Source organism: Hyperoodon ampullatus (genome assembly GCF_949752795.1).
Source record: "Hyperoodon ampullatus genome assembly, chromosome: 2".
Taxonomy (NCBI): domain Eukaryota; kingdom Metazoa; phylum Chordata; class Mammalia; order Artiodactyla; family Ziphiidae; genus Hyperoodon; species Hyperoodon ampullatus.
In genome coordinates this window covers 187,686,095-187,758,183 of record NC_136915.1, presented here as the reverse complement: position 1 = coordinate 187,758,183, position 72,089 = coordinate 187,686,095, and positions in this window count along the sequence as shown.

Here is a 72,089-nt window from a genome sequence, read left to right as displayed (position 1 = left end):
AAATGTGGATTGCATTTTCTATATCTGGTACAAAGGAAAGAAGGCAGATAAAGATAGATATAAATATCAGAGAATAATTATCCAACAAGCTCCTGTGCATATAAATAGGCATATTGTGGTGACATTTAGCAATAAGGAATTTCAAGGTGAGAGGGCAAAATGTGTACATTACCCAAATGGAAATAGGATAATAAAAGAAGTGCATTTTGCATAAAATGCTACTTTAAACATTTGACTTAAACCAGGAGAATTCTTGACTTCACAGGAAAATAGATCCAAAGAGAACAGTTAAGACAGAAAAAGCAATAGAGGCAGAATTGTATAGAAATAAATATAATAAGCAAAAAGGAAAATAAGGAATTAAATGGAGAAAATTTTAAAAAGAAAAGGAGAAATTCAAACTAAAGGGACAAGAAGCATTTCAAAATGTAGACAAAAGTAATCAATCTATATAAATAATAATTTCAGCAAATAATGTGTTAAGAAAACGATGGCATGTCTTTGGAAAAATATTCCTTTTTAATGTCACATAGCACTTTATTCATGAAAGAATTATAATTTATAATGATCTTAAATATATCTATAAATAAGAAGTATAAGAATGCTGAAATAAAGAGCATATATGAACAACAAATCTAAACTGTAATACTATATCATTAGTATCAAGGTAAAAAAATAATTCATGACTAAATAAATGGAAATGAACTCAGAGGATCTCTTGATCATGAACACTGAGCAAATATTGTGAAAAACAGTAGATAGGATATTTTTTCTTCACTTCCATTTTTCCTCAAAATGGGGCAAAGACTCATCTGCTTAACCTGGGGTGTGTGGTGGGGTTTGAGGACAATTAGTTAAGGCTAGTTTTCTCCTGCCATGTCTCTTCTTTCCCCCCTGCCAGTTTAGAAGTGGGCAGCGTAGACATTCAAGTTTTGTGGCATCTGAAGATTAAGTAATTTGGAGGATTCTTTTTAAGAAACATTACACAGGGAATTCCCTGGTGGTCCAGTGGTTACAACTCAGTGCTTTCACTGCCAATGATGCAGGTCCAATCCCTGGTCGCAGAATTAACATCCCACAAGCCTTGTGGCCAAAACAAAACAAAAAAAAGCAACCTCCCCCTTCAAATTTAGTATAAAACATTAGATATAATAGTACTTCTTAGAATCAGGAAAAGTACAACAGCAAAATCATAAAAGTTGATAAATACCACAATCACAAAACCCAGTAAAGCAACATAATTTTATTAATTACATGTCTGACATGCTTTTATCATATATCCCCCCCCACATTCATAAAGTTTGGATGTAAATCCCTTAGATACATCTTACGATAATGATTTTATAAGGAAAGAATAGAAACTTGTTCCAGTCTTTCCTGGTATTGTGAATCATAATTTGTCTTTATCTTTATAGTTCAAAAAGTTTTCTTGTGGTATAACTACACTGCATTGTTAACATAAATTTTAAGGCTACTGTCAAATTTGGAAAAAGTTTGATAAAATTTTTTCCCATGGGAGCTATCTTAGACATCCTAATATTTTATAGTACTGTTCTAGGTTTGTGTCCTGAAAATGAAATTTTTTGATAAATTATATTTCATGTGATTCCTGTATTAGCCCAGGTTCTCTGAGAAGGAGATGCCAAGATAATATAAATGTGCAAGAAATTTCTGAGGGCAATGCTTGTGAGAAGAAAGAAGGAGGCGGTCAGTATCAGACAATGATACAAGTCTGATTCCAGGTGAGGGAGAGAAAGAGAGCAGAAAGGAAGGTGGGATAGAAGCCTCCTAGACTGCATTGTAGTTCAAAGGAAAGTTCCACGAGGCTACTGGGGAGTCATCAAGGCAAAGTCACTTGCCAGAGGAGTCCTGCATCTCCCAGGAATGTACTTGCCTTTGCACCCTGCCACACTCAGTCAAGGGTTGGGAGAAGCCTGGGGAAAATGAGGCCTCAGTTCAAACCCTGGGATGGATTTAAAATGCAACTGCCAACTTCTGGACTAGAATTTCAAAGGCCTTGGAGCTACCACAATAAACCACAAATAAACATGACTTAGTATTTTCAGCTCACAGAGTTTTGATGTAATTCAGAGAGGAGGTCTTCTTTTCTTCTCTTTTTTAAATTTTTAATTTTTTGGCCTTACCATGCGGCATGTGGGATCTTAGTTCCCTGACCAGGGATGGAACCCACGCCCCCTGCATTGGAAGTGCAGAGTCTTAACCACTGGACCACCAAGGAAGTCCCTTCTTTTCTTATTATTTCACATTTATTCTACTTTAATAAAAATGGTAGGTTAGGGCTTCCCCGGTGGCTCAGTGGTTGAGAATCTGCCTGCCGAGGCAGAGGACACGGGTTCGTGTCCCGCTTCGGGAAGATCCCACATGCCGCAGAGCGGCTGGGCCCGTGAGCCATGGCCACTGGGCCTGCGCGTCCAGAGCCTGTGCTCAGCAACGGGAGAGGCCACAACAGTGAGAGGCCCGTGTACTGCAAAAAAAAAAAAAAAAAAAAAAAGGTAGGCTATAGCTCATTCTTCCTACCTTTATTTGGTGCTACCTCTACCTGGCCCTGTGATCCTCTCTTGGTACAATTCCTGGAGTAGCGAAGATGCTTAATTAATGTTTGCAAAACATGAGACCCCTTTTTCTACACCATGAAGGACAGTCTGGTGGTTTTAAAGATATGTTCTCAAATTCTTTGATACTCCTCCCCTAAAGAGATGACTGTTTCTCCTCCCCTTGTGTGTGGGCTGGACTATGACTCACCTCTATAAAAGAGAATTAAAAAATTTTTTAAATAAAAATAAAATAAAATGAAACTGCTGAGTCCTTCAATCTATTGTGCTCCCTGCTATGGGAGATCAAAGAGGCATGTTCTCATGGACACCAAAATTCCTGTTGGAAAAAAGAAGGGAAACAGATGTATGGTTCATTTGTAATTGTTCTTTGTGCTCTATCTACCTATCCCTGAAATGAAAGAACTTCTATTTTTATTATGCATCAATAAGAACCAAATCATGGTCAACAGAAATAGTCCCAGGAGCAGATTCTACACGAGGAGAAGTAGCAAATTAACTGCACGTGTAAAAGAGACTGAAAAACACAAACATGAATATATGCCACTCATCCAAATTAAATGTAGACTCAAATTTCTATTGGCAACTTCTCCCAAATTCTCAAGGTCAATCCAATGCCACCCAATAAGAAAGAAATTTTGGCTGAAGGGAAATCAAAGTAGAAAGGGATAATGAATCAAGATGAAAATGTATCACTTTTGTAAAGTTTATAAAAACGTATGACCTCGACATATATACACTACTGAATGTAAAACAGATAGCTAGTGGGAAGCAGCAGCATAGCACAGGGAGATCAGCTCAGTGCTTTGCGATGGAATAGGGAGGGTGGGAGGGAGGCTTAAGAGGGAGGGGTTATGGGGACATATGTATGCATATGGCTGATTCACTTTGGTGAACAACAGAAACTAACACGGTATTGTGAAGCAATTATACTCCAATAAAGATCTATTAAGGGCTTCCCTGGTGGTGCAGTGATTGAGAGTCCGCCTGCCGATTCAGGGGACACGGGTTCGTGCCCTGGTCCGGGAAGATCCCACATGCCGCGGAGCGGCTGGGCCCGTGAGCCATGGCCGCTGAGCCTGCGCGTCCGGAGCCTGTGCTCCGCAACAGGAGAGGCCACAACAGTGAGAGGCCCGTGTACCACAAAAAAAAAAAAAAAAAAAAACTATTAAAAAAATAAATGGTATATTGTAGTTACCTAAAAAAAAAAAAAAAAAGTATGACCATGTGAACACATTGTTAGGGCAGGGTCATGGAAGGGAGCCTTGCAAATTAGGAGACCTGAAGATTAAGCTTCATTAGATTCATAGTTAATCTATCCCTTGAGCATGGTACGTGTCTAACTGAATTCTATTTTAAATTTAATTTTTAGAGGGAGTAAAATATAAGAAGTTATGGTACTCAGAAAAGTGCAAACAACCACTAGGACATTTCCATTGGAAAAACGACTTGAGAGTATGTATCTGTTGTCCAGCTCCAGATTTAAGGAAAGGAACAGAATAAGATGCAATAATGAGAGAATTGTTGGAAGATGAAAAGGTCAAGTATAACAGCTAATGTGATTAGTAAGGGGGTAAGTAAACATACAATGGGTGGTAATTTTGTTTGTGTGTGTGTGTGTGTGTTTATGTATAGTGGAATCTATAAGTTGTTTTAAAGCTCCTGAAATAGCAACATAAAATTTTAATTGTATACATTTAAATTTCTACTTTGAAACATTAGTATTTGAATTCCTTGGTACTTTTCCAAAACTTTCCTTAGTGAGTGTGTTGTTACCTGAAATATTTTGACCTCATGGTGAGATGACAAAGAATCAAAGAATAGGAAGCAAATATTAAAGCAAAAACAAAGTGTTTTTAATAAATAAAGTTATTTTCTGATTATATAAATATTTTAAAATAATCATTATAAAAGCAAAAGCTGGGCTTCCCTGGTGGCGCAGTGGTTGAGAGTCTGCCTGCTGATGCAGGGGACGCGGGTTCGTGCCCTGGTCTGGGAGGATCCCACGTGCCGCGGAGCGGCTGGGCCCGTGAGCCATGGCCGCTGGGCCTGCACGTCCGGAGCCTGTGTTTCACAACGGGAGAGGCCACAACAGTGAGAAGCCCCCGTACCGCAAAAAAAAAAAAAAAAAAAAAAAAAAAGCAAAAGCTATGAAATAATGGATCAAGAGAAATTACAGTGAACAAAATTTGATAAATTAATAGGATTGTGTTAGAATGGAATTTAGCAATAATCTAAACCAAACTCTGACTTCATACAGCAATGTCCACTATTCTCTTTCAAAGTGACACAAACTCTTCCTGAGCTCAGAATAACTTTCTGAGTACAGGGGTTACCAGTCTCGGCAGTAGTTTGCTTTAGGAGAATGTAGAATAAACTCTCAATATTAACCTTTAAGGTGATATGAAACCATCTTCCTGTGAAAGTTTAAATAAAGTCTCTCTTAGAGACAGAGAAATAAGGTGGCTGACCCTGCAAGGCCTCTTCCTACCCCAGGAATATAAGTAATAAAGGAAGAAAAGATCAGAGAACTGTGAGTGCAAAATCAGGAGCTTCAGTTCTACACAATGTTTTTGTGGACAGAGTTTAAAGTTCAGAAGCAAGGAGTAGATATTAAAGGAAACATCTATCAAAACAAGACATCTTTTCAAAAGATGTAAAACATGTATAAAACAGATATAGGCCTCTCCATTTTTACTCCTCATCACTAGAAAAAATGCCTGACATATATATAAATCTTGGTTGCTTGTGATTGTCCATCCAAATGCATGCTAATCATTATGTTAGTTATTATTTGTAAATAATAATAATTCATGTTAAGATAGCTTCCTTTCTTAAATATCATAAAACATTTAATAGCTAAAGCAAATTAAATTTCAAAACCTTTGTGGACATTTGTTTATATAACCTAAGGCTTCTATTTCCATGAGGTAGTCGTATTCCAAGGCCAAAAAAGCTGAATGAGACTGAAAGATCCATGCTGTACCCAGTGCTTTTATGTCTTCATTTATTTTATTGCAAGGGTAATATCTAAAACAGTCTTTAATGTACTCAAAACCATAGTGGAAGACAATCTGTCTAAGGCACAAAGGCTAAACAGAAGAATGATCTTCCTTCATCAAGCTCAGCATCCTTTTTTTTTTCTTTTTTTGGCCACCTCCACATGGCATGTTGGATCTTAGATCCCCGACCAAGGATCAAACCTGTGCCCCCTGCATTGGAAGCACAGAGTCTTAACCACTGGCCCACCAGGGAAGCCCCAGCAGACATGTTCTTGATGGATTAACAGGCTCACTGAATACATTAAACAATCAAAACCCTAAAGTATTAAAATACAAGATTTCCAATATATGTAGATATTTGATAATTACAGAACACTAACCAAGGATTTTGAGTTCCACTCTGGTTAAGTTTCATTTATTTGGATATGCAATTGTTTGATTCTCTTCCAGAGCAAATATAATACATGCCTTGGTCTAATTATAATAATGAAAATTTAAGAGAATTTACACTGAATTTTTCAATAAAAAAGTTATGGTGGTAGATAAAATGACATATTGAGATAGATAGGCAGGTAGATAGTAGGATAGATAAGATAGATAAATAGAGACAGAGGGGTAGTTGTATATGTACATATATATGTAAATAGATACCTACATGAATACATACACACATACATACATAGAAGTCGTAAGTGGTTTCTGGATTAACTTAAACAGTTAGCGCCAGCCAATTTCAATTCTACCTCTTCTATTCAATTATATAAAGCATTTATTCATGCCAGATACTTACAAGTAGAAACAAAACCCATTCCCTCTTTCAGGATAGAATGGCCTCACTCTATGCAGCCTTCATCAGGATGAATGCAGCTTGTGAATAATGACTCCTCCTGGACTCAGAATTTATTCTTTCTAGGCATCTATTTTCCCTCTTATTATTACATGAGACATGCAGTGGGACTTAAAATTGGGTCTCAGAACATCACCCAGTCCAGCAAAATTGCATGGCAGCTCTCCATACAGTGCACTGCAATCAGCACTCTTTACAGTGTTTCTCCCAGCTCCTGTCCATCACACACACACACACACACACACACACACACACACACACACACACACACCACACACACACACAGCAGGCAACCTCCATCTCCTTCAGTATTATTCCCCTAAGCTATTTTATCAGATGCAGGGGACTGCTTATTTTTCATTAGTTAAGCTATTTTATCTTACCTGGGAAGAAAAATTGGGAATAACAGAAAATATAGTATTTTTCTGAAAGATCATTCTGTCCAGTAAAAACTCATTACTTTCTCATTGTAGTTTTACAGCACTGTATATTTACCTTCCGAACAGCTAACACTGGTACAACATATGCTTTCTTTTTCAATGTGGATGGAGAAGAGGTGAAATAATATTCCATAAAGAAAGTTCTCAAAAAACAGACTAAAATTAGCTTTACCTTTTATGAGCTAAACCAAGGTTAAATAATCATGACAACTTTAACACACATGTTCTACAATAGAGAATTAATCAGTTCTATCACTTTGGCAAAGAAGGTATTGGAGGAGTAACGTGTTGAGCAAAGACCAGAATGTTCAGCTTAAACAGGAAGAAATGTCCACAAAATAAAATAAATTGTTCCAAATAATTTCAGGCCAAGCATACACTGTTCCAACAGATGCAAGACTATTTAGAAAGTCTTTTGAATAGAAAACTCTGAAATGTATATCTTGGTTTCACTTAAGTATTGACTTTATAAAAAAAAAAAAGGAAGGTGGAAGAAAGCAAGAAGGAAGGAAGGGGACACAGAAGGAAAGATAGAAAGAAGGAAGGAAGGAAGAGAAAGAAAGAGAAAAAGAGAGAAAGTTAATTACTGGTATCTTAATATCTAAAGCAAAACATTTTCAATTCACAAATCTTTCAGCTTAAAGTAAATATTTATTTTGTAAGCATAACTGGTAGATGGTAGCTATTCTTTCTGTTTTAATATCTTCACAATATCCACTAAAATAATTAAGGAATAGAGATGGTGTAGAGATAGTGACATATCATTGGTAGAGTAACTAAATTCTCCAAGAAAGTGAAATAGGTATACACAAACCTAGATGTGTGTATGTAGAATCTACAAATTTTAATAATAGCACAAGTCTAAAATTAGAATTTTAACTATAGATTCATATCCAAAATTAAATCTGATTTGGCATGGCCTTTAAAAGAGTAACTGGGACATAGTAAGCATTCAATAAATGTTAACAGTTTTTGATGTTGTTATGTCAGTTTTGAAGTCTTGGTTTTTCTAATATTCAATCTATTTTGAAAGAACACTGCTTTGTGGGATAAATAATTTCATATATCTAAACCTATTACAATTTATTCATTTAAGCCAAAATACATCATTCATGTCATTATTTATTCATTCTTCCTTTGTTAATTTCTTCTTTCTTTCAAAGTGATATTGATCTCTTGCTTCATGAAAGGCAATTTTTCTTATGTTATAAAAATAAAAATATAAATATGACTTTCCAGCTTTACATCAAGCAATCTACAGTTAGAACATGGAAATATAGAAAAAGCAGCACAAAGATATTGTTATAGAATACGAGAAAATTTATTAGCAATGCCTTATTTGTTCAAATTTTCCTCACGATAATGAACAACCTTTTGTTTTATAATGGGAAATGCTTTCCTTCAAATTCCTCATTTTTCTCTACTTTGCAAGCACACATTCATACAACTGAAACAGATATGAAAATAGTAGATTTCTCATTAGGGAGCATCATATGTTAGGTGTTCTTCATGACATGTTAATTGTTTCTAGTTTGATAAATAATCACCAGGGCTCTGTTTCTTTTTCTTCCAATGCTTTATGAAACTAATTCCAAATAAAGCATCCTTTCAAATTAATTAGCAGAAAGTAGGATCAGCTTGTCAAGAGGCAGCAGCAAAACAGAAATAAGAACATAGTTGGAAACCATCATTCATTAATTACTAACTTTCTAGTCCTGGACAGTTTCTAATAGTAGTTTGCTCTCAACTACCTGGTTATTCTCATCACTTAAACCCACATTATGTACTGGAGTAGTCTCTTTATTATAAAATACATGTATGACAGTGGTCTTTGTTTAATAACTGATAATTGAACTTCATGTATTAATCATTCCATATACAATTATACCACAGGATCAATAGAATTTAATGAACTCTATCTAGTCATTGAAAGAGCTATAAATTATTCATGTCTGAAAATGAACTGTATTAAGTTAATCAAGCCATTAGGATCATTTTCTAAAATAAATTATGAGACAAAGGCAATATATCTTTTAAAAAATGAGCAATCTCTGCAATAAGATCTGGCACTTATATGTAGTAAGGTCATTAGATCAAATAGAAAAATTTTAAATACATTTTTTAAGTGCTTTAGTTCAAATCTATCACACAAATTATTTACTAAATACTTTATGAAACATGTTGAGTATTTCTATTTCAGTTTCAAAAATTTTCACAGTGAGTTTGTAGAAGACACAAATTATTTTTCAAATTTATACCCTATATGCCTTCTTAAAAGCATCTATAAAGTGTTAATATTTGCTGAAAGAATGAAATTTACTTAAAAATTATATTAATTCAGGGCTTACCTGGTGGCGCAGTGGTTGAGAGTCCGCCTGCTGATGCAGGGGACACGGGTTCGTGCCCCGATCAGGGAAGATCCCACGTGCCGTGGAGCGGCTGGGCCCGTAAGCCATGGCCACTGAGCCTGCGCGTCCGGAGCCTGTGCTCCGCAACGGGAGAGGCCACAACAGTGAGAGGCCCGCGTATCGCAAAAAAAAAAAAAATTATATATATATATATATATATATATATATATAAATTCAAATAATAATGCCATAATATATCCATCAATATTCTATTTTTCCACTTCTCTCTGTGGCAAATCCTCTAAATCTGTCTTCAGATCTATTATTAATTACTAGTTATACTTCAACTAATTATCTTTTCAGTTAGGTCTCTACTATGTAACTCTTCTATTTAACCCGTCCCTTACATTTTAATTTTTTTAGATGACATTTTTAAATAAATCTTTTTTCGAATAGTATTCAGTTTACAGAAAAGTTTCAAAAATACTACAGAGTTTCCATATATTACCTTATTATTAACATCATAAAATAGTATGGTTCATGTTTTACAAATTAACCAATATTGATAAATTATTACTAACAAAAATTCATATTTTACTTACATTTTCTTAGTTTTTACCTAATGTTACTTCTATTCTAGGATTCTATTCAGGATATCACATTACATTTAGTTGTCATGTCTCCTGAAGCTTGTCTTAGGTGTAGTGATTTGTTCACTGAAGTTTAAATTTTAGTAAGTATATCTTTTATGTTTTAAAATTTTATATGATATTTTTCAAAAAAGTCTACTCTATGTGTGCTGTATTACCAGATGACCTATAAACTTCAATCTGGATTCAAAATTCAAAGTCTTCAAAAACCTAATAAGTTATTAAGTCTGGAGATTGGATAATCACAAGACTATAGTTTTATTAATATGAAAAATGCTAATTTCACATCATATTACCATTTCATCAATCACATTTTAGTTAGATTATAAAATTAGTTGTATCACATTCTGTTCATATAAGTGTGGTAATTTCATGAATAATTCTATGAAATATTCAGAATATTGGAATCTGAATATCATCATATCACGCATTCATTTTTATGAGTTAGATTACCAATATTCAGGAGAACACAGACTCTAAAAACTGTTTAAACACTCATATTTTATGTTGAAATTTTTTGGAATAGTAGTGATTTTAGGTAGAATTGTTTTCAAAAATTTGATCCCATTATTTGTAATAAAATAGTAGTTTTAAAAACCAATTTTGCACCAATAGAGCTTTTTACTTCTGCAGAAAATCCAAAAATATATTACTAAATCAACATTTATTATTATTCTTTATTAAAACAACAAGTATATTTTCTAAGCCCCAAAACATTGTATACTATTACTTTTTATTTTAATGAATTTGACTATATAGCTAATTTATACCTCCTCATTACAAAATAAATTTGAAGACACTTTAAGATACAGTTTCTTTCCTCTGAAAAAATAACCACCACCATCATTATTAGAAAAACTAAAATGCATGGTTGTATATAACTGGTCATAATTTAAAATGGATGTAATCAATATCATAATTACAATTTAAGAAATAATGTGCAAAAATATATGAAAAAATAGTACTATTCTTCCTCAATTCTGCTCTTGTATTTCTTTATAAAATCTGTTGCTACTTCCTGAGAAACCAAAACATCCATGTGAATAGATCAAGCTAGATATTTAGACTGACTGAAAGAGACAATATGTTTCCACAAAAGAAAAAAAAAAAAAGTATAACCTTGAATTAATTAAAATTATTGAAGAACAATTTAAGTGTTTTGAAAAGATACAGTTGGGTTTTTTTCCCCCTTCTTTTCAGTAAGTCTCTTTTCAAATCCCTTTCCCAATGGAAATTACTTCCTTTTCTCAAAATTTCTATTGGACATGTTTTAATTTTTACTCTTGAGATTCATTTCACATTTTATATATTTAACTGTTTTCTCCAAATTTCATTTTAGTCTTATTTTTCAACTTATATATTTCTTTACATCATTTTTCCATATGATTTTCATATTAGATTTTTTATTTCTGATTACTCACATACTTATTAAATAATCTTTATATACTCTCAAATATGTTTGTAGAACTGTAAACTCTAATTATATAATGTACATAAATGGAAAAAATCTATGTCCTCATGAATTTAAAATCAGGTTAATTACCATGTAAAATGAAGCTTACTTTTTATTACTAATTTTTGGCTGGGAAAATGCATAAATGAATTTGATATTAGAAATGTATACATTTTCTCCTTAACTGATCATTTATTTGATTACTTAGAGTCTTCTCAATGTTATCAAAGAATATCAGAACATGACATTTTGGTACATTTGATAGACCATGAAGTGCTTTCAGCATCACATGGCCATTTTGGCAATCAGTGCAGGATATGTTTCATTACTCACAGATAATAGAGCCCCACACTAAATCCAAAGCCAAGATCAGTTGGTCTAATTACTTTCAAACAGCAGCCTCTGTTTGTGTTTCATCATGTTCTGTACAATTTGAGAAGGAAGCAGAGCTCGTGTGGATACTGCGGTGCCACCAACTATTCTAAATCTGCTTTTATTATTTATATTAATAGAATCAATATTCTCAAGTGTTCTAGCCTTTTGGGGTGAGTCTTGTACTAAATATTCATGTAAACCAGGACCCTGTGACACATCCTTGTAGCTGTATTACCATAGGCCCTCTCTTACACTATGTTGGGTTTCACTCTCTTAATTCTTTTCTGCCCCAAGCTCTTGGCTTTCAATCCCAAAACTCATCTCAGTGGCGTGCAGAAGCAGAGAAGATCCTATCATCTTATTTCTCTGATAGATTTATTTTATATCTTTTGTCTCTTACATGTAAACTATCCCTAGACTTTTTCTTTCTTATTTAAAATGCCTAGTATACATTGTTCTAGCAAAAGCATAATTATGCCTTTAAGATAAAAATTCACCATTCAATGACAGTACAGATATAGATGCAATAAGTAGTTTCTTTTTTTCCTGCTTAAGTTCACCTTTTTCCCATCTTGCTTTCTTCTTTTCCTAGTAAAATTTTTGCAGCCTTAGCAAATGTGATGATGCATAAATTATTTCCTAAACTGGGTGTAGGGAAATAGGTTTAAGAAACATATTTCTTTGTAAATTTGATTATATTCCCCACATTTGTCCCTCATAGATAGTGTTTTCCACACCAGCAGAAACAATAACATACATGAACAATGTTCTTTCTGGCATCCCAAGAGTTAAACACGTAGCTCTGTATATGGGGCCAATTCCCTCACCCTCCCATTCTTGTTAATAGCTCCTCTTTTGGTATCTTTCACTCCAGCTTTAAAATGTTCAGTGTCGGGAACATTGTTCTTCACAGGTCCCCTGGAGTTACGGAAAATCTTCAGAAATTCTCAAGTGACTAAAGAAAGAATTGCTTTCTTTGACTCACAGTAACTGCCTCAGAAATTAAAGTCTCAGCTAAGGGAAAGTGACCTATAGCTTTCACTTGCCACAAATCTTTTTCATTTAAGTGTCTAAATCCAAACTCAAATCTCAAACTGGATGCAAATGTGTATGGCTCATCTCTTCTTTGGAGAATGTTCCTTTCCATTTGCTTAATTATGGTCATTCCTGTGGCGTTCAGAGTATGGGTATTGGAATTTCACCAATTACTCAGGAAATGTAAGGTTAGTTTGGGAGCTGTGCCATAACGCTTCATATGGAGATCTTCCAGACCTCTCTAAGTGAGAAGGTATTAATGCAAAATTATTCTAGTCATGGGAACAAGCAGATCATCATCCAGTCACCACCCCTTTTCTCAATCCCACCCAGGCAGGTCTTGAACTAATTAAATTGGGCTTCTTATCAGACCAAGAAAATTGACTACTTATTATCATTTTTGTTTCACTAAGTATCAGAGTTCTGCTCACAAGTACCTTCTATTTGCAGCTGAATAGTATCCCTTCTTTAGTAGTTCCTTCGAAGTTTGGAACCTTTGGAACACTGCTGCAAGTTGCTGCTGTTCAAAGCAATATATACACATGCATACATATTCAAAGCAATATATGCCCATACATACATAATACGTACATAATATATACACATATATCCATTCAGATTTGCTTTTTTATTTTAAATTGCAACTTTTGATGTGACTTTTGCAATAGTATTTCTCTCAACACAAGGTGGAAAATTTTACCCTATTCACCAAACTTCAATTTAAATACCACTGTGGGGGCTTCCCTGGTGGCGTAGTGGTTGAGAGTCCGCCTGCCAGTGCAGGGCACACGGGTTCGAGCCCTGGTCCGGGAAGATCCCACGTGCTGCACAGCAACTAAGCCCGTGCGCCACAACTACTGAGCCTGTGTGCTACAACTACGGAAGCCCGTACACCTAGAGCCCGTGCTCTGCAACGAGAGGCCACGGCGATGAGAAGCCCACGCACCGCAACAAAGAGCAGCCCCCGCTCGCCGCAACTAGAGAAATCCCGCGCACAGAAACAAAGACTCAATGCAGCCAAATAAATAAATAAAATAATTTTTAAAATAAATAAATAAATAAATAAATAAATACCACTGTGGAATCAATCACAGACACTAATCCATTTGGAAATTTGATGCCATAGATAACCTCTATTATGTCATGGTTTCAGATGTTATCAGGTAACGATCAAAATTTCAGATATTTTCTATCAATCTCCTTTACTTATCAGCTTCAAAAATGTGTTAGCCTTATAACATCTCAATGGCGTATCCAAAGCACCATACAAAATACACCTCTCCAATTCTTGGCTTTATACTTCTTTAGACTCTGCCTAGTATTTGGTAGAATATGACCTCCTTAATGGGCTCCATCACTCATCCCCTTGTCTGTTACAGAGTATGGATGCAATTTCAGGGGATTTTCAACTCACAGAAGAGGAATGTAATTTTAATAATTCAATGTTTTCTAATTTCAAAACTCTAGCTCTTTCAGAATTTCAATTTCTATAAATGCTTTGCATGAACATTAATCTTTGTAGTCTTGCTTTGCTTATTACTTCCCCCAAGATGTAGAAGTTTAACCTTTCTTGAAATACACATTTCAAGTTTTATTTCTGGTATATTCAATCTTGAACAGCTTGTTGCTTCCTAACAGTATTGAAGTAAGAGTTTGGCATCTTAATTTGAAGTAACAGAAACCAATTCTAAATTAATCAAGAAAGAAAAGAATTTATTACAAGTATATAGATGTTTAAACATAATGTAAGTCAAGGATATGGTGAGGCTATAGTGGACACTATAATAGTGATAGAAAAAAATTTTTTAAGAATTACTTATTCTTTATTTCTTACGTACACTTCTTTCTGTATCTGTTTTTTTTTTTTTTCTTGCTTGCTCTAAAGATCCCTCTAATCCAAAACACATGCTGAAAAGTGATCATGAACATCTTACAAATTTATATCACTTCCATTCAAGAGACCATCTAATCTGAGGGTAAACTCTCACATTCTAGAGTACAAATTCCAAGCAGAGAACCCTAATTGGCCCAGCATCCAGAGCCTGGTCCTTGCACCTGGTGGGCCTAACTCAAGGCTAACTTACATTGTGCTACCTAGGCTTCCAAGAGCTATTACTATAGCGTGTACATCTGCAAATGTGGAGACAGCCACAGGAAAAGTGGACTTCAGAAAGATCTGGAGACACCATCCACTAGTTATACACTACAACTAAGTAACTTCAATACCTAAGTAGCTCCAATAACTTTATCTCTCACTTTGGGGTATTTTTAAAAAGATCTACTAAGTTCAGACTGAGCTTGGTAGATCTTTATTCTTGGTAGATTTTTATTCTATCTCATCTATAGCTTAGTTGCCATGATTTGTGTGAATTATTGGTGCAATGAGAAGCCCAACGGTTAGATGGGTATTTCACCAGAAATCAGAAATTTCTCAGAAAACACTCATTATAAGTAAACAATCTGGGTCTCTTTCCCTTAAAATTCAGATAAAATGTATAAAGCCTATATTTCAAAATATTTTGTAATCCAGATATTTTTCTACCATATAACTATTAGTTTTGGAATATATTTTTAGAAAGAAGTCAAATACTAAAAAAGTTAAAAAATAATTTCTCTAGCAGTTTGGTACAGGAAAAATAGACTATGCAGAATAGAATTCTGAAAACAACTTGTTCTCCTCGATTAAAAAAATAAAATGAAAAGATTTACGTATAGGTTTAGGTAAGATCATGGGGACTGGAGCTGGACTTTCTAAGTTCAAATCCCAGCCCAACACCTATTAGCTGTGTGATTTTAAGGAACTGGCAAAATTTTTGTCTCAATTTTTTCAACTGGAAAATTGAGATAACAATGATATCTGTCCTATAGGATTGTGTGAACATTAAAATAGTTAATAAAGGTAAAGAGATGTGAATGGTGTCTGGAATATAGAAGATAAATGTTAATAATTGCATTAAGTTACTGTGATGAGTCACAAACACATATAACCACCACTGACTATTTACTTAAGGTTCATTTCCATAGGTGTCCTTCTTCTATTTCAAAATAATCCTCAAAACTGAATATAGCTTCTTTCTTCCTGTCTCAAGCAAGCTGTTTTCCTCAACAGCACCAACACTGTTTGTCAGTACATTTCAAACATCAGAGTCATATTCTCATATCTCTCTTTTCCTTTTTCCTCGATCACCAAGTCATATGAATTCACTGATGATCACAGTGATCTTACATAGTACATGACATGTTTCAGGTAATCAGGAAATGTTTATTGAATGCATTGAGAAAAATAAAAATTTATTGTCCTTGTTGCATCTTAATGCCAGTTTCCTTATGTATATCTTAACATTGACCCCAAATTAATCAGTGACATAAAGAGCAAGTTGGCCCCATTTTCAATCAGTATGTAAAATACAAAGGCACTTTTCAGAAATTCAATTTTGGGAAGAGTTAATCAAGATCTAAATGTGGGAAAACAAAAGGGTGATAAATTCTTTTTCCATCATTTGCTCTGGGAACTGCCTGGTTTTCCACACAGATGACAAAAGAGTGGTCACTGTACAGAGTTTTGTGGTGATTACTTTACAGAGTCAAATGAATAACAGACAGACGGGGCAGTGAGAGTTTTGTAATGAGGGTATTCAGGTGACTGGCAGCCAAGCGGAGCCATGAGCACTCACAGGAACTGAGTGCCACAAGGGAAGATTTGTCAGAAGGAACAGGACATTTTTTTTTCTTTACCACTTTAAGTAATTATAAACCTCTACTGTTTCTCATGACATTTTTTTAGAATTTTTTAAAGAGGGGGTTCATCACTTTTGTTAACCAAACGTTGAGAAACAAGACCTGATTAAAATAAAGAGGCATTTATTTGAGGTTTGTTCGGATTACAGCCCCAGGAGACAAATTCAAGAAGCACTCGAATTGTGTTCCGCCCGACTATAAAATGGGGAGGCTTTTATAAAGGCGGAAACCACAAGGTTACAGTTAGTTCCATGAATTGTTGTATTAGGGATTATAATTGGAGCTGGCAAGAAGGGTGCTTGTTAAGTAAGGATTGATTGGGGTCTGAAATGGTTGAACAGTTACGAAGGTAACAACCTTGAGACACAAGGTTGCAGATAGCAGATGTTTTAAAAATGGCTGGTGTCCTTGGGTTTTGTATAGTTCATAGAAAGTTCAAGTTTTTCTCAGTGGTGCAGGTACGTGACCGAGATCAGGTCTTCAGTGGCCACCCAACTCCATTTTTGTATGTCTGAACTATAATTACTTCATTAAAAATTCATCAAAAGATATATCATGTATAATTATGTATTTAGTAAATATGTATGTAAATTTAAGGAAAATATAATTAGACTGGAACTTTGTGTCTATTATTCTGACGTTACTTGATACTTATTTAATTATAATGAGCTTAACTATTACAAAAATTAAATCATTGACCTACATAATTTTATAAGTGGTCCTAGGAGGATCAAAAAAAGTTGTAGGGGGGCTTCCCTGGTGGCGCAGTGGTTGAGAGTCCGCCTGCCGATGCAGGGGATGCGGGTTCGTGTCCCGGTCCGGGAAGATCCCACATGCCGCGGAACAGCTAGGCCCGTGAGCCATGGCCGCTGAGCCTGCGCGTCCGGAGCCTGTGCTCCGCAACAGGAGAGGCCACAACAGTGAGAGGCCCGAATACCGCAAAAAAAAAAAAAAAAAAAAAAAGTTGTAGGGGTAAAGAAAGAGAGACATCTCAATCTTTCAGAACGTCTTTCTGTGAGCAGTTTGTGTCTGGGGGAGAAGATTACAGCTAGAGGATTTTGTTTTTATTTTAGGAAACCAAAGATTAAACATTCTGTGTTCCACACATTTAAATGCTAAGATTTTTTTTAAAGGCATGATCCAGTTGTTTCATACATTTTAATAACTCTAATCAAGTTATCAGGTCTATAAATGGCCGTAGACCGAATGTATTTGTAATTCCTAAGCTAAAAAATATTCTCACTGAGAAATTTAAGGAAGAATTGGAAATAAATTGTTTTAAATTTTAAATAAATATAATGAAAATATTAAGGAGAGGCATTTTCTTGTGCTGTACAACACCTTACACGTGACCCTAATGAAAGAACTTTAGGGGTGTATAAACCTAAGCTCCATGGTGGTAGCTGGTAGCAATTTACAATACCACAAAGACACATAAGTAATGTTAAACTTTTAGCTGATTCTAAAACATTGCGAGGACCAAAAGGTTCGTTTGGTTTTTTTCCATAAGATGGCTCTAGTAGCACCGTGTTTTCTTTAACTTCATTCGAAACAATTTTGTTAGATTGTATGTGACAGCTGTCATATCAGCGTGCATTTAAAAAAAGACATCAAAATTGGTGAATTTTTGTGTAGCCATTTTAATACTGAAGATGGAAGAAAAAAAGCAACATTTTGGGCATATTATGCTTTATTATTTCAAGAAAGATAAAAACGCAACTGAAACACACAAGAAGATGTGTGCCATGTACGGAGAAGGTGCTATGATTGATTGAACGTGTCAAAAGTGGTTTGCAAAGTTTCATGCTGGAGATTTCTCACTGGACAATGCTCCACAGTCGGGTAGACCAGCTGAAGTTGACAGCTATCAAATCGAAACAATAATTGAGAACAATCAACATTATACCACGCGGGAGATAGCTGACATACTCAAAATATCCAAAGCAAGCATTGAAAATCATTTGCACCAGCTTGGTTATGTTCATCACTGTGATGTTTGGGTTCCACATAAGTTAAGTGAAAAAAACCTTCTTGGCCATCATTCTGCATGTGATGCTCTACTGAAACATAATGAAAACGTTCTGTTTTTTTTCTTGTTTTTTGTTTTGGCTGTACGCGGGCCTCTCACTCTTGTGGCCTCTCCCGTTGCGGAGCACAGGCTTCGGACGCGCAGGTCCAACGGCCATGGCGCAGGGGAGCAGCAACTCCGCGGCATGTGGGATCTGCCCGGACCGGGGCACGAACCCGTGTCCGCTGCATTGGCAGGCGGACTCTCAACCACTGCGCCACCAGGGAAACCCTCTCCTCCACTTTGAATAATATAGTTTTATCAGGAAGAATAGGAAATATTTTTGCCTTTAGGCAAGAGGAAGGTTAGATTTTGGTGCTTTTTCAGAGCAGTAGGACATTCTAAAATATATGTTATATCTTCAATTCCCTACAGTCAAAATGAGAAATAAATAAGACCAATACGTTGTTTAAATGCCAAGAGCAACGTAAGACAATTACTCTTTGGTTACGAATTTTGCATAACATAAAAAAGAAAATCAATTATCTTTTAAAGCATAAAAGAAACAACCATTTTGGAAAATCTAGAAAAGAATAGTATACAAATACTGTAAAATATAATAATAAATATAATCTCATTGCTCATAGACAATGTGATAATAATTGGATAAACATAATATTTAATGGTTTTATATCTGTCTTATGATGTATATTATAATGTATCTTTTAAATGTACACAATTTCTTTAAAAATATGCCTGAGTTTACATTACAATTATTTGAATTTTTCCATAATGTAGATAAAGTTTATTTTAATATCAGTGTGCTAAAATAATTAAAAATATATGTGAATTATTTTGTATCTGTCCTGGAACTGCATAATCATTAGATTAAAAAAAAATAAGGCAAAAGAAAAGAAAACTGATCCAAACTTGAAGGTTAATATTTTTAAATCACTATTTTTACATAAAACAGAAATAGTTCACTGCAAAAGCCTTGATTAATTTCTTTGTTTCAGAGCAATAAGAAACACGGGGAAGGGCTTCCCTGGTGGCGCAGTGGTTGAGAGTCCGCCTGCCGATGCAGGGGACACGGGTTCGTGCCCCGGTCTGGGAAGATCCCACATGCCGCGGAGCGGCTAGGCCCGTGAGCCATGGCTACTGGGCCTGCGCGTCCAGAGCCTGTGCTCCGCAACGGGAGAGACCACAGCAGTGAGAAGCCCACGTAATGCAAAAAAAAAAAAAAAAAAAAAAAAAAAAAAAAAAAGAAACACGGGGAAAATCGCTCTTTAAAAGACAGTACCATATCACTGTAAACAACTATTTCAGTACATCACTACAATATGAATGAAAAAAAATTAAGAGAATTTGGATAGAAAAAAACACTAACTTAGGAGCACAACACATTATAGTGTACCAAACAATTATGACTGCTCCCTTATTTGGAAATATATGAGATTACACATTTTGAATTGAGAATAATTTATATATTGGCAGGTAATAGAGGTCATCATTTAGAATCTTCCACGAACTCTCTGAAATATTACTTTCATCAGTTTTCTCATTTTTATTAGTTTGAGTTAAATGCTTATTGATGACTTTTTCAAAATTAAGTTAACTATGATTCTATTGTATCTTGTTTCTACTGAACATTAGCATAGTCAAACATATTAGATATTCCTCAAAATGTAATCTAACTCCAATTTTTATTAAAGTCAAATTAAACATCCCAATGAAACACTAAAGCAAATTCACATAGCAACGATTTACTTAGGGGTGTATATTCAATATACATTTAAACAGCAGCAAGTTTTCTTAGACATAAAACCATTTCAGTAAATGTTTAAATTTTAATTTTTTATTTTATGCCTTATTTATTTGTTATAGTCTTAGAGAGAAGCTCTCAAAAGGAGGCACACACAAACACATACATATACACATACCTACAACCAGAACATAGCACTTTGTATAATTTGTTTGCATTTAATGTTTCTTTCAAGAATAAAAAAAAATGCTTGAAGCACTGTCTTTGAAAATTTAATGACTGGTAAAGTCACAAGATTTTTTTCTCATTTATTTCAGTGCATATATATATATATATTTTATTTTTATTTTACATTGGAGCATAGCTGATTAAAATGTTGTGTTACTTTCAGGAGTACAGCAAAGTGATTCTGTTATACATATACATGTATCTATTCTTTTTCAAATTATTTTCCCATTTAAGTTGTTACATAATACTGAATAGAGTTCCCTGTGCTATACAGTAGGTCCTTGTTGGTTATCCAGTTTAAATACAGCAGTGTGTATATGTCAGTCTCCAACTCCTTAACTATCCCTTCCCCCGATCTTTCCCCTTGGTAACCATAAGTTGATTCTCTAAGTCTGTGAGTCTGTTTTTGTTTTGTAAATAAGTTCATTTGTATCAATTTTTTTTTTTAGATTCCTCATATAAGCAATATCACATGATACTTGTCTTTCTCTGTTTTACATTCTTCACTTAGTACGTTAATCTCCAGGTCCATCCATGTTGCATATATTTTGACTTGTGAAATTTATTGATGAGATTTACATATCGATAGAATCAAAATAGAAGATGTGATAACTTTATATGCATATGTCAAATAATAAATGCCAACTAAAATATTGCTACATTATTTGTATTATTTAAACTATGTATTTTGAGATTTTTTTCATGTGTAGTTAAAATAAAGCTGTATTATGTGATAAAAATAGATTTTTTGAATAATAAATTTATGTCTGCTTATTAATTTGATAATATTGGCTAAATGAGTTATATTTTATTAATTTGTTTTTATCTGTAAAATTAAGTTAAATTGAGGATTATAGCAAGAATAGTATAATAGTTATTATTGGTGGTAGTTTTATTAATATTAACTTATCTAATCCGTAAATCCATAATATTTTGGTGTAATTCAGATAAAATAATATCTAAGAATGTATTTTCTAAACTCCAAAGCATTTTAGAAATATAAAGCACAGGAATCAGTATGGATTGATTTATAGAATCAAAATGGTCTATATGACTCTGGTCATTAATCATCACACTTAGCAGAGACTGGATGTATTAATGTTCTTCCTGGGTATGACAGCATATTTAGGAGGTGGTCCTCCCAATATTTAAATGCTTCTGTAACACATATGCAAGATTATTGTTTTGTTGAGAAAATTCCTACTTTCACAGTGTTTGCATATGCCTTATATTTACAGGGTAGACTTAGATTATTAAAACTTTTTCACAAGTAATATCTTATTTCATGCTCATAGAATATTTCCAAGTTAGGTAAGAAAAAGCATGATGTGACAGTAAAAGGAAGGTTATAGCAAATTCCTCCCATATATTTCCAAAGGCTGAGTTATCTGTAGAACTAATCCATGTGAAAGAGGCCAGAGAACTTGGAAATTCTCCAGGTTGGCAAGAATTCTTCCTTTCATATTGAATATGAGGGAAAACATTTTGATATAATCGGTTCAGTGAATTCATACCTGTAAAGCTAAGATGTTACCAGAAGCCAACATTATGCTAGAAAAGGGAAATGATTTTTCCATGTTTTTCCCATGATTGAAGTAAAAAAATAAAGATACTGAAGAAGTTAACCTGGATATGCTGGTTACTAAACTGTTGATTCCATATGACAGTCATCTAAAAGCATTTTCAGAGCATCGATGACATACCTTTAATTCTATCTATCTATCTGTCTGTCGCTTTATCATCTATCTCTCTATTCATCCATTTGCTTCAAATATCTATCTCTTGAACAAGTTGCTGATTAATTATTCACTTCATAGATTCCTTTAAATTATACAATCCATCATTGTAAAGGATGATTTCTTTAACTTCTTCTAGATATTTGCTAAATTTGAAATGTACTGACAAAATCAAATTTGGGGACCTGAAATCTCAGGGATATTCTCTATGTAATTTTTATACATCCAGATCTTGCCAAGCTGCATATTGTACCTGCACTGCCACCCTGCAGGTCTGTGACAGATCTATTTTATTTAAAATTGCAGAGCTAGTATCTAAACCACAGGTCCTATGCCTTTTCTTTTGCATCATATTGGCTTCTATAAATTTTACTGTGTTTATCGGCTGTTTTACCCACATTGAAGTTTCTTTTAACCTGTACTTGTGGCACATGACTGTATATTGGAATGCTGCTTGCTGCACCTGAAATATATGAGAGTGATACTAGAGATGCAAAGTGCCTTCAAATAAATGCATGTTTTCTGTGCATGCCTTTTTATAAATGGTGTTTCGTGTTTACTATAAACCTTCTGTGTGCTCCCTACCTAACTCTTTTCTTAACTCTAGTGTAGTTTAGGTTTTTATAAGTGTTTTACCACCCCTCCTTGCATCATTCAAAATGAAAGGTCTGAATGAGGCTGCCCACTTTCCTCTTTCAAAGCTTTCTTAAAAAAAAAAAAAAATTTAAACCAAAGGCTTAATAGTACTACTCCTATATCTACTGCTCCTGGTGGTCCCAATGACTTAATTTGTTAATGCTATTATGATTTATTTTGACATCTTGTAAATAAAATAACCTTTTTATATTTTAGCAGGTATTTTGCTGAATCTTATTTTAAATTTTTAAGGGGGTAGTTCCATTGTTAGGGCATTTTAACCCAAAGATCCAGATTATACCCATAGATATTAAGAGATACAATAATCTTTACAGGAACAGATTGACTAAACATCATTAAATAACATTCTATGTAAAGAAAAGTACAAATGAGTGCTGTTTAAAGAAGCTTCCCCCCAAACAGTTTTTTCCCCACTAAGAGATAATGATTAATTAATTTGCATAATGGATTGTCATATACCTTTTGAAAACTCACCCTGAATTGACTTTAGAAGTCAAATTCCTCCCTATAATGTGTGTAAGATTTTTAATCTTATATGAATTTAGGAATAAAAACTCAGGCAGATTATTCTGCTATGATGTTATCTACAGAACTAGGAAGTTCTCACTTAACTATAACTTTATTTATGAAAGTGGCTTTGCAGTCAATTTTTCTGACTTTTTTCTTTTAAAGATCTTATATTTCTTTTATATAAAGATTTTCTGTAAATACTTAACTGAGTATGCTCATAGTAGTTAGACCTTTTAAAAAACTGCTTTGAAATCGATGTCTTTGAATAGTGTTTTTCAATCCACATTTTATTAATATTTCAAAATTAAATTAAACATAAATACTTTGTATTTTAAATAATACACCAAGAAGAACATTGACAAGGGAAGGAAGAGAATATTGCTAATTCAAAGGAAAATAAAATGAAAAAAATTAGGGTACTGCAATTCCAAGGAGATAGAGCATAGAGCGTTGATTCACAGTAGGACTCAACAGGCTATCATGTTAGATTCTTAGCTACTTTCACTGCGATAGTAAGACAGTCCCCAATTCAGCATTTCTTTCTCTCTTTTTCCTCTTTTCTACACAACTAACTCATGGTTGTAATTTCACTGAAAAATGACCCGGGCAGTATATCAATATATGCAATGAAATCTGAAGTTCACATTTACCTCTCACTGTAGACCTACTTGCTTCTCTAAGTATAATCATTTAATAATTTGGAATATGCCATTCTGCTTGTTTATTTTATAGTGGACATATACATGAAGAATAGAAATATATTTATGTGTAACTATTATTTACTTTTGTCACATAAATTAATTTTGTTTGAGCGTGCTTATTTTTTTTCTTTTCGTAATCCACAGTGCTTATAATTAAATTAATAGTACCAGTACTACAGTAGGTAATCAATAAAATTTGTTGCTTGAATTAATATTGTCTATTGAGTTAGACTTTTTTAACTTGATGATGATATCTTCAAATACAAGTATCTGTAAATGTACATAATGTCTTATGAACTGTTTTGGGATTTCATTTTTATAAACAATAATCTATATTATTCTCTCCACTATTATTTACTGAGCTCCATACCATAATCCTGACATCATATAGGCATTGGAGACAAGGGTGCAAACACAGACATGTTCTCTTTCATCATCACATCATATTCTGGGGGCTGAAATAAATATTAAGCAATTAAACAAATAGAAAAATAAATTCAGGATGGATAAGTGCTTAGAAATAAGCATATTTATCTTATACAGTGTAACAGGAGGTGAAGTAATTACTTTGGAATGAATAGTTAGGGAAGGGCTCTTCCGGAAAGTTGATGTTTGAGTTCAGACATATAAAATGAGAGAAGCCAGTCAGCAAGGAAAGGGAGGGGGGGGAAGAAAGTGCAAAGAGCTTGAATTGGGAAAAACATTTTTTCCACAGTAGAAGTGATTGGAGTGGTAAGAGAAAGTACCAGAGAGTTAGTTAAGAGCTCACACTTGCAGAGCTTCATAAACAATGTCATAAGACTTGATTTTATGCCAATTCAATGGAAAATTCAAAATCGCTGACACGGAGATTATCTGATTTATGTGTTTTAAAAGTCATTCTGTTCCTATGTAGTATGAATTGTAGCAGGACCAGAATGAGGGGGAGAAAGTTACTAATAATAGTGGTCATTTTAAAACTACCTGATGGGGGCTTCCCTGGTGGCACAGTGGTTAAGAATCTGCCTGGCAATGCAGGGGACACGGGTTCGAGCCCTGGTCCAGGAAGATGCTACCTGCCACAGAGCAACTAAGCTTGTGCACCCCAAATACTGAGCCTGTGCTCTAGATCCCACAAGGCACAAGTACTGAAGCCCACCTAGAGCCCGTGCTCCACAACAAGAGAAGCCACCGCAATGAGAAGCCTGTGCACCACAACAAAGAGTAGCCCCCGCTCTCAGCAACTAGAGAAAACCTGCACAAAGCAACAAAGGCCCAATGCAGCCAAAATTAAATAAATGAATAAACAAATAAATTTATTAAAAAAAAAACTACCAGATGGCTAGTTTGTTTTTAAATGGTGCACTGGACATCCAGGCACATGTACTTTTGTGAAAATAATTTATTTCTTCAGGACAGATTCATAGATTCTTGGATTATGGGCCTGTGTTTTTTTTTGTTGTTGTTGTTTTATTTTTTTTGCGGTACGCAGGCCTCTCACTGTTGTGGCCTCTCCCGTTGTGGAGCACAGGCTCCGGACGCGCAGGCTCAGCGGCCATAGCTCACGGTCCCAGCCGCTCCGCGGCACGTGGGATCTTCCCAGACTGGGGCACGAACCCGTGTCCCCTGCATCGGCAGGCAGACTCTCAACCACTGCGCCACCAGGGAAGCCCTGGGCCTGTGTTTTTTGAACTTAAAACACTTCTCTTTTGTTATTATTATTATATAATACTATAAATATTACATTAATGATAATATAATAAGAAAATGATAAAAATCCTCCCTTCTAACTTTTTAAACTTATTTTTGCTCCTTTAGTTAAATACTTGCTTTGACAAAATGCTTATATATCCTGTAGAAAAAAACTCTGCTATAAACAGAAAACAAAATCATTTTTAAAAATAAATTTTAATATTCAAACATATTGCAATCATTTGATATTCTTTTTCATAAGTTTAAATGTAATATGTGTCCTAGCTTATCAATTTTATCATTAAGAAAAAAAGTTAATGAACTGAATTAAATAGTAAGTCATGAACACAGTCATAACACAGGATATTCAGGCAACAGTTTCTCTGAAGCAAGTAATCAAATGACTTCTGATATATGCGAAGTACAATCAAAAGAACAAAACTTGCCTTTAATCTTCTTTACTGTGTAAACAACAGTATGAAATTAGCACGCTGGGAACTCAGACCTCACTAATATAACCTTCAAACAACTATAAACATTTGACAGAGTTGGAATTTTATTCTAATTACTTTTTCAATGAGCAACATCATTAGAAAAACATGTCCATTAATATTTCACCTTGAAGATCACAGCAGAAATTGTATTCACATAACAGTTTCCCATAAGTGTTTGTATTTACACAACATCCATTATTTTCTTTCTGAATAAGCAGATTTACTGCCACTAGCATGCTCTAGCCATAAATAAATTTCAATAGGGTATATAGAAACAGGAAATAAGATTCCTGGAACTTGGCCATTGTTTGATTTGGTCTCTTGTTAGAAGTAACATTAATTTGAAAGAATAGATTCATTGCTGACCTGTGGAAAATATTGTAGAGAGAAAAGTGGGCAGTAATGCAGCATCAAACTCTGCTGAATATTCACCAAAAATGAAAATGTATGTGCAAACGTGTAAAATTAATTACAGCAATTTTGATTAATTCCTATCCTGTTTTCAAATTACGTAAAGTTGGGGCTTCCCTGGTGGCGCAGTGGTTGAGAGTCTGCCTGCCGATGCAGGGGACACGGGTTCGTGCCCCGGTCCAGGAAGATGCCACATACCGCGGAGCGGCTAGGCCTGTGAGCCATGGCTGCTGAGCCTGCGCGTCCGGAGCCTGTGCTCCGCAACAGGAGAGGCCACAACAGTGAGAGGCCCGCGTACCGCAAAAAAAAAAAAAAAAAAAAAAAAAAAAAAAAAAAAAAAAAAAAAATTATGTAAAGTTAATTATATATGCTGTAAAATGAACAATAGTTTAAGCAAGTAATTGAATATATGCATAAGCTAAATTCCACCTCACATTCTTTCACTGTAACATTTTGTAGGTAATGGAGTATCTACTACATTGTATATATGCCAGTAAATAAAATGTTCTCAGAAAGGAATCTGAGACTTTTAGGGGGTTTTCTAAAAATATGAATTTCACTGTATTGTAATTTTTAAATCGGAACATTTGTAAACTAATGTCTTTTAAAAAGCAATTTATTTCCTATAAATTTCAGTCTACTCCTTTTATTAAAATATATTGTGCTAGGCCTCCCGAGCTTGCCCACATCCTGATCTTTGGAACCTGTGAAATTGTTACATGTCAAGAGAAATTAACACAGCAGACAGAATTAGGTTGCTAAGCAGCTGCCTTTAAAATAGCAAGATTATCTTGGATTGTCTTTGTGGGTCCTATGTAATCACAAAGGTCCTTAAATGTGGAAGATGGAGCAGAAGGGTGAGTGTCAGAGTGATGCAACGTGATGTGAGATAGAGTCCACCTGCCTTTGGAAAGATTCCACTCGTCATTGCTATTTTTGAAAATGGAAAGTGGCTAGGAACAAGAGTGCCAGCACCTGGAAAAGGCAAGAAAATGGATTCCAGAATGGAATGCAACCCTGCCAACAACATGATTTTAGCCCAGTGAGACTCATTTCAGACTTTTGACCTCAGGAACTGAAAGATAATATTTTGTATTATTTTAAGCCACCAAATTTGTGATAATTTGTTACAGCAGCAATAGGAAATTAATGCACATGTGAAAATATTTAGTAACTAATTCTAAGGGAAGATAGATTTCACATTTCTTTCATATTGATAAGATATGGAAACATAATCAGTGTAGCATCATATTATTACAGATATCCTAAAAAGTATGAATTCTTGGGGGGAAATGCATAATCCTAAAAAGTAATGAATTCAACCCCCATTTTACTCTCATTTTTATTCACCATACTACCTAAACTAGTAGGGCACTTTAATTCCATAGCATCTTACTTGGAGGTACTTCTCAAAGTCCAGAGAATAACTTCTTAAGATTGTATGTACATTAAAGAAAAAAACCATAATTTTGGAATAAAAACAATTTATTCATTTTAAAATTAGACTCCACAAAGACTAAATTTATCCAAGATCTCCCAAATAGGGAAAATTTAGCAGTTAATTTTTAGCACATTTGTGAAATTGGTTTTCCCATAAATAAATATTGCCCCTTCTCTGAAAATTTCTTCTTTTTGTTTAAACTTAATCCTGGTTCTTGAGTTGCATATCTGGCTCATTGTGTTATATGTAGAAGGTGGTGTGAGAATATTTTAAAGAAAGTCTATATTCTTATATGAAAATGAGATAAGGACAATGTAAATGTAACTTTTTCTTATTTCTAGTTAGCACTTTTGGATTATTTTCACAGTAAATATCTTTACACAGTCTTTTCCTTCATAGAAGACTCTAATATCACAAAATCAATAATGTCTGCCTGAATAAAGATTGGACTCCTTCATTCAACAATTTTTTTTGAACATACACAAGAAATATGAACAGATTGGACAAATCACCTACAAACTTGTAGAACTTGTTCAAGTATAGACTGGTAGCAAAGAATACTAAGTTTAAGTAACAATGATTTAACAGTGAACGAGTTTCCCAAGTGCCTTTGAAACTCAAGCTAGCAATTAGTTATTGGTCTGTAATATCACAAGGTCACTCCATAATCATCTGAGAGACAGGGCACATTTATATAGGAATTGAAATGTATTAGGTTTTGGCAGAAGCATCACCTGGGGTCTGAGTAATAGACAAAAAGCAGTTAAATATACAAACCAAATATTGAGCCCATGGAATTACACATTTTTTTTTTTTTTTTTTTTTTTTTTTTTTTATGGTACACGGGCCTCCCACTGTTGTGGCCCCTCCCGTTGTGGAGCACAGGCTCCGGACGCGCAGGCCCAGCAGCCATGGCTCACGGGCCCAGCCGCTCCACGGCACGTGGGATCCTCCCAGACCGGGGCACGAACCCGCATCCCCTGCATCGGCAGGCGGACTCTCAACCACTGCGCCACCAGGGAAGCCCCACATTTTTAAGTTGTGGAAAATTGGGTGGACTCCAGATGTGACCGTATCTGAATTTACCCTACATACACATGATGTCGGTAGCCTGAGAAAGAGAGCTACTAATACCATGAAATTCATTAATTTCTTTTTCATGTTAAAGGTAGAAAAAAGGTAGTCTATGGACCTTAGTTTTCCTTATGTCTAAAAGAATAATTTCCAAAATCCCTTCAACACTTATAGTCCAATGAGGTATGGAGGAAAAAAGTAAAAAAGTAAAGGTATGATAGGAAATTTTTTTGAAAATTATGTTTGACATTCTTTTCAACAGTTCTTTCTCTTGACGATTATCTGATAATTTTTCTGGGCAGTGTGTAGTATTTACGAAGAAGAAAATAATAGGTGTTTCCCATTGATAAAAAGGTAAAGTTGTTCGATGGCCATTTCAAAAGAGATTATATGTTTTAGGAAAGAAAAATTGTTTGAGCCTCTTCCAATATGTAATAAAAATACAGATGCACTCTGTGATCAATGCAGAGACTTCCCCTCTCAGAGATAAAGAAGTGCGCTGCAGTCCATAAAACCCTGGAGCGCCTTCCGGCCCAGCAGTAACTATACTTGTATTAGGAATGGGAAAACTCACCACCATTTTACCCTGCCGACATTATCCAAACTAAAAGGAAAAACAAAAGTCAAGAAGTCATATCTATAGGTTTAAGGGAAATAACAAAAATAAAAACAACTATTATAACACCATTTTGAGACTAGGAAGGCAAATTGATTTCAACACTATTTCTCTGTTAACTACCATGAAGTAGGCTTTTTCTTCTGTTTTGTTTTAGCTCTCATAGAAAGAATACTTTATAAGAGCAAAGACTTCCTTAAAATCTCTTGAATAACAAAGGAAATGAACTTGAGTCAAAGTTCTAAATACATGACTTGTTTAAGATGGGCTCAGAGGAACCATGTCAGGCCTTGTTGGACACAAAAATGTGTAACTATCTATACCACATATTCTTTTTTTTTTTAATTTTTATTGGAGTATAGTTGATTTACAATGTTGTGTTAGTTTCTGCTGTACAGCAAAGTGAATCAGTTACACATATAAGTATATCAACTTTTTTTTAGATTCTTTCCCCATATAGGTCATTACAGAGTATTGAGTAGAGTTCCCTGTGCTATACAGGAGGCTCTTATTAGTTATCTATTTTATATATAGTAGTGTGTATGTGTCAATCCCAATTTACCAATTTATTCCTCCCCCCTGTACGTCTTACCCTCTGGTTACCTTAAGTTTGTTTTCTACATCTGAAACTCTATTTCTGTTTTGTAGATAATTTCATTTGTATGCTTTTTTTAAGATTCCACAAATAAGTGATATCATATGATATATGTCTTTCTCTGTCTGACTTACTTCACTCAGTATGACATCTCTAGGTCTAGCCATGTTGCTGCAAATGGCATTATTTTGTTCTTTTTTATGGCAGAGTAATATTCCATCATATATGTACCACATTTTCTTTATCCATTCCTCTGTTGAAGGACATTTAGGTTGCTTCCATGTCCTGGCTATTGTAAATAGTGCTACAAGGAACATTGGGGTGCATGTGTCTTTTTGAATTATGGTCTTCTCCAGATACATGCCCAGGAGTGGGATTGCTGCATCATATGGTAGCTCTATTTTTAATGTTTTGCTTTGTTTTTCTTTTTTTTGTTTGTTTTTTGGCCATGCCACATGGCATGTGGGATCTTAGTTCCCCGACCAGGGATCGAACTGGATCCGCCTGCAGTGGAAGTGCAGAGCGTAAACCACTGGACTGCCAGGGAAGTCCTAGTTTTAGTTTTTTAAGGGACCACCATACTGTTCTCTATACCACATATTCTCTAATGCTTTTATTATTTTTCATTTAGTCTATCTGTATGCAGCTATCTATTATTTCTCTCTATCATCTCCCTATTCACCACCTTTAGTTATCCACTCAATAACTACTTACTCAGTGGTCACTGAGTGCCAGACATACTTCCAGCCACTGGGGCTACAGCAGTCAACAGTATGGACAAAAAAAATCATTGCTTACATCAAAAAGAAGTTTACATTTTACTGGAGATAAATAAGAACAAATATGCAAACTATATGGCAAGTTAGATTGTGTTAGAAATGTAAGCAAGGTAAGAAGAATGAGTTATTGAGGTGGGTAGACAAGCCGCGACTACCCATGTTAACCAGTGAAGGCCTTGGTTAGAAAGTACAATATGAGTATTACCACCAAACTTCGTGGCTTAAAACAACAATCATTTTATGATGTCTCATAGTTTCTGTAAGTAAGGAGTATGGGAAGGACCCAGCAGGGCATTTCTGAGGTGAAGTCCCTCATGCAGTGGCAATCAGACTGGAGCTGGAACATTTCACTCACTTCCTGTCACCTCAGGACTATCTCTGGGGTCCCTCTGCATCAGCTGTTTGGGGATTTTTCACAGTATGGTGGCCTCAGGACAGCTTACATGGTGGCTCAAGCCACCAAAGAAAGTATGCAAAATTTTTATGACCTTACATTGGAAGTCATATAGAATCATTTCTGTCATAGCTACAAACGCACCCTGATTTAAGAGGAGTGAACACATACCTTGGCTCTTAAGGTGAGGAGAGTGAAAGTCACATTGTAAAAGAGCACGTGTTGTGCTATATCTATTGTCACCATTTTAAAATACACTGTCAGCCACAGCATAGTGATGTACCTTCCCTCTTTCAAAATGCTGGGACTTGTATCCCTAGCGTCTTAAAAAATCATTTTAAATTTGTGTTTTAGTTTCCTCATGTGGAAAATTGGAGTAGCACTATTTCAACTTAATAGACCCCATGTGAGGGCTGGTACATGTATCCACTTAATCAATAATGACCATTTTATGTATGTTTACTATGCAGTGGGAATTATAAATCAACATAACGTGATTATCTTATGTATTTTATAGTTACTCTTATACTTACTCTCTACACATTCTATTTATTATATTTTTATCTGCTTGGTGGAATGTATACTGAAATTAACCTGTTATATGGAGAACTCATTAAGTAACATTTGCTCATTTGTTCAAGAAATATTTACTGAGCATATAATTTTCATCTTGCATAGTTTTTTCGTATCTACAAAAGTTGTCTCAGAAAGAGAGAAACAGCTTCTACCCTCTAGTATGGTGGAGTCTGAATGATAATAAGTTAGAGATATTTAATTTACTGAGATAAGTAACTACTGAAAATTTTAATAATTTTCATTCACATTTAGAAAATTTTATTTCTCTCTCTCTTTCAAGTTTCAGAGGTTCTGAGATGAATACTTGATTGACATATCTCTTGATCTATCTATGAAGCCACTCTACCTAAACAAACCACAATGAATTTCAGTCCAGAATGATACTGCATTGGTGAACTTCAGTTCCTGTTGATTTAGAAGACAGTCAGTTGTCTCCTAATATCAGGGTTTTTTTTTCTTCCATTATAATAGATTTTTTAACTATAAATATGCTAGACCTATGTTTCCTGGAAAGACTAATTTTCCTAGCCATAATCACAGAGGGATGTAGCTACATTACCAGCTCTGGCCAAAGAGATTTGAGAAGAAATTGTCCTGAAAGCAATTTTTCATGCACGTCCCTACTATTTCCCTTATTTCTACTGGTGGAGAGATGACATGGAAGAAGAGCTCTCAGGACCCACAAGTAGAAGCCACTTGTTGAAGATGGAAGAGACACTTGCCAGTCACATAGAGCCTAAATCTAGATTGTTAAATCCGAAGTAATCCTTTATCTTTGCCACCATATTGTAGGGTCTCTTTGTTAGAGCAATAAAGCCATTCAGTTAACACAAGGTGAACACAAGGTGGAAAGTTTCCTTTATTCCTCTCAAATCTCCCAGGTCTAAGCGTCCCAAAGTGGGATGTCTGCTGGAGAATGCAGCAATATAAACAACAAAATAAATAATGATGTTATTGGGTTCTACCCCATAGAATAAAATAAGTATCCACAAGTCCAACTGATAAAGATAAATGAAGAAAGAAAAACAGAAGACATTGAGGGAAGAGGAATATTCTTTCTTACAGCATAATTTTAATTTATAAATGTTGGGAGGAAATTAAATAAAAAGTCACTATTAGCAAATGTCACAGTCATAATTGTTGCAGGCAAAAACCATCAATGGTTGCTAAAATTAGTGGGCAAAATATGATAAGAGAAAGGATATTTGCATAGTTTCAAAATATATCCTCAGAAGATGCTAACTTGTTATAAAGGGAAAAATAATAATTACAGTGAAGAAAACTGGCAGACACCACCTTAATCAAGTGACCAAGGTATCAGCACCAGTAATAAGCTATATTGACATCAGGCACACCCTGATGCACTGAGAGGGGAAAAACATAATTTCAGTGACACCCTTGGCCAAACCGTATAACCCCAATCTAATCATGTGCAAACATAAGACAAACCCAAATTGAGACACAGTTTGCCAAAAAAGCCTGATTAGGTGACTTCAAAACTGTCAAGGTCATCAAAGACACTCACACAAATACTGCAAGTTGTCACAGAATGAAAGAGAATAAGGAGATATGACAACTAAATGGGATCCTGGACCAAAAAAAAAAGATGTTAGTGGGACAACTGGTGAAATTCAATTATGTTTTGTAACATAGTTAATAGTATTGCACCAATGTTACTTTCCTAGATTCTGCAATTGTACTGTGATTATGTAAGAAGATAACAGTAGAATTTGGGAAAGAGCTATGGGAACTCTCTGTGCTACTTATGCAATTTTTGGGGGGAGGTTGGGTTAAGCCTAAAGTTATCTCAAATTAAAAGTTAGCAACAACAACAAAAGACTGCAACAGCGGATATCAAGTATTGACCAAGACAGGCTTAACATTTCCCTCAACTTGACTACATTTTAAACAGGCTTCTTCCTGACTCTATGCCCTAACCTCCCTTTGTAAAAGCATTTACTTTAGAAAAATTTGATTGTAAATTCTTGCTCTGCCCCTTTGAGATGTAAACTTTCTCTCAGCCTCTTGCCAGTTTTAAAACCTATTGACCTAAAACGAATAGACTGCCAGTTATTTCTCCAGCAAAGATGGGTTTATTTGGGAAGAAAATTGAAGTTCGGGGTCTGCAACCACGGTGAGCCCCCGTGCAAGTTCCCACACAGCAAAGAAGGAGAATGCCTTTATAGAGAGAAAAAGGAAGTTGGGAAGGCTGTGGTAAACAAAGAGTCATGGCTTTTCATTGGCTGAAACCCTTTTGGAAAAGGAGCTCTACTTTTTCCTGTTGGGCTCTGCTTTTGTAGCAGGGCATGAGAGCTCCCCAGTCTGGCCTCCCAAATCTATTTCATCGAGGTTTCTTTTTATTAATTTTTTACAAAACTAAGAATGTGTGTCTCAAGGACCTGGGAGACATCCCTTTGAAATGTAGCCATCAAAGAAGACAGCCTCCCTACCTCCTAGTAACTGTGGGAGGTCAGGAACCTAACTTTCATAAGGAACAGTTAACAAACACAAAATGCCTCACTATACTTTCCCACCTCCTGCTAAGGTCTTCCTGTACTTTTCCACCAGCTCATCCCAATGCTTTAAAACTCTCTCGTTTTTTGTTCCATAGGAGTTCAATCTCTCTCTCCTCTTGTACTAGTTTTGGATAAAGGCTTTCTTGCCTATTTAACTTGTCAGGTACATTTATTCTTTGACATTATTCAAGGTTGCCATTGAGTCATTTTATAGAACTATGATTTTATATAATTTATGATTTTAAGGTACAATGTTATTTAATTGATCTGGTAAATAAATAATGACTTATTTTAAAATTAAAATCTGAGGGGATAGGACATGTGAATTTAATTTATTCTGTTTTTATTTTAGGATAACTTTAGTGGAAATGATAGAAAAACAGGCTCCTAGGTACTTCAGGATACTTCACAATTCACAACCAGCACCCTCTATGTGAGGATTTTCTTCTAAAAAAAATGCCCTAACATCACATCCCCAGTACTTGTTTATCTTATAACTGGAAGTTTTTCTCTTTTGACCACCTTCATCCAATTCCCCCACCCACGCCTCTGGTAACCACAAACCTGATCTCTTTTTCTATAAGTCTGTTTGTTTGTTTTTGAAGTATAATTTACCCATAACACTGTGCTAGTTCCTGATACACAACATAGTGATTCGATATTTCTATACATTTCAAAATGATCATCACGATGTCTAGGTATTGTCTGTCACCATACGAAGAGACTACATGATTATTTACTATCTTCTCCACACTGTACATTTTGCCTCCATTGTCATTATTATTAACTGAGGAATGTCATTTAATATTTCTAACCCATTTTCTTCATTTGTAAGAGGGAATCATAATGCCTATATTGCAATATCACTTGAGAATTAAATTATACAAATACAGTCAGCACTATACCAATTATGTATTACACATTTCAATGTGATGCTACCCTTTCTTGAATTAATAGAGAAAATTCAAGACACATAGTAAGTAGCCCTTTGAGAATTGTTATTCCTACTGAAGTAATTATTTTTTCTGTTTTTAAACCGGTGACATTAGGTTGGAGCTTAATTAAGTAGAAAATGTGGGGGGAAAATCAGTAAATACATTACAGCATTGCCATGGAAAGAAATCTGGTAAAGACCAATTATTAATCAATATTAAAGAAAAATAAATTTAATAATTAAACTTTTAGGAATAATAAGGCAGTAGTAAAACAAACAACAGCTGCTTAAGGTACAAATATTTGTTTCCATAATTACCTATTCTTAAACAAGTGCTTCTTTAAGAACTTCCATAATTATGCTATATTCCTATCGTCCTATTAAACTCTTTCCAAGGTGGTCCTAGTATTAACAACTCGTGAAATAAATATGTGATTTATTTTGAAGTAACTGGTACTTCAGTAACGTGACTTCAAGGGAGAAAGTGCATTATTTAGAGCTTATTGGTTCCCTCATATGCTTATGGTTGTTAGAAATAGAAACGATGCTATTAAGTCAAATTAATATGAGAAATAAGAGAAATGTGCTTCTGTGAGGATTAAAGACATTGCTTTCTATTTCTAAGATACCATCATAGATATCCTCCTTCAATTTAAATTTATTTAATTATTTTCTTATAGAATTTGTGTCTAATCAGATAATAGTTGCATACAAAGAAAGTCACAGGGAAAATAAATTATCTTACTTCTAAAAATGAGTTTCCTTTATGAAATAAAGCACATAAAACCTTCAGATTTCAGTACTGGAAGAAATATTTCCCTGTGTGTGCACAGCAACACCCATGGGTGCGGGGGGAAGGGTATTTTAATTCTTGGGCTTTGGTAAACTTCAACATTGGAAGTCTCAAATCTGAAAAAAGTCCAGATTTGTATACCCTTGGTGCAGCTGTACGAGTCAGGAGTTTGAAAATTTTTTCCAACAAAACTGGAATGAAAGTTGAATACAAAGAATTTAAGTAAGAAAGTGGCTCTGATGGAGCCAGAGAAAAATGGCTTCCAAAGCTTTCTGGCACATTCTACACGAGATCCCAGGAAGACAAAAAAATATATATGTATGTAGCTCTGTGGTGATTCTTCACTTCCCAGTTTTCATAGTGAACACCAGCTTTATTCCAGGATATTATTTATCTCTTGATCTGTCCATTGTTTAAATGATGAAAAAATATCTTATCCCATCAACTTACAGCTTTAATCCCCTTCCTCTCAACTCCATTTTTTGCATGTAAGCCCTCATCTATTTCTGGATAAATGGCCACAGAAATGGTAAAGCCTCACCTTTATGAGTGGCACGGTAATATGCTAAAACAACAATAAAAGCTTGCGATATTCTTGTAACAAGATTTGTGTGCCTAGAACAATATTTGGGGAAGCAGGAACTCCTTCCCATTGTTTCTACCACATAACTAGTAAAAAAACATTCTGTCCTTTTACATTTATTATTGATAATATTGCATTTATGGATTTCATAAAATATCATCTTTGTGTATTATTATCCATGAAAATAAATTTTAATAATTTCTAGCCTTTTACTGAAGGAGTAACATTTGCCCAGTAAAGTGATGAACATTTAAATGCATTGTCAGCTTAGAGATCTACCAGTGGTGTCCAATAAAACTATCTGCAATGATGGAAAAGTTTTATATCTGCAGTGTCCAATCTGGAGCCACTACCCACATGCGGCTACAAAGTACTTAAAATTTGGACAGTGTAACTGAAGACCTGAATTTTTTAAAAGTTAAATTTAAACAGCCACATATGGCTAGATGTGATAATATTATACAGCATAGACAAGATCATTTTATGGGGTTCTCTTATAATTCCCAATCTTTGAAACCCTGTCATAGTTTTACATTTATTTTTTTTAATTTAGGGCAAAATAGTCTGTATCCTAACTGTGAAACAAAATAACTTGTCTTTAGAATTTTGACTTTCATATAAACAACTAAGAAAATAACTATAAGTTAACAGTCAGAGCAATTTCTCTTTTATCTCTATGAGGATACAAAATAAATTTTACATCTTAGGTTATTTGATTTATTAAAAGAAAGAGGAAGTAACCTACTTTTTTTTTTTTTTTTTTTTTTTTTTTTGTGGTACGCGGGCCTCTCACTGTTGTGGCCTCTCCCGTTGTGGAGCACAGGCTCCGGACGTGCAGGCTCAGCGGCCATGGCTCACGGGCCCAGCCGCTCCGCGGCATGTTGGATCTTCCCAGACCGGGGCATGAACCCGTGTCCCCTGCATCGGCAGGCGGACTCTCAACCACTGCGCCACCAGGGAAGCCCAGCCTACTTTTTTTTTTTTTTTTTTTTGCGGTACGCGGGCCTCTCACTGCCGCGGCCTCTCCCATTGCGGAGCACAGGCTCCGGAAGCGCAGGCCCAGCAGCCATGGCTCACGGGCCCAGCCGCTCCGCGGCACGTGGGATCCTCCCGGACCGGGGCACGAACCCGCGTCCCCTGCATCGGCAGGCGGACTCCCAACCACTGCGCCACCAGGGAAGCCCCCAGCCTACTTTTTTATTAGCATGTTGAGAGGAAAATCTTCTGGATGATTCTACTATTACTAGGACTTTTTACATGGTAGTTAATAACATAAATATTGAGTCTTAATTTGTTACTAATTTGAATTGCTCCAATTTTATCTCATTGAGAAGTAACTTGAAATCTCTGGCTGAACAGTTATTTTTATTATGATCAATAGCTCAATCGCTAAGCTCAATAGCTTAGACTTATAAATATCTAAGTTATAAATAGATGCTCTATTATTTTACTGGTTAGTGAAAAAGAAAACAAATTTTAAAGACGCAGAAATAACAAAAACCATTCTGAATAAGATAACATGTTCTATATGTTTAATATCCTGCTTGTATTCAAATACTGATAGAAGAATGTAAAAAATATAGGCATTGCTTCTAAATTTATGTTACTTAAATGAAATTTCTACTTAAGAACACTGTTCCCAAAATCTTCACCTCAAGACCTAAACAGAAAAGTAGAATATCAGTCATTATCATCCAGAAACATACTAAAAAATATAATTTTCCCCAGAAAACAAAGAAAAATGATTCATTCCTTACAACTTTCTCTGAAATGTTTATATTTCTAAGGCAGAAAACAAAAATGAAAGGTAAAAGTCCTCTCTTCCTGGCCCAAACTACTTCCCAGTTAATAGTTTGTGTGACCTTTTTGAACTTTCTTCTTTGTTTAATTAATTATATATTTATAAATCTCTATCCAAGAAACACAACTTATTTCCACAACTAGATAATACCTATTGCAAACCCTCCTTCTGCTGGGCTAGTGGAACCTTAGTTTTAGTCATTTCCTTGTTCTGGTTTGAGTCTAAGCTCCTGGGTTTACTCTGAGTCAAAGTTCTGACAGGATTCCGCCACTGAACCAGCCTGTTTTCATTCCCAGTAAGTTTGTCCTGCCGTGGCTCTTCCTTCAATCTGATGACACCACTGGTTGCATGGGTGCCAATCTGTCACCGCATGCCATGCTTTTCTGTGACATCTGTGCTGTCCAGTACAGGAGCCACTCACCGCATGTGACTATGGAGCACTTGAAATGTGTCCAGTTGGATTTGAGCTGTGTGGTAAATATAAAATACATACCAGAATTTGAAGACAATATGGAAAAAAAGTAAAATATCTCATCAAAGATTTTTAGATTGACTCCTTTGTGCTTGGTACAATGATTACATTTGGTTATATTAAGTTCAATAAAATATATTATTAAAATTAATCTCACATTTCTTTTTACCTTTTTAAGTATGGTCACCAAAAAAAATTTAAATTACAAATATGGTACCATTACAAATATGGTTGCTGTCTTAGATGCTGTCAGTCTAAATACACCACCACACAGCTAGTTCCCAGGCTCTTGTCACTTCCATAGAAAGCAGATCTTAAGTCTACTCTGTTCTCAGATTTCAACATCTTTCTGAGCATTCTGCTGTGTATTCCTGGAAAAATCAGAATTTGGGGACTGGGTAGGGGTGGAGATAACTATATCAGCAAAAACACAGCTTCTCTTTATAATCTGTTTGTGATTTGGTGAGGTTGGATGAGAGCTGTGAGAAGTTTCTGTGTTACTCTTTGTGTGTTCTCTCAGATATCTTCTTTGAACCAGATTTCTGACCATGGCCAAAATAACCTAGACTTTCACAAACAAACAGATAAATAAATAGCATTTTTTTCTTCTACATTTTGCTTTATGTCCCTTCTCCTAGACTGAGAATGATCATACTGAATGAATGAGAGAAGGTGTAAGGGGAGAGAGAAATAATATACCAAGAAAATAAAATAGCTAATTTTTTAAAACTAGTAAGCACATTAACATAAACAAAATGGACATATAGTGAGGGAAGCCAACTAATATGCTTATAATAAAACATCACCTGGGTAAACCAACAATAACAAGATGAAAAACTATAAAACTCTGTAAATATTTATATACATATTTTTCTTTTTTTCCCCAAATGCTATTATTTCATATATCTTGGTATGCAATTAATTTCCTTTCACGTAATCATATGCTGTTGACATCCTTTTAAAGTCAATATTTATAGATTAACTCATTCTTTTTAACTCCTATTTTTATTCTATAATTCATAAGTAAACACCTTGTATGTTAGCATTTTGGGGGATATACATTGTTTCCATTTAATTACAGTCAATGTATAAATTTATTGTACAAATATTGTACATGTTTGAAGAGACAAAAAAACATTTTAACAGGTTACATTGAACAATGTCAATTTGGATATAATGGGATCGGAAAATGAATTACAACACTTTGCATTCTTGGACTGAGCTACGTTCCCAGTACTCCACTGGTCCAAATATTTTGTCTGGAATGGGTTGACAAAATGTATGTTGCCTAGCTGTGAAATTCCTGCAATTACTGCCACTCTTTGAAAATCTTAGCCAACCACAAGTCTCAGAAATTTCTCCAACAATATTTAAGCCAGAACTGACAGTTACAATCAGATGGTACATGCCAGATCACAGCTAGGACTCAGATGGGTTTGGATTGGGCAGCTGGACCACAGGAGTGATTGGCCAACTAGCTGGACATGTTTATCCTGCCATTTCACTGACTTTTTTGGATATCACTTTTGTGTTAGAATGGAGTTTCACTATATTTCTAGAAGACAGTTGTAAAAAGGAGACTGTAGGAAAAATGGTGCACACTTAAATTCTCATAGATGAAAAACTATTCCCTAAATATGTCTACCAATATTATTTTGCTCACCAGACTTTCTTACTCCACCTCTTCTGCACATAATTATAAGAGCTTTCTTAGAGCTTTCTTTACATGGACCACGCCACGTCAATGAGTTCTGGCTAAGGAAATATATGCAAGAGGACTATGCATCACTTTCGCAGGTGATCCTCTATTATGTTTCCAATCTGAGAAGATTTTGTCACTAGTAGCGTGGAGTTACAAGGTGGAAGGATCTTGGGACCGGAACAACCATGGGGAAGGTCATACACTGATTGGATTTTGTATAAATAAAAAACAAACTTTATTAAACTACAGAGATGTTGAAGTTGTTCTAGAAGTTAGCCTTCTGAAGCAATGGAATGAATTGTCCACAACATTTCATTGGCTTTCCCCACATCATGTGAAGATAATCCGCCTAGACATTTAGCTAGAATAAGCAGTATCTGATCATTTTAGCCTCCTTAGGGGAGATAGTACTGCTCTGCACCCCAACAAAACTTATAAAGAGGGTTTAGCTGTATATCTAGAAATAGAGAGAAATGGAGGAAATAACCCTTCACTTTCTAAATGTTCTTAACATGCCTATTTTTCTGCACATACTTGACAGTATTGTATAATACCTATTATAAAACAGTTTTGGGGCTTCCTTGGTGGCGCAGTGGTTGAGAGTCCACCTGCCGATGCAGGGGTTTGTGCCCCGGTCTGGGAAGATCCCACATTGCCGCGGAGCGGCTAGGCCCGTGAGCCATGGCCGCTGAGGCTGCGCGTCCGGAGCCTGTGCTCCGCAACGGGAGAGGCCACAACAGTGAGAGAGGCCCGCGTACCACAAAAAAAAAAAAAAAAAAAAAGCAGTTTTGACACGCTGATCAGATTTTTGTTTAATGTTTCAATTGGAAGATCTCTTTTTACTACCAAGTCTGAGTATACTTTCATATATTATTTAATGTTTTTCTAGCAGATTATTTTTATTAATATGTAGGATTTATTTCATTTCATTCATTTGTTCAACTAAAATGTATGAAGTGTGCAATATGTTCCAAATACTTTGCTAGCTGCTGGAGATGGAGGATCAACAAGTATAGATATGTTTCCTATTCACATGGAGTTTACTGTCAAATGAAGAAGTAGAAGGGCTCAACAACTGCATTTCCTTAGTAAGTATTTACTTTGCACTAACACATGCTAAACATTGTTCTTTGTGCTGGAGACGTGATAGAAATGAGATGAACAAGTAAGCAAGTAATTGATACGATTATTTCAGAAAGTGATAATTCTTAGGAAGAAAATAAAAGCAAATAACATAATAGAACACGATAGCTGGGGCACACGTTACCAAAAGATTGATCAAGGCAGACTATTTTGAGGATGTGGCATTTAATCTGAGACTTTAAGACCGGAGGCAAAGACTTTACTGAGGTCCAAAGAGATAGAGTCTTTTGGAAACAGTAGACAGTAAGCACAAAAGCTTTAAGGTAATACAAACTTAGAAGTTTAGGAATTAAGAGACCAACTTAATTAGAAACTCATAAATAAAGGAGAGACTAGCCGGACTTGCAATCAGAAAATTAGGGAGAAGACAAATCATGTGAGGACATAAAAGCCAAGAGAAGGATATTGGACTTTATTGTTGCTTTCCTTTCCTATTTTCAATATTTTATTTGTTCATAAGTAAGTCCTATATACATTTTTTCTACTTTAGGACAGGTAAGCTTTTTTAGAATATTTTATGAGGTTTATGAAATTAAATCTAATTTGGTAGTTCACATCAGGTGCTCCGAATTTCTCTAAAAAGGTAACTTCCAGGGCTTCCCTGGTGGCGCAGTGGTTGAGAGTCCGCCTGCCGATGCAGGGGACACGGGTTCGTGCCCCAGTCCGGGAAGATCCCACATGCCGCGGAGCGGCTGGGCCCGTGAGCCATGGCCACTGAGCCTGCGCGTCCGGAGCCTGTGCTCCGCAACAGGAGAGGCCACAGCAGTGAGAGGCCCAAGTACCGCAAAAAAAAAAAAAAAAAAAAAAAAAAAAGTTAACTTCCAAAAGTTTTATATTTACTTATATTACATATAAATAAAAATTCAAGTATATAACATATGTATATATATATAATATATAAAACCTTTGTATAACATATAAAAGACACATGTAAATAGATCATACCTGAGAAGGGCCTGGCAATATTTGACTCTAAAAGATTTTAGATCCCACCACACCTTTCATTCACATACAATACACACACACACACACACACATTATAGATGTGTACATTTATATTGTATACACAAACTCATTGGAAACAAATGTAACATTCAAATAAAGAATAGAAATGTCTGTGGATTTTATTACCTAGCCATCTTCTACTGAATGTACATTATTAGTTCTATTGGGGATAAAACCTGCTTGAAGAGCTGAACTATACCATTGCCGTGCAAAAAACCTTGGTTATCAGGCCTGTAGATAGGAATGATGAAGTGTGTTATAAAAAGGATTTAGTAAGTTTCTGGGCAAAAGGATGTCTGGCCATACAATGCACTGATAACTTCTACCAACTCCTATCCAAATGTACTGAGAGAAACTTATCACCCACAATACTGACAGGTGCTATAAAACTAAGGTGCCCTTTACCAGTGAATAAAAATAATCCAGACTGAAGAATAGAAAGTGAATTTAAAGGAGTAAAGTATTTTAGAGAAGGTCTATGAAATTTCTACCTGTTTAACAGGTAAAATTACAAAGAATGTAATCTATGTTAAATTCATAGGGTGGAAGATTTTAATAGGACAAATACTTAAAACAATTTTGTTTTTGTATTTATTGGTGATATTCTTCTATAATTCTTCTCTGAGAAACACCCAAAATACATTTATATATCACAAAAGTTTTGTATATTGGATAAGTATAAGCCACTTAGCATTTAGTTTCTCTACACTAAAGCCTGTGTCTATGGGATACCAAGCATCTATGTTTGAAATGGTTCATATTTTTTGTTTTGAATAGGAGTTTGGCAATATATGTTTACAATGTTTACCTTCTCAAAGTCTTTATCCCTAGAATCAGTAGTTTTGATCTGTTTGAGTCCCAGAGTCTAGAGGCTTAGCCAAGAGGCAGTTGGATCAAAGCCTGTCTCCCTGAACTATGTCAAAAAGAGAATGGTTAATTGTGTTTACTATAAATGCGGAAGTAAGACACCAATAGCATATCTCAAACTGATGCACATGAAATCTCTACAAGAACATGGAGAGAAAGGATAACTTTTCATATATTATTTTTAATAAAATTGCCCTAGTACAGTAGTTCAATACTCTTCGAAAACAAAGAGTAAGTATGATTTCAGTTTTATGTGTTTATTTGAATTAATCAAATATAAAATTGTTCTATGTATGCAGATACTGTGAATGTTGTCCAATTTAAGAGAAGTTCCTTTTTCTCAAAACCCTAAGAGAATATGTTTTTCTAAAAAAAATTTTCAATTAAACCATTGAAAGGGACACCTGCAATTATAAGTAAAATGTTTAATATAAAATAATTTAACATTTTCTTATTAGTTGGCAATAAGTATCACATAATGCATAATGCTTAAATTAAATTACTTAAATTAAGTAGTTCTTATTCAAAACCCTAGTGGTTCTCTAAGAATATCATTTTACAGAAACAAGTGAAGCAATTAATTGCTTTCTATTTATTAATCCACTTCAGATGTAATGAAAACATAACAGCAAACAAAATGTATTTCCTCTTTAATCTGTAAGTAATGGTTTTAATGGTTATTACTGTTGTATTCAAAGTTGTCTCATATTTCTAACAAATGTATGCAAATATGTAATAATGATTTAGATAAAAGTCCAGATTAAATCACCAGAGACTTAAATAGAAGTAGCAAATTACTTTTCTTCATTTATTCAATCAGAATGTATTTATTGACCTCATACTGTACTTCAGACCCAAATAAATTTGGAATAAAATCTTTGTGAAGATAGCTAATGTCCTAGCACTCTGAAAATTTTATTGTGGCAATTTAAAAATAATTTCATATCTATATGCTCAATCTATGGTTATATTATTTTCAGAATGGATTCTGAATATATTATTACAGGCTTTGTTTTGTTTCAACATTTTCAATGAATCTCAGGAAATCTTTAGTGTTGTCATTGTTCTTTTTTCTCAGTAATTTGTTTGTTTCAGAGAATATTTTTATTTATAATCAAAGGGCTATTTTTTCTTTTAAAATAACTTTATTGTGGCAAAATTTATTCATTTTTGCACAAATTTTAGTCATTTTACTTGTTCATTTCAATAAGCTTTAATAAGTTCTTTACAAATTATTCAGCTAATCACCACAATCCAGTTTTATATCATTCCCTTCACTTCGAAATGATCCCTCACCTCCCCAGCTCCAGGGTACCACCCAGCTAATTTTTATGATTTTGCCTTCTAAAGAAATTTCATATAAATGAAATCATACAATATGTACTCTTATGTGTCTGCCTCTATATGTTTTTTCACATTGTTGCATGTATAAATAGTCTGTTCTTTTTTATTGAGAAGTAGGGTTCCATTTTATTTCAGCAATGTTTTATAGTCTTCAGGGTATAGGAATTGTATTTATTTTGTTAAAATTTCATTAAATGTGTTAAATTATTCGTAAGTATTTTATTCATCTTGATGTTATTATGAAAGGAATTTTTTAAATTTCACTTTTGGAAACTGTAAATAGTAGATAGAATTACAATAGATATGTGTATAATAATCATCTATCTCATGGCCCTGTTAAACTTGCTTATTGGCTGTAGGAGGGTGATATATAAATATTTCCTAAACCTTAGAAATCTCTACATACAAGATTATGTCATCATTGAATAAGGACAGTTTTACTTCATCCTTTCCCATCTGTAGGTCTTTTATTTCTGATCTGTGCCTTACTGCATTGGCTAGAACTTCCAGTAAAATACTGATTAGAAGTGACAAGAGTGAACATCCTTAACTCTTTTCCCAATCTTAAGGGGAAAGCATTCAGACCTTTACCTTTAAGTATGATGTTGGCTGTATGTTTTTCACAGATGTTCTGTGTTAGGTTAATAAAATCCCTTCTACCCCTAGATTGTCAATATTTTCTTTTTAAATCATGAATGGATGATTTTTATGAAATGATTTTTCTACATCTACTGAGATGATCTTATGGGTTTTGTCTTTTATTCTTTGAAAAAAAGAATAAAAAAACAACCTTGTATTTCTGGGATAAATACCATTGTTCATGATATAGGACTATTTCTATATTTTGCCGGATTGCTAATATTTAATGACGGACTTTTGTATTCATGTTCACAAGATATACTGGTATGTAGTTTCCTTCTCTTGTTTTGTCTTTACCTGGTTGGATATCAGAGTAACACAGACCTTATAAAATGAGTAGGGAAGCACTTCTAGAGATACTTTTCTGGATTAAATCAATTCCTTTCCCTGATGTAGGTTCATAAGTCTTTCTTCTACCTCATAAGCCTATATTTGTGTGTTTCTAGGACTTTTACGTTTTCATTGTATTCACTGACGTAAAGTAATTTGTAAAAGTAGCATCTCATCCTTTTAATTGCTCTGGGATCTGTATTGATGAACTGTCATTCTTGATTTTGATAATTTGTGTCTGTCTCTTTTTCTCTTCTCTCCCTATAATTCACCCTATTTTCTATTTTATCCCATCGATTTTTAATCTGATATTTCCCCCCTTCTTTTTAGTTGTGTTGAATTTGAGTTATTTTCTAGATTCATAAGGTAGAGGCTTAAATTAATAATTTTGGGTCTTCCTTTTTAATGGAGGTGTTTAAAGTTGCAAATTTTTCTCTAAGCACTACTTTCTCTGTATTCCATTATATCCATGTGTTGTTATCTTTCATTTTCATTCGAATCAAAATATTTTCTGAATTTTTTTGTGACTTCCCCTGGGTTAATTAGTGTTGAGTTATTTAATTTTTAGGTACTTGGAGATTTCTCAGATTATTCTCTACTACTGATTTCTGATTTAAGTCAGTATATGGGAGAATATACTTTGCATAATTTTAATAATTTTAAATGCAATAGATTTGTTTTGTGGTTTACCATTTGGTTTATCTTGGAGAATGTGCCATATGCACTAGATAAGAAAGGGTATCCTGCTGCAACTGGTTAGCGTTCTTGGTTAAGAAATTTTCTTTGATAGATTTTTATTTTTCCTTTTGGCAATTTAAATGTCATTCCACTGACTTCCTTTTTATCCCTTGAGAATACAGTTGTTTTCAATCACATTGTTATTCTGTGTACATTGGTAGCTATAGTCTGCTAATTTCTCTTTGTTTCTGGCTTTCAGCTCTTTAACTGTTATGTGTCAGTGTCATTTTGTGTTTGCTGAGTTTATTATATCAGTAGATTTATGTTTTACATCAAATTCTGGAAGTTTGAATCCATTATTTTATCAAATAATTTTTCTACCATTTTTAATATCTCTTTTCCTTCTGGGACTCCCATTAAACTTATGTTGGAATGCTTGATTGTGTTTCACAGGTCAGCAAACCTCTTTTAATTTTTCTTTAAACCTTTTTTCTCTCTTTGTTGAATTGGATATTTTCCACTAATCTATTTTCAATCTTATTTTTCCTTTCTTATGCCATTTCAAATCTGCAATTAAGTATACCTAGTGAATTTTTCATTTAAATCACTATATTTTTGATCTGCAGAATCCCATTTTGTTCTTTTTTACAGTTTGGTATTTTTTAGTTTGTTTTTTCTGAGTCTCTCTCTATATTGAATCATAATTAACACAGTTTACTTTATGAACATATTTATAATAAGTGCTTTGAAGTCTTTGTTTGCTAAATCAAACTCCTGGAATGTTTCATGGTCAGTTTCTTTTGACTCTTTTGTATCTAAGTATTACTCTTTCCTATGTCTTTGCATGTCCAGTAACATGTTGAAAACTGAATATTTTAGATAATATACTTAGCAAGTCTGGATTTTTAAAAATCTTTTTTCTGAAGGTTGCTTTTTTTTTTTTAAGTAACTTGCTTGTACTTAAACTTCAGAATCTGTCTCTCCCATTGTGTTTAGGCACTAACTTAACTACTTATGTTTTTTAAGCTTACTGTGATTTTTTTTTTTTTTAGCCTATCTACCTAAAGGTTGCCACTGTATCTGCACAGCTAATAGGTCAGCCAATGAGTTGGACAGAGGTTGTGTTCACACACCTTCAACACAGAAGTCCGCTACCCTCTCCTAATTAGACTGTGGGTAAGGCAACACAGTCGAAGTTGCCACCAGCTCACAAGGCTTCCCTGGCTTTCACTTTTCATTGTCTTCTCTGGGGTCTCCTCTGCTCATGGATAGTTTTCTCATCTGCCAGGAGTGTACAGAGAGCTTTGCTGAGGGCTTCTATAGCTTTCTCTTTTCTAGGATCTCTCTTTAAAGGTTCTGCCTAGTCCATTGATTGCCACAAACCAGGACTGGAAATTTTGGCTAGCAAATCTCCAGGGGTATCCCTTCTTTTTCCAACTGTCTCTCCTGCTTTTAGCTGGAAAAGCCATGGGCTTCCCTCCCTGAGCCCAAATGAAGTCTGCTTGCCTCTGAAAAGAAAACTCCTGGGCTTCCCTGGTGGCGCAGTGGTTGAGAGTCCGCCTGCTGATGCAGGGGACGCGGGTTCGTGCCCCGGTCCGGGAGGATCCCACGTGCCGCAGAGCGTCTGGGCCCGTGAGCCATGGCTGCTGAGCCTGCGCATCCGGAGCCCGTGCTCCGCAACAGGAGAGGCCACAGCGGTGAGAGGCCCGCGTACGGCAAAAAAAAAAAAAGAAAAAAGAAAAAAAGAAAACTCCTTATTTGCATGAGCATCTTCATGCTGCAAAGGAAGAGTTCTTACCAAAGAGCTAGATGGAGCCAGAAGCTTCCCCAAAGCTCTAATAATTTTTCAAGAAGAAAATGCTTCTCTATTTTCCGTCTGCCTTAAAAATTTGTCAGTCCATGCTCAGTACCCCAAAATAGTTATTTTTTAAAATGTTGTCCTGTTTTAGACTTAATTTTTCCAGAAGAAAGTCACTAACCTTCTCATGCCACCATTATTGGAAGTCCTTAGAGCTTTCTTATTTGGGGTCTTTTCACTGTTAGAAGTTTTATAAGAGTAAAAAGGCCTTAAAAGCCTTTTTACTAAAGGCTAAATACATCTAGATGTGTTAAATACATCTATTTTGTTTTTTCGTAAAACTTTTGATAAAAATCCCTGTGAAGACTTTTTAAAACTATTGCATTCATTGATCAATCATCTATAGGTTCTTTCCTTCTGACTTCAAAAATCAAAAAGTAGCTATTTGTAAACATATCTAAATAGGTATCAGGTATATGGTTTGTTATCTATGGATTGAATGTGTACATAGTGTCACATTACTAATCAAAATTAGGTTAGCCCTATATATTTGAATACAGGCACAAGGCCATCTACAGCTAAAATGAGTCGTTTTTATTGAATATCTGTAATCCCAAGAAAATTACTTCTTCTTAAAAAAGAAAAAAATTTAAAAAAACTGTTGAGGAGTAAACTCTGGATAGATATAAATAGATCTGTATATTATGTGTATTTATCTGTGTTTTGGTCATGAAAAATAAATTAGAAACTTTAATAGGTTAAAAAAAAAGATTAGTGATTAATTTTACTCACAATGTATTACATCAAGTGGTGGATAAACAGAAACTCCAGAAAAAGGAGAGGGTATTCAAAGAGGAGAATCAAAGTAAATGTGAGCTGCCAAGTTCCCACCAAGTAGCCAAAAAAAGGTCACTACATCAAAGATTTTTTTAAAGTTGTCACATTTGTGAGAATTATGACAAAAAAAGATTCACTTTTAATTGGAAGAAGATGTGGAGCAGAGGTGACTAGGAGCCTACAGCTTTACTCAAGTGAAGGAAGAACAGCTCCTTTTAATAGTCTTAATTAAATGAAGAACAAAACTGTGATTCTTGATGAGCTAGAATTCAACCAAACTGTGATAACAACAGGGCAAGAAGAAACAGGGACATACGTGTAAGGCAGAGAAATGCTCACAAAAAGTCCTTATTGTATGTCACCAACATACCCCTAAGAGATATCAATGCAGTAGGAATTCAGTCACTCCTATTTTCAACAGACATCCATATGTGTTTTCTTATTTTAAAAATCACATTCTAGACTCTATATATCAGTGAAGAATTAATTAGGAGTGTTTTGTTTGTTTGTTTGTTTTTTTGCGGTACGTGGGCCTCTCACTGTTGTGGCCTCTCCCGTTGTGGAACACAGGCTCCGGACGCACAGGCTCAGCAGCCATGGCTCACGGGCCCAGCCGCTCCGCAGCATGTGGGATCTTCCCAGACCGGGGCACGAACCCGTGTCCTCTGCATCGGCAGGCGGACTCTCAACCAGTGCGCTACCAGGGAAGCCCTAATTAGGAGTGTTTTAAAAGTTACCTTTTGCCTCTAAAATTCCAGGTTTTCTGGAATTTTTTAAAATAACTTTTAAAAAAGCAATTTTTTTTTTGTTTTGTACTGCCATATATGTAACAGCTTCAAGTAGCAGCTACTCAAGTCAAAATTAAAGAGGTCTAATATCTCATTAGAAAAAAAGAAAATAGAAACAGTTTTAATTCACCTTAAACAATAAAATCTCAGGTCATACTCAAGTGATAAAAAAAGATATGTCATTTGGTGCAAATATCTAACTAAATCACCCATTTTAGGCCCCTCCTGGGAGAAAATAAAAAATAATATAAAATGATAAGAATAATTCTAAAGCATCAGCAATCACTTACAATTAAGAGTAAACAGTCAGAGTGTTAAGAGTAGTAATTAAGATAGTGGAATTTTGAGGGGGATGTGCAGGCTTAGAAACACACAATAGACAACACAGAAACAGAAACGTGTATGTGAAGACTTGAGAGTGATGGCTGGCAGATCCCTAGAGGATGGGAAAGACTTAAAATAAATGATGCTTGTACAACTAGATATCCCTATAGAGATAAATTACAAGAGATACCTTCCTCACAGAAATTATATATCAATCTCACATAAGGGAATACTCAAATGTGAAAAGCAATATTATAGCACTTGTTAAAATAACTATAGAAGGCAGTCTTATGACCTTGAAATAGACAAAAATTTCTCAGATACATCAGAAAACTACATACTAGAAGAAACAGACATAAATAGAACTACAGTAAAATTAAGAACTTTTCTTAATGCAAAAATATCATAAAGAGAATAAAACAGTCAAGAAAATTTGCACAAGGTATCTGCAACATATATAAGAGACAAAGGTTGATCTTGGGGAATATGACTGTAACTACTAAAAATCAATGAGGAAAAGGCAAAAAACCTAGTAGAAAATTTGGCAGAGGATATGAACAGGTATTTCACAGAAGGAGAAGCAAGATGAAAGCATACTTAACCACAACAGTAATCAGGGAAATATCACTCATTCACCTGCAGGTGTGTGTGTATAAAAACATATACCTACACACACATACACACACATATTGATACATATATATATATCTATATATACACACACACATAACATGTATATATGTTTACCACACATCCTGCCAATGCCAATGTATGCCACAGAGAAACTTTTGCATATGTGCACAGAGTTGTATGTATGAGACAGTTCACAGCAACTTGCTTTATAAGAGCATAACACTGAAATAATCCAAATGTTCAACAGTAATAGAACTGACAAATAAATGTGGTACAATTGGCCCTCATATCCATGGGTTTTGGGTCCACAGATTCAATCAACTGCAGAAGAAAAATATTTTTTAAAAAAATCCAGGAAATTCCGAAAAGCAAAACTTGAATTTGCTGCTTTCAGGCAATTATTTAAGTAGCACTTACATGGTAATAGGTACCGTATGTAATCTAGAGGTGATTTAAAGTATACGGGAGGCTGTGCATATGCTATATGCAAATACTATGCATTTTATATAAGGGACTTGAACATCCATGGATTTTGGTATCCCCGGGGTCCTGGAACAAAAGCACTTGACTGTGTATTTCAGTCTGAAAAAATGGCCACTATGTTTCCTTTTCACATTTAGCATCCCTCATCTCCCAGACAAGCCTGGGCTCTCATTCTTGTCCCTTTAGGTTGGGGCTGTGGCTGTGCTGACTACACCTCGGGACTACCTGCATGTTTGGTACTCTTCCTCACCACACTGACTGGCAAAGCCTCCAACTTTCATTGGATGTCTTTGTACGCCTTGATTTCTCGCTTATTTCTCAGTCTTCTATACTGATCTTTTGCTAAGTTTAGGCTCCTCCCCTTCTGGAATCCTTCTTTGGCAAGGTGCTATATATAATTTCATGAGATATTATTTCACACAGTAGCAAGGGGTGACTCTGACTTTGAATGCTTCCTCTTGCATTTAATTTATGTTGAATCAAACTGTTTTCGCATTGATTATTCATTGCGTTTTTCAAAATGGGCCATAAGTTCCTTGAGAACAGAGACATCTCATCCATTTTTTGTAACAATCCCTTACAACTACCTACCACCCCAGTACCTAACACTGAACTAGATTGTCTTGCTCAAATTAAAAAATAATTGTCTGCAGTAAATTCCTATAGCAAGAACACATGGATATATAATAGATTCCTCATGTTTATCAAGTTCCAATTTCATTGGCTTTTACTCTTTTTCCCTCAATAAAATTTTAGACTTTGGAACCAGTCTTCTGAATTTCAGAGATCAAGACATGGTCTCCAAACATTCATTCTCTTTTTAGTGTGTTTGTGTTACACTAACTTTATATCAAGGAAAGACTATGAATTAACTAGAAATTTCTAAGAAGCCAAGACTGTTAGTAAGTTGTATTTTCTCTGAAGTATGAAACCAATAAATATCTACCCATCACTGCCATCTAGTACCATTGTCCCTGCTTATTTCTCACTAAGGAAAGATTCTGTTTTTCAGGAACCTCTCAGATAAATAGCATTTGGACAGCGATGCTTTACTGCTGCTGCTTACCCATGGGTTGTCTCTACATGCAAAAGGTGAAAGGAAGCACACACTGTGGTTACACTCCCTAATTATAATTAGATACAAACATAACAGCAATAATAATTTTGCTTCCAATTCCTAATAGGCTTTAAAGTAAAGGTCATCCAAATTTTAGTAATCACTCTCTAAAAAATTTACATAGTATAGTTCAGAATGTATTCAGAAAGATAATATGCCTTGTAAAGCCCAATTATTAAGGAAAGATCCTTTCCTGAATTAAGCCTCTCTTGAAGATCATTATCCATATGTAACTGACAATCTGTATTTCACAATATTTTGGGGTTCTCAGGACCCCAAACCTGGAACTCAGAACTATGTGAAAATGACAATAGAATTTCCTGAAAACCATTAACCTTACAATGTGGAAATACTGTTTCTCCATTTTTATTGTCAACAATAAAATTCAGCATAACATGGATACTGTTATTATCAGCTACATGAACAGCTAGCTATAAATGATGCAACAGACATTGTTAGTGCTTCACCTAGATCTTCTCGAACACCCTTTACATTAGGGGCACTTCTTCCTCTGCTTGGATGTGCTTTCCCTTCCATTGGCTGATACCTGAGCACCTTTAGAGGTCTGCTCTTGGGCTGGGAATTTCAGTTTTCCTGGGGCAGTTTTTAATAATGACTTTCTAACATTTCAGAAGTCCTCGGCCCGGTAAGGGGACTGGCTTGAAATCAGACACTTGCGTGGTTGTGGCTTCTTCCTCTTTCTTGCCCAGCCTTCCCTACACCTTTATCAGTTTTCCCAGGCGCACTTCTTTGTAAGTTATATGCACAATCTGCTTCTTCAAGTTTGCTTTTTGGGACCTTGGCAATGATATATAATCATTTATAATGTATATGCACTGTGTGCTACGTAAACTCCAATTCATCCTCGCCTAGCTTCTGTGGATCACCTGCAACTAGGCACTTCAAGGGCAAAAGCTTCACCTTTTCCTGTAAACTTGACTTCGCCTGTGTTCACAAGCTGGGTGTCTGCTTCTCCCTTCAGGTACCTTTCTTACTTAATCATAAAGAGTCTTGGATCTTGGCCTATCTACTTGTTCCCAGTATTGTCTTTGAGTACGTTTCCTCCGTTGGTTTTTGGCAAGGATTTTTTCTTCCACTATATTTCACCAAGTGTCTTCTGTCTGCTTGTGAGTTGCACATGACTACCATATCACATTTCTTCAATTCTCTAACTAAAACATTCCAAGTCTCTACTTTTTTTGCCTACATACCTCTTTACAACCCTTAGTTTGCCTTCTGCTTATCAGTGTAGAGAAGCCGTAAATCTCTTTTTTGAGTAAAATTATTTCTGTGTTTAGGCACAGCAGAAAAGGGATTCCCCCAATGTTTTTGAGCCATTATCACTTCTCTTTAAACATCTTCCTGGCAAGCTTCCTCTCATGAACATTCATTGCTGAACTCCATCACATTCAATATTTGAGGTAACAATGCTTTTATACTCTCAGACCATCACAGAGTTGTTGAAAATCTTTCTTCTCATTATCACCAAAGTTAATTTTACTAGTGTGCAACCTTAAATATTTTTTGGAACAAAGTCTGTATAGTTGGTATAAGAAAGTGATTATAGTCACGTGTTTGCCTTACAAATTTGGATGCCCATTTGTTCCACCAATCTCCATTTCATATCCTTGAGATACCTGTGTGAAATTCTACTCCCTCAAATTTGGTTTTTGACTCTGCAATCTTGTTGTTGAAGTTCTGAATCAACTGTTTCCACAAGACATTTTTCAATCTGGCTTCTCATCTACCTCTCTTCTTTGTCTTCTTATTCTGTTCGTCACTTAGTTTTTCATTACTATGACCTTGTCTTTAACTAGTTCCATAGTGCATGGCAAAGATTATAAAAGAGTATTAGAAAAATAAAGATTTAGATTGGTATATTTTACCAAATCTAAGATGATCACAAATCAAAATATGTCTTCATTTTCACGACGTATAGTTCAGTCAGGAACAGACTGAGGCTGAGGTATTTGAGGTTTTATCACAGATGTAGGATTGCCTCAAATATATAATTTAAGAGAAAAGGGACTCTGGAGATAAGATGCTGAAATAAAAAATCTAGAATAAAAATTTATAAGACAAAGTTCAAAAATTAGACATATATATTTAAAGATTTCTTTAGTTCTTTCTGCTAGAAAAGAAATGTAAATCTTGCTGAGTTTTCAGTGACTTATTAACATGTATACATATGTTTATTATATCAAGCAATTAAAAATGTACTTGAGGTGACTTACAAAATTATAAAAATATATTACCATTAAAATAATTATAAAATAACTGTTCATGTAATAATGATGGATATGAATGTATCAGAAACATAAGATACATTAGCTAATGTTTCCAACATTAGAGTGATGTGATTTTTTACTTAGAAATCTATTTAGAATTCAGATATCTTTAATTAAAAATTTTAGAATTATGAAGATAATTTTTTTCTGATTGTCTAGATAGATTACATCTGAAGATTGTTTTTATATGGCAAATAATGGGATTTTTACATAGACTTCAACGAAGTTGATTAAAGAGAGTTAAACATTAGACTGTAGGAGAAAAATGGGTCAGATTTTTAAATTCTCCAGTGACCCCTTCTTCTATCCACCACACGCACACACACACACACACACACACACACACACACATCAAGGTTGAAATATATTCGTTAATTTTTATGTCTAACTAGTAAGAGCTTTAAAAGTAGAGTACAATTTGGAAAATTATAAGCGAAATCAATTTATAGTCTGCAAAGCTTCTAAAAAGTAAATAGGAGAGAAGACTCTGACTTTCATCTTTAGCTAAGTTGCCAAACAGACTAGAAGAAAAATAATCAATTTGAAGTAATTCTTGAACTGTACAGACTATATAGTATACTGTCAATGTCCATAGTCCAGGTAAGCACATACAAAGCAATCAGCCAGTCACCATGACCCCCTACAGAGCTGGGAAAGAATGCTATTCTTTTCAGAAGACAGGGGAAAAAGTAGATCTTTAAGGTCAAGCAGGCACTGCCATCTTTGAGAAGCTGTGGTTAGTGTGTAATGCAGATGCACACGTCCCATTAGGAAGGGAGGAAGGAGGTGCAAATGGACACACAGAGAGAATTTTGTTTAATTTCTTGCCCTGCCTTAAAATACAAATTTTATTTCATCAAAGTGAAGACTTAAGCAAACTTATTAGAGGAAATATAGCAAATATAACATGATTTATCACAATAAATGTAGTATTTATAAAGGATATATAGAGAGAATAATTATGAAATTGTGTTAAAATCACTGAGGAAGTTCATGTAAAGTCACAGAGCTCAGTTGATATAAACATCACTTACGGAAGAGCTCGTGAGTGAACAAAATCCTTCATGGAGCACATTTTGGAAATCTAATTTAAAAATACGTTAGATATTTTTAAATAACTAGACCATGATTTGTATAAATTCTCTGTTCATATCCATTGTTATACTTTCACATTTGATTCAATATTATGGGACATTTTATAGCAAAGACAGTTTTAAAAACTACTACTAGAAATAGTGATGTATCAGTGAACTGATATATCTTTTTAAACTCTGGAAAATATGTACCTATTATTTTTCTTTGAAATACTGAGATTTATTAGGCATTTTAATATATACTTATTACATTAGTTGTATCCTAACTTTCAAAGTGAACACAAATCTTTCACTGAAATTTCTCCAATGTCTAGAAGTAAATTTAATTTGTACTGTTAATATAATCATCTGTAGTCATTCTTCAGATGGTTATAACATTATTTTAGACTAATAACTCATAAAAGTTTTAAGCTTATTATAAAAAGAAATGTTAAGGCATTATTCTGTAAAGCTCACTTTCTTCAAACAAGACTATGTCTAAATTACTATAATGTTTAATTTCAATATAAGAAAACAAACTAAAAATATGTTTAGAATAAAAGTTAGCATTAATTATGTAGAAAATAAACAAAAAAAAAATCAAAGGTGAATAATCCAAAACCTGATTCTTTTTGAAAAGAGCAATGAATTAGCTAAAACCCTTATAATATTAAAAACAGAGAGTGACAATCAAAAGGGAAAAAAATGGGAGTGAGAAATAAGACAAACATCTATAGAGAAGCGATTAAAATAAGAATACACTGCTTGCAAGTTTATGAGAACAAATGTGTAAGTACTGAGGAAATGAATGGCTCCTTAGTAAACATATTTATTGACAAGAATAAATATAAAACTTTAAGACCAATGCAGGAGAGATACACTTAGGATGGAAATTAAAAATCTATGTTAAAAGACCCTGAATATAGGTAGCCTTCCCACTGTGGTCCATCTATACTCTAAATAATAGAATCACTTGGGGATGGGAGGACAGTCTCTCCTCTATCACCAGTTCATAGCTGGACCAACCGGTTGTATGCCTGGGATTATGGTTCATCATCTACTGAACCCCACACTGCAGGGCATAGATGGATGATCCCAAATAGCTGCTGAAAGGCTGGTTATGACAACCAGAGAAGACGGAGAAATTAATCACTTGTGGAATAAACCTTTTTCCCCCACTTTATGGATTACACTAAGAAAAAGTTTCTCCTTGAACTTCTTTGGAAGAAGTCCTTAGCATCCAGTAAAATCTTTTGGAGCAGTCTATTTTTTTTTTCCTGGACTTGTTTTAAATCAGTAACTAACATGGCAATGCATCCCTTCCATTGCCTCTCATCTTTCCTTACTCCTATTTTTTCTTTCCATTCTTATTGCCATATATTTGCACTTCCTATATAAAGTATCCATCCATTGATTCTTTGTCGTAGGCTCTGTTATGCAGAGGACTCAGGCTAAGTCACCAGGGATTTAGGAAAACAAAAAATTTTTAACTTGATAAAGATAATTGAATGCATTTAAACTCATAATCCCAAACTTTTCATTTAACAATATAGACAATTTAATACCCAAGAATAGTCAATAAATCTCTGAAGAGACTTGTACTGCCTGATATCAAACTATAACATAAACAACTGAAATCGAATCACCATTATACTGTTTTAGTACAGACATAAGAAATATTATTAATAATGTAGAAATATATATACATATATCAGTATATTTAAATGTGTGACAAAGGTGAAATTTCATTAAGTGAAATAAAAAAGGTGTTTCAGCTAATAAATGTGATGGTATTGCTGAGTGCCAGTTAAAAAGAAGATAAAAGACTCCCATGTTACAATACAATTTAAAATAAATACCAAAATGACTTAAGGAATTATTTTTTTTTAAAAAACTTACAAGATTGGGAACTACATATACACTATGGGGGTAAGGAACACCTCTCTATCCCATAGGCAACAAAAGAAAAAGTAGGTATATTTTGCCATATTAAAAATTAACTTCTATCACAAAAAATAAGAAAAATCCAACTCAGATTATAGACAAAAGTTTCTTATTTAGAAAACAAAAGTCTTAAACTAAAACATTTTGAAAATTTGACAGACTATAAAAATTTGCAGAAAAAAACATCAGCAATACATGTATGAAAATAATCTCCAATTTATTAGTGGTCAATGAAGTGCAAAGTTTGCAAAAATGTCTACACTTATTAATCGGTTAATATTAACAGGATGATGGTTAAAGATAATAAATCAACAGATATTATCTATCAGTTTTTGGTAAGTGCTAAGAGGAGGAGTAAGTCACAGTAAGGAGTGAAAAGAGAGATTTGTTTTGTTTTGTTTTTAGATAATGTAGTCAGAAATAGCCTCTCCAAATAGGAAGGGAATGCGGTAGTGGCAGTGACACCCTGCCAAGTGGGGCTCTGGCCACTCATGACGACTCATTAAGAAGACAAGAAATAAACCCGAGGACTCTGCCATCTTTGTTAAAAATGAGATTAGCTACTGAAAAGTTTCACTGTGTTTGAACAGCACTCCTTCAGTAAAAGGTCAAATGAGTGTTACTTTTGCCAAGAAAGAGGTGTGATTACTTGTCTTTCTGGAGGCCAAATGCATCATCATTATGATTTAAGTTGTTAAACAATAATGGGGACTTCCCTGGTGGCTCAGTAGTTAGGAATCTGCCTGCCAATGCACCGGACAAGGGTTCAAGCCCTGGTACGGGAAGATCCCACATGCCACGGAGCAATTAAGTCCGTGCAGCACAACTACTGAGCCTGTGCTCTAGAGCCCGCGAGACACAACTACTGAGCCCATGCGCTGCAACTACTGAAGCCCTAGCGCCTAGAGCCTGTGCTCCACAACAAGAGAAGCCACCGCAATGAGAAGCCCGTGCACCACATCTAAGATTAGCCCCCACTCATCACAACTAGAGAAAGCCAGCATGCAGCAATGAAGACCCAACACAGCCAAAAATAGATAAATTAAATAAATAAATAAAATAAATTAAAAATAATAATAATAATAAGGCAAGTAGTTACCTGAGAGAGGTGTAAATATAAAAACTGAAGGCCCTGAGGTGGCAGCAAGCTTGACGATTTCCAAGGAGACTAGTGTGACCAGAACAGAGCATGCAGCTGAGAAAGATGTGAGAACTGAGATCAGAGGAAACAGAGGCAGACTCACATTGGCCTTGGAGAACATGGAAAGGACTTAACATTGAAGTCCTTGGAGGATTTGGAGTGAAGTAATGGCAAGGTGGGCTTAGCTTTATCGTTAAGTGAAAAAAAGCAAGTGACAAAGCAAAGGGTAAAATATCTTACTACTTCATTATAAAAATGTACAAGAAAATAAATGGAATCCCTCCAAATGTGTGTGTGTGGTTGGTATGACCTTCCAGGCTTCTGGTCTTCCTGCCGCAGGTCTATGTCATTTGTTACAGTGAGATTGTATTCTCTGTGTAATTTTAAAATCATCCAAAAACAATGAGGATGAAGAAAGTTTAAATATTATCAACCATACTTATAGTTGAACGAGAAGTATAGGGCTTCCCTGGTGGCGCAGTGGTTGAGAGTCCGCCTGTGGATGCAGGGGACACGGGTTCGTGCCCTGGTCTGGGAAGATCCCACGTGCCACGGAGCGGCTGGGCCCGTGAGCCATGGCCGCTGAGCCGGCGCGTCCGGAGCCTGTGTTCCACAACGGGAGAGGCCACAACAGTGAGAGGCCCGCGTACCGCAAAAAAAAAAAAAAAGAAAAGTATAGTAAAGCACAAAATATTAAAAGGGTAATTAATTCAGAATCTTGGCTGTAATTTGAAAGGATAATATAGTGAAATGGCCTTTACAGTTAAAATAAACAATTATATTTTTATGTTAAGTATTTATATAATGTTAACTACAGTATACCACCTTTCAGGAATCATATACCTAATCTCTAAAAATCAACTTAAATCATCTATAGAGCCTCGAATTTGCAATTAGTTTAAAAGTCCTAGCTTTCTGAGATGAGTGGTACAAAATCAACATTTTATGCTCTCTGACTTGGCATTTGCACATAGTATTCTTTGTTCTACCATCAGTAAAATGAGAATGATATTCATCTGTCTCATGGGATTGATGTATGGATTAATTAGATAATGTTTATAAAATGTTTTGAAGATTAAAAGTGCTAAGTATTATTATGCTTATTACTTTACCACTGATTCATCTGTGTTCCTAAGGGACTTAGTCTATTACTTGGCTGGCAATCAACATTTCAAATCATCCAGCCACTGAAAATAGCTTCATTTCTTAGCAGACTGAGCCTAACATAGTTTCCTTTGAAATTGCTTCACTAAATAACAAGTCCTTTTACCCAGTTTAATACCATCACCTTAGAATACTATTTACTCAGATTTCAAGTACCTTAAATTATTTCTCCAGTGATTAATTTATTTTGCCTAATAAATATTACTTTAGCATAATGTCTATGGAAGCATAATCAGAAAATTTCAAAGGATTTTCAAGGAAACCTGTGAATTTTAAAGCTATCTTTTAATAAAATACTGCATTTATTCATTATCTTATTATGGAGATATTTACAAGTAATTTCTTCAAATTTTAATTTAGATAGAAATGCCTCCTTCATTCCCAAAGATAACCATGTCACCAGCAAACCTCCCTCATTTATTCCTAAACTATTTCAAATATATATATCTTGAATTAAGATATATATCTTAATTCTATCCCAGGCATTTTTAGGTGGGCTTTAGACAATATTTTAGAGTCTACATTAATGGCAAGAAACTGCACAAAATTTGGAAAGAATATTACAAAAACTGTAAAAATAATGATATAGACAATGTTCAGTAGTCTCTCATGTTATACAAGAAAATGGGGTCAAATTTATGATGCATTTATAACAGCTGAAAGTAACACTGTATGAATGTCAAAAATAAATCCAGATTGAAGATACTTTGGGATTTTTTTCCCTAAAATGAAAAAGATTTAATGAGTCCACATTAGTTAAAATCCACAACATTTCTGCCATCCCCTTAACATAGCAACCATTTTTAGAGCATCAATATTCATTTAAATTGATATGCGTATAATTTATTTTTTCTGTTTGAGTTCCCAAGGTTTACAATTTGAAAGTATTATTGAAGAAGAAACATAGATACTGATTATCTCTTCAATATTACTACCTCTCTATTAAACAACTTTTTCGTACATTTAACTTAAAGTTATACTGCAGTTGTAAGAGTAACTGGCAGCATGTTATCTGTTAAAGGAATATGTGCTCATCAGCAAATTCCATTTCAGATGTGTTTAGTAAAGTGTATAAAACTACTATTAACACATTTGGGATACAATATACTTTACTATGACAGTGTGCAGTAAATAAATATACAGCCTGTTATTTACAAAGACAATATCTGTTAATAGACTCTAGGTCCACAATGGCACATAAAGTAGAAAACAAGAATTCACATCTATTTTTAGGTTAATTGAAAGTTTTATGGATATTGATTGTTAAATTTCTGTAATGGAAAGCAAAAGTGACTAGCACGTAAGAATAGAAAATAATCAGTATTAAGATGTACATTACAAAGACTTGAAAACAAAATAGGACATGTTATTTAGGGTAATGTTGTAATAGGCTTTTATAGATTTTAATAAGCTCTCCAGTTATATTTTAAATGAGGTTACAGCATTAGAAAACCACGGAAATATTGTCAAGATGGTAGAATGTTCAGGGAATGGTAGTAGTCTATAAAGATTCAATTAAAGATTCACTTAGAATACACATATAATAAAGGACAGAGTTTGGAAAACATCAACCTTTAAGGGAAAAGAATAGTAGAGAAACTAATTAAGGAGAATAAGAAATAATGGCCACTAAAATGGTGTTGAATTAGTTACCACAAAGTTGCAAGACAGGAAAGTAATTTGAGAAAGTGGGTAGTGGTTAATGGTGTCTAATGGTCCAGAAAAAGCCAGTCATATAATCTATACACAGATTTTTAAATGAAACATAATTGGTGACTTTGCAGTAAACATTCAGCTTTGAAGTGAGGAGGGAAAGAGAAAATAGGCTGCTCAAGGCCTAGGAATGGGAAGAGAATAAAATGGACAAGAGAATGTACTATAAGTGAGAAAGTAGAAGCAATAAGCATAGACCACTTTTCAAAATATGTCAGTGAACAAGAGAGCTAAGATAGTGTGGTCACAGCTATGAAGCACTGAGTGTAATGCTTAATTCCATGTGTCAACCTGACTGCTCCAGGATGCCCAGATATCTTGTTAAACATGATTTCTGGGTGTGTATGTGAGGGTGTTTGTGGAAGAAATTAGCAATTGAATTGGCAAACTGAGTAAAACAGGTGCCTTCCCCAAACTATATCACTGTCCGTCCTGGGTTTCCAGCTTGCAGATGGTAGAACATGGGATTTAGCCTCCATAATTGGATAAGCCAACACCTTGACAGATAATAAAAGTATTATAAGGTACTGGTTCTGTTCTTTGGAGAACCCTGACTAATATAGATTTTGGTATTGAGAGTAGTTCCAGAGGAACAGAATTTTAAAGATGAGTTTTCCAAATTGATTTTCTGGAGTTGGCCCTCTAACCTGATGTAAAGACACAAGTGACTTTATTTATTTATTTATTTTTTGCGGTACGCGGGCCTCTCACTGTTGTGGCCTCTCTCGTTGCGGAACACAAGCTCAGGATGCGCAGGCTCAGCGGCCATGGCTCATGGGCCCAGCCACTCCGCAGCATGTGGGATCTTCCCGAACCGGGGCACGAACCCGTGTCCCCTGCATCGGCAGGCGGACTCTCAACCACTGCGCCACCAGGGAAGCCCACAAGTGACCTTATTTATAGCAATAAAGAGAACTCTGATAGCCCATAACATGCATGGTGGCATTTGGCAGTAGAGGTATGCAAATACCTGCATTATTACTCCTAATCAACCACTTGTAAGAAGCAAGGAGCTGGGTGAAAGTATATATGATATTTTTAAACACTTTTTGAAAACTAATAAATATAGTAAGTTTGGCTGGTTCACACCAAATGTCACTGGACAAAATAATGAGAGGAAAGGATAAACTCAGGGATTAAAATTCTCAGCTCAATTACTGTGTAAATTACCTGATTCTATGTAGCCCTGAAGTAGACTTTCTTGTAGATGCAAACCTGAAATTGCTGAAAATCACATACAGCTCAGCTCTCCAGAACTATGTCATAATTTAGTTCATAGGGATTTTGATTGTCATTCTCTTCCACAAGATACCACACTAGTCCATTACATTGATAACGTTATGCTGATTGGATCTAGTGAGCAAGGAGTAGCAACTACTTTAGACTTATCGGTAAGACACTTGTGTGTCATGAGATGGGCAATAAATCCAACTACAATCTAGGAGCCTTTTACCTCAGTGAAATTTCTAGGGGTCCAGTGGTGTGAGGCAGATCAAGATATCCCTTCCAAGATGAAGAATAAGTTGGTGTACCTGCCACTCCTACAACCAAAAAGTAGGCACAATACTTATGGACCGGTTTGGATTTGGAAAGCAACGTATTCCCCATTTGGATATTAACTCCAGCCCAATACTGAATGACCTGTGAAGTTGCTAGTTTTGAGTGGGGTCCAGAAGAGAGGCAAGCTCTGCATTAGATATGTTCTACTGTGAAGGCTGCTCTGGCACTTGGGCCATAATATCGAGCAGACTTAATGGTGCTTAAAGTGTCCATGGCAGACAGGGATGCTGTTTGGCGCTTTGTTAAGCCCCTATAATAAATTTCAGTGCAGGCCCTTAGGATGTGAGGGAAAGACATGCCATCCCCTGTGGGTCACTATTCTCCTTTTGAGAAACAGGTCTTCGCTTGCTACTGGGCTTTAGTAGACACGGAACACTTAGTCGTGGGCCATCAAGTTACTATGTGACCTGAGCTGCCAATCATGACCTGGGTGTTATCTGAAAAAACAAGCCATACATTTTGGCATGAATAGCCATACTCAAATGGAAGCATGATTGGGTCTGAGCAGGACAGTAAGGCACCAGTAAGTTCCATGAAGTAGTGCAAATGCCTGTGGTCCCCATTCTTGCTACACTGCCTTTCTCTCTCCCAATCTGTACCTATGGCCTCATGGGATGTTCCCTACTATTAATTGACAAGAAAACAAAGACTCAGGCCTGGTTTATACATAGTTCTGTGCCATAGGCAGTTACTACCTGAAAGAGACAGCTGCTGCCTTACAGCCCCTTTCTAGAACACCACAGAAAGGGAACGGTGAAAGGCAGTCCTCCTAGTGGGCAGAACTTTGAGCAGTACACATGGTGGTTCCTTTTACTTGGAAGGAGAAATGACTAGACATGCAATTGTTAGCTGATTCATGGGCTGTGGACAACGTTTGGCTGGGTGGTCAGGGTCATGAAAGAAATATTTTTGGAAAATTAGTGACAAGGATATTTGGAAAAGACTTTTGAGTACAGACCTCTCTACATGGTCAAAACACATGCAGATACTTGTATCCCATGTGAATATTTACCAAAGGGTGGCATCAACAGAGGAGGATTTTAACAATCATGTGGATAATACAACCCACTCTATGGATATCGATTAACCTCTTTCTCAGCCACCTCTGTCATTACCTAATGGGCTCATGAACAAAATGGCCATGGTGGCAGGGATGGAGATTATGCTTAGGCTCAGCAACATGGACTTCTACTCCCAAGGCTGATGGAGCTATGGTCACTACTGAATGCTCAGTCTTCCAGCAACTGAGACCAACACTGATTCCCTGATACGGCACAAATCACTGGGGTGATCATCCAGCTGCCTAGTAGCAGGTTGATTACAATGGACCACTTCCATCATGGAAAGAGAAGCAGTTTGTTCTTACTGGAATATTTATTCTGGATTTGAATTTGCCTTTCCTGCACACAAGGCCTCTGCGAGAACTACAATCTGTGGACTTACATAGTGCCTTAGCCACCATCATGGTATTACGCACAGCATTGATTCTGATCAAGGAATTCATTTCACAGCACATGAGGTGCAGAAACGGACTCATTCTCATGGAATTCATTGGGTGTACCATGTTTCCCACCAACCTGAAGCAGGTGGTTTAACAGAATGATAGAATGGCCTTTTGAAGACTCAGTTACAGTGGCAGTTAGGTGCAGTCACTTGCAGGGCTGGAGCAAGGGCCTACAGAAGGCTTTTAATGCTATAAATCAGTTTCCAATATTTGCTACTGTTTCTCTCATAGTCAGGATTCACAGGCCCAGGAATTGCAGAATGGAAATGAGAGTGACATCACTCACTATTACTCCCGGTGACCCACTAGCAAAATGTTTATTTTGTGTTTCCAGGATTGTATATTTTGCCGGCCTAGAGACTTAGTTCCAGGAGACACAACAACGATCCCATTGAACTGGAAATTAAGACTGTCACCCAGTCATTTTGGGCTCCCCATGTCTCTGAATCAACAAACAAAGAAGGAAGGTAAGTTGATGGCTGTGGTGAGTGATCCTGACTACCAAAGGGACACTGGACTCCTACTCCACAATGGAGGTAAGGAAGAGTATGTCTAGGATACAGGAGATCACTTAGGGTGTCTCTTAGTATTACCGTGCCCTGTGATTAAGGTCAGTGGGAGACTACAATAACCCAACACAGGCAGGGCTAATAATGACCCAGATTCTTCAAGAATGAAGGTATGTGTCAGTCCACCAGGAAAGAACTGTGATTAGCTGAGGTGCTTGTTGAAGGCAAAGGGTAATTAGAATGGGTAGTAGAAAAAGGTAGCTATAAATACCAGCTATGTCCACATGGTTAGTTACAGAAACAAGGACTCTAATTGTCACAAGTATTTCCTTCTTTACCTTGTTATGGAAACATTTGTGTGTGTGTGTGTGTGTATTCAATTGTTGTACAAGTATAGTATATATGTGTGTGTGTAAATGCTTTTGTTTCATTTTTGCCTCCTATTCCTTTACCATGTAACATAGATCTTTTGACTTTATATCACAGTATTTAAGTACTGTTAATTTTACATAATAGTTTCTAGGTTATGGGATATCAAGGAAACGACACTCAAGAACTTTACTTCCTTTTCTAGGGAAGTGATCAGTGTGTTTTCAGCTGTACACAGGACACTTATATCATGTTATGACCCTGATAGTGTGTCTTTTTGGAGATTAAGTATGGTTTAAGGAAATACATAGTTGACAAGGGTGGGAATTGTGATGGTTAATTTTATGTTTCAACTTGACTGGACTATGGGATGCCCAGATATATCATTAAATGTTATTTCTGGGTTTGTCTGTGAGGGTGTTTCTGAAAGAGATTAACATATAAATTGGTGACAGGATTAAAGCAGATGGCCCTTCCCAATGTGGGTGGGTTAATCCAATCCACTGAGGGCCTGAACAGAACAAAAAGGTAGAGGAAGGGAGAATTCCCTCTCTCTGCTTGACTGATTGAGCTGGAACACTGATCTTCTGTGCTAAGAAGTCCTGGGCCTCAGGCCATCAAACTATACCACTGACTTTCTTGGGTCTCCAGCTTGCAGATGACACATCATGTGATCTCTCAGCCCCATAATCACATGATTATAAAACAATGGCTCTATTCTCTTGTAAGAATTATTTCAGTATTGAGAGTGGTTCTAGAAAAGGAGAATTTTAAGGATGAGTTTTCCAAATTGGGTCTGGGGTTTCTGGAATTGTTTCTTTAATATGTCTCCTATTGGCTCTGTTTTTCTGTAGAACCCTGACTATTACACTGAAAGGTAGTGGTGAGGTAAGCTACTGAATCTGGGGAGACCAGTGCTTTGCCCCGCAGGAGCCAAAGGAAATAACACAACTTAACTGGAAATGACCAAGTTTCTGTGTCATTGTGCAGCAGAGAGAATCAGGTGTATAAGATATAAAATGAATTCAATTATGGAAAAATAACGGTACACTTTTTAAGGCATCTGAGCTTCTAATTGCAAATCCTTCATTTTACAATTCCACTAAAATTCCTTTTCAGAAACCTTCATAAAATTGGTAAAAAATTGGAAGGGTCAATTTGATCCAGAAATGGCAAAACAGCCCTGTTTCAGAACTTAAAAAAAGAAAATCACCCTGGAATTTTAACCTTGGTCACAGGTAATCTCAACTCATGCACAAATTTATTTACGTTTTGTCATAGCTAATCCTGGTAAAAGAAAGAATCAGATTCAGAAATGACCTGATGGAGAACAGAGGCTGTGATGGAGCAACACCAAGGCACAGCTACACTTAGCAATTCAATCGAAGTTCACAGTAATACATGAACAGATTCTTTTAGCTTTTCCCTTTCCTCTGAGTGTTTACTGCTTGAGCACAAAGGGTAAGCCTTCCTGTTTTACTGCAGCCAGTCATTTTACAAGCGCTGACTACATTTCCCTGGGTTCCTTACTTTTGTGTATTTTGTTCTGCTCTATGTTATACAGTTCACAGTTGTCATCATTTCCTATCTCCCTGTTATTTAAAATATAATCTGATGGTTGCATTTTACTCTAATAGAGACCTACTTATATTAATCTAAACTCACTTGTACTTTAAATTGCCTATGATGTCCCTAGTTGTGTGCTATTATCAAATATGTATTACTATAAAATTTAAGCCCCTACCAGGCACAGAAGTACTGCTACGACCTTTGCAATAATCTATTTGTTTACTCTCCAGTTTCTTAAGTATCAAAATAACCCTACGATTTATGAGTAAAGGAAATCAATTTGGGTTATTTTCCCTTATTTTTCCCAGAGGAATGAAAAACTAACCACTTAGAAACAGGATGTGAGGTAGCTTATCATATAGCTCATAATTTGTGCAATTTTTTTTAAACACTGCTTCAAACCCTCATTATTTCCATAGATTTCAAACCGTTAAGCAACCAAAATCACCAGGTCACGTAGGTTTTTTGAATGGTCCTTAACCAGACAGTCATGCAGATTATCAAAGAAGATTGGGGGGCTTCCCTGGTGGCGCAGTGGTTGAGAGTCCGCCTGCCGATGCAGGGGACACGGGTTCGTGCCCCGGTCTGGGAAGATCCCACATGCCGCGGAGCGGCTAGGCCCGTGAGCCATGGCTGCTGGGCCTGCGCGTCCAGAGCCTGTGCTCCGCAACGGGAGAGGCCACAGCAGTGAGAAGCCCACGTAATGCAAATAAACAAAACAAAACAAAACAAAGAAGATTGGGAAGTCGGAAAAGTCACTAAATTTTGACAGACTAAGTCCGTACTTTAAGAATTCATGTTTGAAACTCTAGTCTAAATCAAATCCCTGTACCTGTTTGTTCAAACATTCATCATATTTCAAAGAGCACAGCAAAAACGGTTGATTTTTGACTGTGCATCTATCTTTTTTTTTTTTTTTAAACGATGCCAGGAATCCCTACAGTTCTGTATTTAAATGACTTGAAGAAGGTACTGAGAAGCAAGGAGCTTCTCTTGTGCTTGGGGTGGGCAAATTTCCAGAAAACCTCAACTAACGCATTAAGCACCTGCGGGTGCCAAAGTCTAAAAGCCAATAGCTGTGCTTTGGCAGTGCAAACACAGGCAAAGGCAAAAAAAAAAAAAAGCCTGTACGGGATGGAATCTATGAATTCTAACAACTCTCTGCCTCAGTCATATGTTAAAAAGCCAGCAAATGGGTGGCTAGAGACCAGTGTTTTCACAACCAGCTGTTATTGCTACTGCCACTGGGCTGAAAACAGTGGCTGTGGTCCAAGTTTAATAGCCATTAATACATGACAGCTATATCATGGATCTGAAAGATATCATTTAAAATATATTTGTTGTTTCCGGGGAAGATGGCGGAAGAGCAAGACGCAGAGATGACCTTCCTCCCCACAGATACACCAGAAATACAGCTACACGTGGAACAACTCCTACAGAACACCTACTGAATGCTGGCAGAAGACCTCAGACTTCCCAAAAGGCAAGAAACTCCCCACATACCTGGGTAGGGCAAAGCGGAGAGATTCCTACACAGAGGATCGGTGCTGACCAGCACTCACCAGGCCGAGAGGCTTGTCTGCTCGCCCGCCAGGGCGGGCGGGGCTGGGAGCTGAGGCGCGGGCTTCGGTTGGAGTGCAGGGAGAGGACTGGGGCTGGCGGCGAGAACTCAGCCTGAAGGGCTTATGCGCCACAGCTAGCCGGGAGGGAATCCGGGAAAAAGTCTGCAGCTGCCGAAGAGGCAAGAGACTTTTTCTTCCCTCTTTGTTTCCTGGTGCGCGAGGAGAGGGGATTCAGAATGCTGCTTAAAGGAGCTCCAGAGACAGGCGCGAGTCGCGCCTGAAAGTGCGGACCCCAGAGACGGGCGTGGGACGCTGGGGCTGCTGCTGCCGCCGCCAAGAGGCCTGTGAGCGAGCACAGGTCACTGTCCAGGCCCCCCTTCCGGGGAGCCTGTGCAGCCCGTCACAACCGGGGTCCGGAGATCCAAGGACGGCTTCCCCCGGAGAGCGCACGGCGCGCCTCGGGCTGGTGCAACGTCACGCCGACCTCTGCCGCTGCAGGCTCGCCCCGCCTTCGTGCCCCTCCCTCCCCCGCGGCCTGAGTGAGCCAGAGCCCCCAAGCGGCTGCTCCTTTAACCCTGTCCTGTCTGAGCGAAGAACAGACGCCCTCCAGCGACCTACATGCAGAGGCGGGGCCAAATCCAAAGCTGAGACCCGGGAGCTGTGAGAACAAAGAAGAGAAAGGAAAATCTCTCCCAGCAGCCTCAGAAGCAGCGGATTAAAGCTCCACAATCAACTTGATGTACCCTGCATCTGTGGAATACATGAATAGACAACAAATCATCCCAAATTGAGGAGCCAGGAGTCAGTGCTGTGCCTCTGAGGTGGGAGAGCCAACTTCAGGACACTGGTCCACAAGAGACCTCCCAGCTCCACATAATATCAAACGGCGAAAATCTCCCAGAGATCTCCATCTCAACACCAGCACCCAGCTTCACTCAACGACCAGCAAGCTACAGTGGTGGACACCCTATGCCAAACAACGAGCAAGACAGGAACACAATGCCACCCATTAGCAGAAAGGCTGCCTAAAATCATAAAAAGTCCACAGACACCCCAAAACACACCACCAGTCATGGACCTGCCCACCAGAGAGACAAGATCCAGCCTCATCCACCAGAACACAGGCAGTAGTCCCCTCCACCAGGAAGCCTACACAACCCACTGAACCAACCTTAGCCACTGGGGTCAGACACCAAAAACAACGGGAACTACGAACCTGCAGCCTGAAAAAAAAAAAAAAAAAAAAGGAGAGACCAAACACAGTAAGATAAGCAAAATGAGAAGACAGAAAAACACACAGCAGGAGAAGGAGCAAGATAAAAAGGCACCAGACCTAACAAATGAAGAGGAAATAGGCAGTCTACCTGAAAAAGAATTCAGAATAATGATAGTAAAGATGATCCAAAATCTTGGAAATAGAATAGACAAAATGCAAGAAACAGTTAACAAGGATCTAGAAGAACTAAAGATGAATCAAGCAACAATTAGAAACACAATAAATGAAATAAAAAATACTCTAGATGGGATCAATAGCAGAATAACTGAGGCAGAAGAACGGATAAGTGATGTGGAAGATAAAATAGTGGAAATAACTACTGCAGAGCAGAAGAAAGAAAAAAGAATGAAAAGAACAGAGGACAGTCTCAGAGACCTCTGGGACAACATTAAACGCACCAACATTCGGATTATAGGGGTTCCAGAAGAAGAAGAGAAAAAGAAAGTGACTGAGAAAATATTTGTAGAGATTATAGTTGAAAACTTCCCTAATATAGGAAAGGAAATAGTTAATCAAGTCCAGGACGCAGAGAGAGTCCCATACAGGATAAATCAAGCATTTAGAGAAGAGCTAACACCTATCCTTCTCAAACTCTTCCAAAATATAGCAGAGGGAGGAACACTCCCAAACTCATTCTACGAGGCCACCATCACCTTGATACCAAAACCAGACAAGGATGTCACAAAGAAAGAAAACTACAGGCCAATATCACTGATGAATATAGATGCAAAAATCCTCAACAAAATACTAGTAAACAGAATCCAACAGCACATTAAAAGGATCATACACCATGATCAAGTGGGGTTTATTCCAGGAATGCAAGGATTCTTCAATATACGCAAATCAATCAACGTGATACACCATATTAACAAATTGAAGGAGAAAAACCATATGATCATCTCAATAGATGCAGAAAAAGCTTTCGACAAAATTCAACACCCATTTATGATAAAAACCCTGCAGAAAGTAGGCATAGAGGGAACTTTCCTCAACATAATAAAGGCCATATATGACAAACCCACAGCCAACATCGTCCTCAATGGTGAAAAACTGAAAGCATTTCCACTATGATCAGGAACAAGACAAGGCTGCCCACTCTCACCACTCTTATTCAACCTAGTTTTGGAAGTTTTAGCCACAGCAATCAGAGAAGAAAAGGAAATAAAAGGAATCCAAGTTGGAAAAGAAGAAGTAAAGCTGTCACTATTTGCAGATGACATGATACTATACATAGAGAATCCTAAAGATGCTACCAGAAAACTACTAGAGCTAATCAATGAATTTGGTAAAGTAGCAGGATACAAAATTAATGCACAGAAATCTCTGGCATTCCTATATACTAATGATGAAAAATCTGAAAGTGAAATCAAGAAACCACTCCCATTTACCATTGCAACAAAAGGAATAAAATATCTAGGAATAAACCTACCTAAGGAGACAGAAGACCTGTATGCAGAAAATTATAAGACACTGATGAAAGAAATTAAAGATGATACAAATAGATGGAGAGATATAA